This window comes from Narcine bancroftii, chromosome 12, assembly GCF_036971445.1.
Source record: "Narcine bancroftii isolate sNarBan1 chromosome 12, sNarBan1.hap1, whole genome shotgun sequence".
Lineage (NCBI taxonomy): Eukaryota > Metazoa > Chordata > Chondrichthyes > Torpediniformes > Narcinidae > Narcine > Narcine bancroftii.
In genome coordinates, this window is record NC_091480.1 from 81,983,242 (window position 1) to 82,055,330 (window position 72,089).

At 45.5% G+C, this 72,089-nt stretch overlaps 1 protein-coding gene and 1 non-coding gene across 3 annotated transcripts; one reads left to right on the forward strand and one right to left on the reverse strand.

Moving 5' to 3' along the window:
- Positions 1–335: 335 nt before the first annotated feature.
- On the reverse strand, positions 336–38,813 carry stard3 (StAR related lipid transfer domain containing 3). 2 transcript variants are annotated; one of them, XM_069907200.1, is made up of 15 exons: positions 38,731–38,813; positions 35,742–35,968; positions 32,115–32,192; positions 31,943–32,020; positions 29,275–29,331; positions 27,195–27,312; positions 25,288–25,386; positions 20,197–20,252; positions 17,165–17,257; positions 15,208–15,267; positions 11,692–11,787; positions 11,139–11,218; positions 8,109–8,213; positions 4,087–4,180; positions 336–769 (listed from the first exon to the last, which is right to left on the reverse strand). In XM_069907200.1, exons 2-15 carry the CDS (start codon positions 35,928–35,930, stop codon positions 659–661), a joined length of 1,314 nt encoding a protein of 437 aa, XP_069763301.1. In that variant the 5' UTR covers positions 35,931–35,968; positions 38,731–38,813; the 3' UTR covers positions 336–658. The 2 variants fall into 2 exon arrangements, with proteins under 2 accessions (XP_069763301.1, XP_069763302.1); XM_069907201.1 differs by having other exon boundaries at positions 35,742–35,938; positions 38,731–38,781.
- On the forward strand, positions 11,835–11,941 carry LOC138747804 (U6 spliceosomal RNA). Its single transcript, XR_011347666.1, has one exon. It is a non-coding gene; the product is annotated as a U6 spliceosomal RNA (small nuclear RNA).
- Positions 38,814–72,089: the final 33,276 nt, after the last annotated feature.

Here is a 72,089-nt window from a genome sequence, read left to right on the forward strand (position 1 = left end):
TACCAAACATTCAGAGCTGGAGTTTCACCCTTCACAAGTCTGATCCTGTTCCGATTCCCTTGCTCTGTCACCCACAGATGCTGCCTGACCTGCTCAGTGTTTCCTTCCGGTGTGCTTCTTTCATTTCCTGCACTCTCAGGACAAACTCTGCTGTGCTTTTGATGCAGGGGAGACATGACGGGGTCAGTGGGGTGGATGGGAATCTGGAGTCAAGGTTACTATCAGATCAGCCACATTTTCATTAACAGTCCAGGCAGGGTGATGGGATCAGTGTGTCCACCAGCTCCCAGTTCGCATGTGCATAACACGTAATGCCACTGATATCCAGGCTCTGAAATGCTTGGAACATCTGTAATATTGCAGTACAGAGTGGGCCATCAGGTTAGTCTTAAAGCAGGTGTCTGATTAAAACAAGCAACCCGAGTTTCTCAGGATAAATCCCAGAATCCAGTCCCACTCGCCTCCCTCTAGAGAAATTCCCAACACAATCTAAAGGTAACAATTGATCAGTTTTGCATCTCAATTCTGGTTTGTTCTCCACGTGAGATTTCTGTCAGAGTCATTCATGTTGTCGGTGATGAACGAAGAGATGCTGCCTCAGTCAGCTGGTGAACCCTGGGACAATAGGCGAGGCAGGACGTTGGGGCTTGGCACACAGTCACTGATGAACCACCTCACACAGCTCTCGCACCCGCTGTCTCAGATGTGTAATAAACTCAAGCATGGTGGCCGACAGGCTTTGTTGGATCAGGTATCGTGGGAGCCGCCCCTGTTGGGTAAAAGCCAGAAAGAATCAGGCAAGAGGTTACCAGTAGGGAGAAGCCCAGACAGAATCCAACTCTCGTTCCCCCATGACCCAATGCTTCCAACCGTACATTGTAACCAGGTCAAAGTCAGTGGATTCCCACCCGACATTACAGTTCTTCTTCCCACAGACCTTTTCTCTTTATTCCCAACACCCTTTTGTCCATCTTCCCTCACTGTTATTTCCTATTTCTTGAACCTCACACTAATTTCCACCGCTCTCCACCCCTCCACCCCTCGAGAACCTGTCATATTACATCTCAGCTCTCAGGGTGCCCGAATCTCATGCCAGCCACCAACCTGCAATGATGCTATAAAGACGGCTTTGAAATGCACTCGTCCAGATTCAGGAACAGTTTCTTCCCACTATCATCAGGCTATTGAATGGACCTTTCATTCATAACCTGATGCTGCCCCTACAATCTTTTAACTGTACTCACTCCACACTTTGGTTTTATTTTATACTACATTGATACTATTGTAAGCCGGTGTCTTAAGAAAGCAGCCTCTATCCTGAAGGACCCCCACCACCCAGGCCAGGCCCTCTTCACACTGCTGCCAAGAGGGAGGTGGTACAGGAGCCTGAAGACAAGGACCTAATGGCACAAAAACAGCTTCTCCCCCTCTGCCATAAGATTTCTGAATGAACAATGAGCCACAGACACTACCTCACTTCCTCGCATGCAAAATACAGTTTTTTGCTTCACCTTGGGACAGATGACAGTAAACAACTCAATCAGTACACTCCTCTGTCTGTGGCGGAGCAGAGCTTACCTGCCTGGGCTAAGTTACAATAGCTGCCTGGAGTGTCATCCAGGAGCAGGGGCATTTTAAACCCTCTGTGCCAAAACTCTCACCACACTCATTCAGACCTCCTCCTGGTCTGAATTCATCACAGTCCATAAGACCATAAGACATAGGAGCAGGAATAGGCTATTGAGCTCATCGAGTCTACCCCACCATTTCATCACGAGCTGATCCATTTATCCACAGCCCCACTCCCCAGCCTTCTTCCCATAACCTTTGATGCCCTGGCTAATCAAGTTCCTATCAATCTCTTCCTAAATATACCCAATGATGGCCTCCACAACAAATTCCACAGATTCACCCTCTGGCTAAAGGAATTCCTATGCATTTCTGTTCTAAGTGGACAGCCTTCATTGCCAAATTTGCCTAGTCTTGTCCTGGACTCTCCCACCACAGAAACAATCTTTCTACTTTGACCATGCCTTTCAGTATTCAAAACGTTCAATGAGATCCTCCCTCATTCCTCTAAATTCTGAATACAGGCCAAGAGCTGTCAAATGTTCCTCATACGATAACTGTTTAATTCCCAGAATCAACCTTGTGAACCTCCTCTGAACTCTCTCTAATATCAGCTCATCCTTTTTTAAATGAGCCCAAAACTGCTCCAAATGAGGTCTCAACAGTGCCTTCCTTCTAAAGCTTCAACATCACATCCCTGCTCTTGTATTCTATTCCTCAGCATTACTTTTGCCTTTTTCATCCCTGACTCAACCTGCAAGTTTACCTTCAGGCTTTTCCGTTTTGTGCTGTTTTTCTATAGTTTTATGAGGACTCCTAAGGTCCCTTTGCATCTGGGTATTTTCAATGATCTCCCCATTTAGAAAATAGTCTCCCCATTTATTTTACATACCATACACCTTCTGACACTATTTCATTTGCCACTTTTCTACCCATCCATGCAATCACCAGTGGCTATACTTTGTGTGGAGTTTGAGAAGATTTGGTACGTCGCCAGTGACTTTGGAAAAATTCTACAGGCGTTATCATGGAGTGCATTCTGACTTGCTGTTTAGAATGGAGGTGCCAGTGTACAGATCAGGAAAAGAACTCCAGACGTTAACTCGGCCAGTGACATCACAGGCAGTCTTACTTCACTGAGGATATCTATAAGAGCCGGTGTCTTAAGAAAACAGCCTCTATCCTGAAGGACCCCCACCACCCAGGCCCCCTCTTCACACTGCTGCCAGGAAGGAGGTGGTACAGGACCCTGAAGACGAGGAACTAATGGCACAAAAACTGCTTCTCCCCCTCTGCCAGAAGATTTCTGAATGAACAATGAGCCACAGACACTACCTCACTTTCTCCTCTTTTTTGTACTCTATTTTTTAAAAATGTAATTTATAGCAATATTTGCACCGTGATGCTGCCACAAAACAACAAATTTTGTGACGTGTTCGTGACAATAAATTATAATTCTCCTTGTCCAAGTCCTTCTGCAGTCTCCGTGTTTCCTCAACACTACCTGCTCCTCCAGCTACCTTTGTATCATCTGCAAACTTGGCCACAAAGCCATTCATTCCTTAATCTAAATCATCAATATACAACATAAGTGGCCCAACACCGACCCCCTGTGGAACAGCAACCAGCAGCCAACTAGAATATGATCCCAGTATTCTGACACTGTTTCCTGCCAATCAGCCAATGTTCATCCCACTTAGCTATGTTTCCTGTTATACCATGGGCTCTATCATGTGCGGCACCTTCTGAAAATCCAAATTCACCACATCCACTGCATCTCCTTAATCTAATTTATTTGTCACTTCATCAAAGAATCCCAATAGGTTTGTCAATGAAGCCATGTTGATTTTGGCCTAGCTGGTCATAATCTCATCCTTGACAATCGACTCCAACATCTTCCCAACCACTGACGCCAGGCTACAATTTCCTCACTCCCTTCTTGAATAGTGGAGTGACATTTGCGATTTTCCAGTCCTTCGGGATCATGCCAGAATCTACCGATTCTTGAAGGATCGTTACCAGTGCCTCCACAATCTCTACCGCTACTTCTTCCAGATCCCGAGGGTGCAATCCATCTGGTCCGGGAGAGTTATTCACCTTGAGATGATTCAGTTCACCTCCTCCCTTGAAATAGTCATTTCACTCTCCTGGTATGCTATGATATTTGGCACGCTGATAATGTCATTTTGTTTCTTTGCCATCTCCTTGCCTCCCGTAATTATTTCTCCAGTGCCATTTTCTAGTGGTCCTATAATTACTCTCACCGCTAGTTCAGTCTTCATGTACCTGAAGAAGCTTTTTGTATCCTCTTGGGTATTGTTTGCTAGCCTACTTTCATACTTCATCTTTTCCCTCCCTACGAGTTTGTTAGATACCTTCTGAAAGTTTAAAACGTTCCCAATCTTCCATCTTCTTACTAATTTTTGCTTCTTTGTATGCCCTCTCTTTAGCTTTTACGTCCTTCGTCAGCCACAGTTGTTTCATTTTTCCAGTTGATTAACACAAATCAACATTTACCTTTAAATCTGTGTTCAGTATCCAAATGAAGGTGCAGACAGTGGGGTTCCAGATGGACTTCATCACCACAAACCCTCCAGGCCCATTCTCACCTCTGTAAAAAATTTAAAGATGAAGCAATGATTAACCAACGCAGCTCAACATTGAGACACAGAACACTACCGCCATCTACTGGGTGACAAAGGGATTCCAATCCAATACCTTTCTCTCTCCTAATGATTTCAGATTTCAGACATCACATACAGCCCCGAGATTCCTTTTTCCCGTGGGCGCAGCAGAATCACCCCTAATTGGTAGTGCCAAAAACTAAACTGTACACAGCATAAACATGTAAACAAATAAAAGAACTGTAAATAGATAATGAACGTAAAACTGCAATACAGAGAGAACAAAAGAAAATCAATAAAGTGCACAAGAGTCCGTAAATGAGTTTCTAATTAAGTTTGTTGTTCAGGAGTCTGATGGTGGAGGGGAGGGGGGGAGCAGCTATTCCTGATGGAGTGAGTCTTGTGGCACCTAGACCTCTTTCCTGATGGCAGCAGCGAGAACAGAGCGAGTGCTGGGTGGCGTTTGTCTTTATGATTGCTGCTGCCCTCAGACAGCAGTGTTCCCTGTAAATGTAATGGGAAGGGATTTGTCTGTGAGGTCCTGGGCTGTGTCCACTACCTTTATGCTCAGAGGTATTGGTGCTCCCATACCAGACTGTGTGGCTGAAAGTCAGCACACTTTCTACCACACCTCTGTTGAAATTTGCCAGGATTTCTGGTGTCATACCAAACCTCCACAAACTCGTGCTTTCTTCATGATGTCATTGGTGTGTTGGGTCCAGGAAAGATTCTCAGACAGTGACTCCCAAGAACCTAAATTTGCTCACCTTCTCCATCTCTGATTCCCCCAATGATCACCAGATTGTAAACCTCTGCTTTTCCTTCCTGAAGTCAACAATTATCTCCTTAGTTTTGGTGGCATCGAGTGCAGGGTTGGTGTTGGTGCACCATTCAGCCAAGTTTTCAATCTCCATCCTGTACACTGACTCATCCCCTTCCTTTATACAAACCCACTACGAGGCATCGTCAGCAAATTTGTAGATGGTGTTATTGTCGTACTGAGCAAGACAGTCGTAGGAGTAAAGTGAGTAGAGCAGGGGGCTAAGAACACAGCCCTGTGGTGCTCTGGTACTGACGGAGATTGTGGAGAAGTTCTAACCAATTTTCACTGATTGAGGAGCATACATTATTTCCAGTTTTTCAACAGTGAAATTCTGTCAGTTGGTAAACATTTGGTGAAGAATCATTTGCAGGAATGCGGTCATTATATTGTAGAATTTCATATTCAATTTGAATGTGACAACCGTTAGCATAGCAGTTAGGCGGCATAATTAGTGCAGCGGTTAGCATAACACTGTTACAGCGCCAGCGATTGGGACAGGGGTTTGAATCCGGTGCTGTCTGGAAAGAGTTTGTACGTTCTCCCCATGTCTGCGCGGGTTTCCAAAGGGTGCTTCAGTTTCCTCCCACCAAAACGTACCAGGGGTTGTAATTGGGTGGCAAGGGCTCATGGGCATAAATGGACTGTTACTGTGCTGTATGTCTAAATTTAAATTTAAAAATGTAAATTTAAAAGTCTAATACTTGAATCTTAAGTATAGACTTGGAATACAAATTGACTTGGGGAGATTGCAAATAAGATGTAAAGGTGTAATGGTAAGCAAAGGGAGTTCTTTAAATATTTAATAATTCCCAATCCATATGCATGAGGTTGAAGAATATGAACCATGGGGAAGGGTTTTCGAATTGAGTCAATTAAAGATGTAAATTCTGTGAAGTTTGCAAAGAAAAACAGGTATGTGTACAAAGAGTACTAGAATGTCTGAGGTTGACAACAATTTGAGAAATCACCAATGGTGCCCAAGCACAGCAAATGCTGGAACTCTGAAGTGAAATATCCAGGCAGCATTCAGCAGCTGTGCATTTCCTGTATCTATTGCAGTAGAAAATCCCTTGATTATTGCAAATCTCTCATCACTAGGAGCCAACGTGAATGGCCCACATTTCATGTGCAATTCACAAGCTTGCTGGAGAAAATCAACAGGTCATGCAGCATTCATACAAAGTAAAGGGTCACCAACATTTTGGGCCAGGGCCCTGTGCCAGGTATATTCCTGTGAATGCTGTGTAACCTGCTGAGTTTTAAATTTAGACATACATACAGCACTGTAACAGGCCCTTTCGGCCACGAGCCTGTGCCTCCCAAAGACACTAAATCGACCTACAACCCACATTTTGTAAACAGTGAGGAAACCAGAGCACCCAGAGGAAATCCACACAGTCACTGGGAGAACGTACAAACTCTTTACACACAGTGTGGGATTCGACCCCGGTCCCAATCACTGGTGCTGGAACAGCATTGCACTAACTGCTACACTAACTAGGTCGCCCCAGTAAGTTCTCCAGCAAATTTGTGTTATCGACCCTAGTATCTACAGCCTTTCTTGTTCCAGTTAGCAGATTTCATCCTCAGAAGGACATTGGTGAGAGAGACAGGTCTCCACAACAATGCAGTGGTCTTGTGATTAAAGTCACTGAGATTAATATTCTTTTTTTAAAATCCCAATTAGTGAAAAACTGGATTTAAAGTAAGACCTGTGAGAAATACTTCAAATCTCTGGCTGTTATTCAAATAAATGATCCACTGCACTGGGTTGATTGGGTCGGATTCATCTCCCCGTGAAGCTCATGAAATGAAGCTATTCTTTGTGGGGGGTTTGAAGAAGATTCAGTAGGTCACCAAAGACTCTCAAAAATCCCTATAAATGTAGCATGGAGAACATTCTGTCTGGGTTACGAAACTCTCCAAAGGGTTGCCAACTCAGCCTGTAACATCATGGACACCAGTCTTCACTCCATCAAGAGGCAGTGTCTCTACAAGAGGTGAAGAAAGCAGCCTCTATCCTCAAGGAACCCCACCACTCAGGCCATTCCCTCTTCACTCTGCTACCATCAGGAAAAAGGTCCAGGAGCCTGAAGATGAGCATTCAGCGGCATGAGGACAGCTTCTTCCCCTCTGCTGTCAGATTCCTGAATGAACAATGAACCATAGACACTGCCTCACTTTGACTTTTTCCTGCACTATTTTTATTTATTTTGTAAGGTGGTTTATAGAAATACTTGTACAGTGATGCTGTCGCAAAATAACGGATTTTGTGACTTGTTCAAGACAATAAATTCTGATTCTGAAATGGCAGGGAACTGTTATGATTGAATCTGATTTGCCTGCATGTTGAAATCCAAGAAGCCCCAGTTTGACCATTGCCATGATTAATCTGGTTAATTTGTTTTCCTGTGAATTTTAAATCCAAAATGGCCCCCAGGAGAGCAGCAACTTTTTGCAATGGCTTGGATTGCATGTAACTCTAATCTTTTCACTGAATCTTCGTACACATGGAAACAAACCATAAACCATCCTTTCAGGGCCTGCATTGTACAGTTCTGAAAAAGGTGGCTGCAGGTCTGGTTGAAAGCATGAATTGTAAACTTTCAAGATTCCTCAGTGAGGTAACGCCTCTGTTGCAAAAGGAGCAGGTCACAGCTTGGAGATACTAACACTGGCTCCTACCAGTGGCGCTGGACATGTTGTAAACTTCTCCAGTGATTTTTCAAGGCAGGGTTACCATGATTTGCTGAGATGAAGATAGATTTTTTTTGAGTGGTAGAAGAGGTAAAATGGATTTGGTGCATTTGGATTTCCGAAAGGTCATAAAATTTGACTGCGAGCAACTTAGTTCATAATATGATGTTCATGCAGACAGAAAACAAGGTGTAGCAATGAGCAGATTATTGGCAGGGTTTCGAGCTATAACTGGAGGGGCAACTTTTGGATTAATGCTGGGACTCAGCAACTACAGTCTATATCAAGTATCCATTTGTCCCTCTCCCAAAGGAAAATTCCATTCAAATTTTCACTCCTTGCGACCTGACTTAGAACAAATGTTCCAGTCTTGGGTCTGAGAAATTGCAACGTACCTGATGTATTTTTTCAGAGGTGGTCTGGAGTTATGAGTAGTCGACATCCCCGATGAAATGTACATCTCCTTCTTTCTCTCAATACGGCGCACGTTTACAAAATCCCTGCAGATTGATGGGCCACAATTTTAGAGATGGAGGAACATTATGCCAGTGCCTGCACACTTCTGCCCAAGGATGTTATCCAGTCCCCAACACCAGGAGTAGATCCAATGCAAATGGGACATGAGGGAAGCTGTCCCACCGTGAAGCTGGAAGGGGCTCTGGTGAGATGTGAGCTATTGCTTACAGGTCTGGTCATCAATGGAGGGCCTAAGGAAGGGTAGACTCCATTGAAGGAGTACCAAGAATGGGCATCAAGAACCTGGAATGGGGTGCGTGGGGAGAGAGGAGGCTGATTACATCTGCACTCACTCCAGCTTAGCAGAATGGTGGGCACCGGTGAGATGCCAGATGACTGGTCAGCAATAGCAGAGAGGTTCTTCACACAGGCTGCAGGGATAACACAAGTAGTTGAAGACTGTGTACAGGGTTAAGAATTCTTGGAAAAATTTCTGAGCAACTCTTGGAAAGGCAGGGATTTATGGAAATCAGTGAGCATGACCTTGTTTGGGGGAAGGTTTTATCTGAATTTTTCAAATCGGTGCCAAGACCCGTTGATGAGGGCAGTGCAGCTGATGGAACGCTGGCCCAAAGGTTACAGCTACGGAGCCCAAGGTGTGGCCGACAGATCTAAAACTGGCTTGGTAATCGGTGAGGGTAGAGCATTAATCTTCTGATTGGTCCAGCACTAGAGTCCAGTACTGTGACTCTAGCTGTTTGTTAAATGTGTTAATGGTCTGGTGTGAACATTGGTGGTGCTGTTAATGCTGAAGGAGGAGAATCACTGTATTGATCAGTTGATAAATTGGGGAGAACAATGGCAGATGAATTTAACCCTGATATGTGTGCTGTCATACGTTTTCGGAGGAGTCATTCGGTAGGAAGCACAAAATGAACATTAGCGATCTCAAGGATCCAAGTATGTCAACGTAGAGGAAAATCTGAAGGGTTCACCCATAAGTTGCTTACAAGAACATACAAGAGTCAGTTGCATATTGCTTAAGTGGAGGCAGGGAACCTTTGCAGACATGATAAGCTCTGGAATTCTGTGAAACAAGGATTAAATTATTGCCAAATGTTGACAATGATAAACTATTGTCACGTTCACCGCAACAGGAAGCCCACATGCAGGAATGCACTGCCATTTATTGTATAGAAACTCTGTTAAAACTGGCTGTGAGCAGAGCAAGCTCAGGCTGGGTGTTGGGCATGCTCTCCAAGATATCTTGCTAATAAAACTCTTCCGAAGTGTTACCCTGGTGTCAGTCGTTGATTCTTTCTCCGCAACAGTCACAACACAGACAGACAACACGCGAGGAAGATACAGGAGCAGAATTAAGCAGTAGACTAATCGGCCCATCGAGTCTGCTCCGTCAATCTATCATGAGCGGATCCATCCTCCCACTCCCCGGCCTTCTCCCCACAATCCTTGATACCCTGACTAATCGAATACCTGTTAATCTCTTCCTTAAATACATCCAACTACTTTCTTCTACAGCCACCCGTAGCAATGTTCCCCAGACTCACGACCCTCCGGCTAAACAAATTTCTCAATCTCTTGGTTTTAAATTGATACCCTTTTATCCTGAAGTTGTTCCCTCTTGTCCCAGACTTCTTTACCATGGGAAGCATCCTACTCTGTCCAGCCCCTTCAGTCTCTATCAACGAAAGCAGCCCAAGAGTTGACAAATGTCCCTCATATCCAAACCCTTTCATTCCTGGAATCTTCTCTGAACCCTTTCCAATGCCAGCACATCCTTTCTCAAATAAGGTATCTAAAGCCGTCCACGTAACTCCAAGTGAGGTCTCACTAGTGCCTTTTTGAGTCTCAATATTACATCCCTGCTCTTCTATGCTACTCCTCTAGATATGAACGCCAACATTGAATTCGCCTTCTTCACCATCTGGAGGTCAACCTTTAGGGTATCCTGCCCGAGGACTCCCAAGTCCCTTTAAACCTCAGAATTTGGAATTTTCTCCTCATCCAAGTAACAAACTGCCCGTCTATTTCTTCTACCAAAGTGCATGATCATACACATTCCGACATTGTATTTCATCTGTCACCTCTTTGCCCGCTCTCCTAATTTATACAGGTCTCTCTGCAGCCTTTCTGTATCCTCAGCACCACCTTCCCTACCATCTACCATATTTTGGTATCAACCACAAATCCATCTATTCCATAAAGCAAATCATTTATATACTATGTAAAAAGATGTGGCCAAACACCGACCCCTGCAGTACACCACTGGTAACTGGTTGCCAACCAGAATAGGATCCCTTTATTCCCACTCTTTGTTTCCTGACAATACTCTAGCCATGCTAGTATCCTTCAGGTAATTCCATGGGCTCTCATCTTGCTTAGCAGCCTTATGTGTGGCACCTTACCAAAGGCCTTTTGAAAGTCCAAATACAAAACATCCAATGCATCTCCCCTGACTGTCCTACTTGTGATCTCTTCAAAAACATTGCATACTATCTTATGGGAACCTTACCACCATTAGTGAAGCCACAGCATGTAGGATCATGGAAGTTATAGAACAACGTCATAAAATTGATTTGGCCCACTACAGTGCTGGTGTTCAGTAGTACAATATGTGTGGAATGCTTGCTTTCACAAGTCAGAGAGTTGAGTACAAGAGCAGGGACATCATGTCACATTGGAAAAATATCATTAAACTGAAAGGGACTGAGCCTTGGGCTGGCGGGAACCCAGAATGGGAGCCTGGTAAAGTGGTGGGGGCAAGCACTCCACTAACATGGAAAAGGATCTGGACAACCACTTGAATCACCAAGGCAGAGAAGAGCTAGTAAATGGGTTTGATATTGATTATTAGCACGGAGGTGATGGACTGAAAGGCCCAGGTCTGTGTGGTATGACTGTAATACTCTAATGGAATTACAGATGGTGCAAAGGACTGGTAATCTGACCTGGGAGAAACAACCCCTCCAGCAGCTCCCGCAGATACATCATAGGTGATCAGGGTGTTGTCGTCAACTCTCTGGAGAACCTGAAACACAATTGGAGCATCAGATGGCCGATGTTGCCCCCAACCCATCAGACGGCCGGTGTTGCCCCCAACCCATCAGACGGCCCGCCCCCAACCCATCACCGCCCCAATGAAACAAAATCCCTGTAGAATTGCAGCAGCAGAAAGCTGCACATATCCAGTCAGATGTGAAGCTGCAGTGGGTGAAGGGGTGGTGAAAATGTTGGCTGACAGACATCTGTCTTCCCCTTGCTTTTAATGGAATGGGTAAGAAAACCATTAAGGTCCTATCCCCCAGTGAGGGTCAGTGCGTGTGGGACAGTCCCCCCAGTGAGGGTCAGTGTTGGACTATATCAGGTGACATCAGTGAATTAGCTGGTTCCTACTCCAGGACCACCTCTCCAAGATTCTGGCATTAGGAACTCTGCTTGGATTGGTTGTCCCCATAGAAGGAGAGCTCAAGGACTGAGTTAATTGTGACATTGAACAAGTACCTGACACACAGCAACTGTTCTGTTCCAAACAACCACCTTCTCAGGCTGAAGGATTACCTCCTGGTATACCACTTCTGCGGGACATTGTAGAAATGCCTAAAGGGAGACAGATATTAATGTGGTAAAATAAATATTGGGCACCAGTGCTCGCTTCAGCAGCACATATACTAAAATTGGAACGATACAGAGAAGATTAGCATGGCCCCTGTGCAAGGATGACACACAAATTCGTGAAGCGTTCCATATTTTAAAAAAAATATATATATAGGGTGCCATGGGCAGGCTCAGACTGGCCACCAGGGTTGTGGTGTTACTGTATCTCGCCTGTGTGGAGCAGAGCTGGGTCCTGATCGCAAATGTTCCCCTTGGCATCCATGACCAGGGGTGAGACTCAAACCTATTCATCAGGAATGAGTTACTTTTAAATTTTATGCTCGATTTACCTCTGCATATTTATCAAAATCTGGCATAGAACATTCCTGGGGGACAGGCACCTCACCTGTTTGATTAACTAAAACCCCTTTACATCATCCAGTCACGTACTCCCAGGATAGGGTACAGTTACTGAGTCCTCGGCCACCTGTCAAGTATGCAGCCAAGGGGAGGCGGTGCATCATGTCTATACTGAGTATGAATGGCTGCAGCCTCTACTCGAACATCTGAAGGGACTGCTCCCCAGGTTTTGGCTACATTCCAGTCCCACGCTCCCATCTTTGGTCACCTGGCGAGAAGGGGGGTGAGCCACTCGGAGATCTCCTTGGCCTGGCCAAGTTGGCCACTCAGGTCTAGGCAGTGGGCTTTCGAGGGTTCAGCAGGCTGACTGCTTCTCCATCTTCCGGGGTTACGTCGATGCCCTTATGTCCTTGGAGGAGTGCACAGTGTCCATGGGTACAATGGGGGTTTTCCAGGACCAGTGGATGCCACAGGGGCTTGAGTGTGCTCTACATAGTGATGACGGAGCTATAATTTGAACTTATAAGTAATGTGTAACTGAATCATTGTATTAACCGTTCATAGAGCCACCCCCCCCCGCCCGCTGTTTGCTGGTGCACCCTCCCTCCCTTAACCACCTATTACCTCCTGCCTTTGGGGGTGTGCCCCCCCCCCCCACCATTTTGTTCAGACTCTTGCCTACATTTTGCTCATGAAGGCATCATGCCTGGAACATTGGTTATGTATCTTTATCTATTTAAAGTACAATATTTGACCTGCTGAGTTTCTCCAGCATTTAGGCTGAAAGGTTAATTCTGTTCCCTTGGAGAAAATCACCTCCAACTTGAGTAAAAAATACGTTACTTTCAAAAATTTTGGCAACCATATTTAAATTTCATGGGAGCAGCATTATAGGACTATAGGTAGACTGTTGTGTCCCTCCGCCCTGCCCTTCAGCCATTTGGTGGTGGGGGGGGGGGTCCAACTCGTCTCGACCAGGTATAGTCAAGAAAATAAAACAGCCTGGGCTGTGGCCGCCGTGCCATGGCAAACCCATAAAATCCTGTCCCTTTGTTGTGAATGTCTTTAGTGTCCTTAAATACTTCTATCAAATCCCCTCTCAACCTTCTACGCTCCAAAGAATAAAGACCTAATCTGTCCAATCTCTCCCCGTACTCCAGATGCTTAAACCCAGGTAACATTCTGGTAAACCTTCTCTGCACTCTCTCCACTCTGTTTATATCCTTCCTGGTCGCCTAATTATAGGAAGGATATAAACAGAGTGGAAAGAGTGCAGAGAAGGTTTACCAGAATGTTACCTGGGTTTAAGCATCTAGAGTATAGGGAGAGATTAGACAGATTAGGTCTTTATTCTTTGGAACGTAGAAGGTTGAGAGGGGATTTGATAGAAGTATTTAAGATTATGAAAGGGATAGACAGAGTGGATGTGGATAGACTATTTCCGTTAAGAGGAGGAAAGATTAAAACAAGAGGACATGAGTTAAGAATTAAGGGGCAGAGGTTTAGAGGTAACATGAGGGGGAACTTCTTTACTCAGAGAGTGGTAGCCGTGTGGAATGAGCTTCCGGGAGAAATAGTGGCGGCGGAGTCAACTGTATTATTTAAGAAAAGGTTGGACAGGTATATGGATGAGAAGAAGATGGAGGGTTATGGGCATTGTGCAGGGAGGTGGGACTAGAGAGGGGTGTTTGGTTCGGTGCGGACTAGAAGGGCCTAATGGCCTGTTTCCGTGCTGTAATTGTTATGTTATGTTATGTTATGTTAAATGTCTAGTGTGGAATAGGTGGGTTCAGGAGATAAAAGGAGCTTGAACTCTACAGAAAGTGTATAAAATGGACAATTGTAAATTGTTGTCAATGCCGATTATGGTAACATTGATACTGATAATGTCGATAACTGCTTGAGTTCAAGACTGGAAAATAATAAATAAAATATTCAAAAAAAAACACAAAGCTGGAAAAACTCAGCAGGTCAAACATATCCTTTATATAGCAAAGGTAAAAATATATAACCAATGTTTCGGGCTTTAGCCCTTCATCGAGGTATTAACCATTTGGGCTCCGTGATCTGGTTTCCCGGGACTACCAACAAGTGCATATACTCTGTGTCCCAATTTCTGGGCCTCATTTTGTATCCAACTACCTACTGTACTTCCAGACTGTAAAAGTTTACTCATAGACCTAGTCCAGAGTACACGTGATGAAAGGTTAAAAATGGCTGCAGTTCGAAGGACTAATGTGATTTCTTGTAATCTTGTAAAAGGGAAAAATAAAGGATTAAATACAGAGTAAAGGTCTGTTCATGCTGACTCTCAAACATGGAACAAGCACAGGTTAAATTCAGAGTGAAGATCAATTTATATTGCCCAATCAAACACAAGCAAGATAAGCAAACACTTTCAGGGGTTAAAGTACAGCTCCCAAACTTTACTCCTGGAATATCTCATTAGCTACTTACTTCTTGAGAAGGTTTATCATTTCCTTATTAGTTAACCTGTAGTGACTCCAATAAATGAGTCAGATTCAAATCATTTTGTATCCTGCCTCCCTAAATGCAATCCACTGGAGACTTCTACATATCTGAGCTGAATCAAAGATGAATTGCGGGGGCAATGTGATTCTTCAACCACTGGAGGCTCTTTCCATAGAACTCCAGATCAGCACCGATTGCTTCTCGAGATGTATCCCCTCTGGAGTACATGACACTGTTCTCTTCCCCCTCATACAACCCCCTACCTCATATCCCCCACCCCCCCACCCCTAGATGGGGTTCGGTGGGCTGAGAAGGAAAAAGGCAAAGACTATAGCCAGAGGAACCAGGGTGAGGGTGGGAGCAAGAGAGATCAAGATTGGGGTGGAGGGAGAGAGCGAAAAAGAAATGAGCAGCGTGGTGTGGCATTGGCATCTAAGTCCAGAGGCAAAGCTAAACAGACCATCAGTGGCTTGGTACAATCACACAACAAGCCAGTGCAGCTGGTCAAAGGGCAAGCACAACGTTTTACATTTAATTAATTTCTCCTGAGAGTAGTGACTACCTATGCCCATCCAATTAAAAACCCCTTACCTTTAGAATGAAGCTCTTCCCATGATATGGGACTTCAAATGTGTAAACAGCGTCGTTGCCCTATAATAGAGATGGCAGATTATTGAGTCTCTGCACTTTAGTTCAACGTCCTCAGACAACAAGAGCGAGATGGACAACAATGAAACTTTTGGACTGGAGATAGAACAACCATCTCTGAGTGTTTCACTGGTTCAGACCTTTGGTGCTAGTGTGGGATTTGAGTAGCAGCTGTGGGTGTGGATGGACAGGACAGGTTCGTGGCTCAGAACTGCAGTCCAGATCACCCCCTCCATTATCGCAATATAGACAGTTTGCAATGAGACAACAGAGAGGATGAGAGGCAGTTGCAATCAAATGGAGAGTCTCAAAGCCACAAGCAAGTCATTAGCTCTTGGACATTGAGGCAAGTTAGGTAGGCAATTGCAGGAGTCCTGGCAGAGATATTTTATACCATCATTAGGCACAGATGAAGTGCTGGAAGACTTGGGGTACGAATGTGTGCCTTAATGTAAAAAAGGGTACAAGGAATATAATGGGAATTACAGGTCAATGACCCTGACGTCAATGTTAGGAACATTACTGGAGGGAATTCTGAGAGACAGAGTGTACGTGCATTTAGAAAAGAAAGAACTGATGAGGGATAGCCAGCGTGGTTTGTACGTCACAGATTTAATTGAGCTTTTTGAAGAGGAAACCAAGAGTACTTAGAGTGATAGATGTGGTCTATCAGGCCTTGAACAAGGTTCTGAATGGTAGGCTTGATCTGAAGGTTACAACATAGATATCCTTGGTGACCTGGCCAACTGGATACAGAATTGATTTGACAGTATGAAATGGGGTGGTGGTAGAGTGGTAATTTTTCCAGACTGGAGGTGTGACCAATGGTATGCTGCAGAAATGGGTACAGGACCACTGTTGTCCATCATTTATATTAATGATCCGAATGTCAGTGGAATGGTCAGTAGTTTTCAGATGAGACCAAGACTGAAGGCTTCGTGGATAATGAAAAAGGTCTTCTACAATTATTACTGAGTTAGAGGGCTGAGAAACAGAAGATGACATTTACTTTACAGAAAAATGGGGTGTGCATTTTGGCAAGTCAAATCAGGACAGGACTTGCGCAGTGAATGGCAGGGTCTATAGAATGTTGTAGAAATGAATCAGGCAGTTCCGTAGAAAGCAAAAAACAGAATTAACCTTTCAGCCTAAATGCTGGAGAAACTCAGCAGGTCAAACATTGTACTTTAAATAGATAAAGATGCATAACCAATGTTCCAGGCATGATCCCTTCATGAGCAAAATGTAGGCAAGAGTCTGAACAAAATGGTGGGGGGGATAGGAGTAGGTGTAGGAGCACACCCCCAAAGGCAGGAGGTAATAGGTGGCTAAGGGAGGGAGGGTGCACCAGCACACAGCAGGGTGGGGGGATGGCTCTATGAATGGAGGGAAGGGGGTGAAGGAAAAAAGGCAGAGGGATGGGGATGGGGAGTAGGCTAGCAGAAACCGGAGAAGTTAATGCATCTAGTCAGAAAGTGCCCAAGCAGAAAATGAGGTGTGGCTGCTCCAATTTATGGGTGGTGTTGATTTGTTGACCATGCACGAGGCCATGGAGAGTTGTCAGTGCAGGAGTAGGGCGCAAGATTGAAGTGGTTGGCCACTGGGAGATCACTGCCATTGAAGCGGACAGTGCGAGGATGCTCAGTGATGTGATCTTCCCGTCTGTGACCGATGTATAGATGTTTTACTCTAACCTTTCAGGCTGATGACCTTTCTTTCGACAACATCCACTTTATCTTTTTGTTTCAGACTGGCAGTATCTGTTGGGGTTTATTTTTATGATGGATAGGGTCCGAGATGTCTGCTTGCAAGTCTGAGTCAATTATGCAGGTGGTCACTGTATTTGAGTCACTGAAGTATGAAGCAGATCCACAAGGCAGAGGCTTCCCACTCTACTCACATCCTCTTTCTCCAGCTTCCAGTACTCCTCCTGCCCCAGTATTTGCTCCATCACCTTCATCGCCTCCCAGCCCTGGCGAACATATTCCTTGTCCTGCAGAAACAAAGTGGCAGTGAAGCACCTAGGCAAGAGATGACCATGAAGTGACAGAGAGTTAACAATTTCATAACAGCCATCTTCTTGACGTATTTGAGGACATCGAAAATTCTGCTGCCTGTGTCCTAACTCACATCATTCACCCATCAACTGTACCGTTGACGTTGGATTTTAAGCAATGTTTCACTTTTAAAGTTCTCATCTTCCTCTTTTGCAAATCACTCTGTGACCTCATCTGCCCTTCACCAGGCGCAGTCGTGCACCTGCCCTTCACCAGGCGCAGTCGTGCACCTGCCCTTCACCAGGCGCAGTCGTGCACCTGCCCTTCACCAGGCGCAGTCGTGCACCTGCCCTTCACCAGGCGCAGTCGTGCACCTGCCCTTCACCAGGCGCAGTCGTGCACCTGCCCTTCACCAGGCGCAGTCGTGCACCTGCCCTTCACCAGGCGCAGTCGTGCACCTGCCCTTCACCAGGCGCAGTCGTGCACCTGCCCTTCACCAGGCGCAGTCGTGCACCTGCCCTTCACCAGGCGCAGTCGTGCACCTGCCCTTCACCAGGCGCAGTCGTGCACCTGCCCTTCACCAGGCGCAGTCGTGCACCTGCCCTTCACCAGGCGCAGTCGTGCACCTGCCCTTCACCAGGCGCAGTCGTGCACCTGCCCTTCACCAGGCGCAGTCGTGCACCTGCCCTTCACCAGGCGCAGTCGTGCACCTGCCCTTCACCAGGCGCAGTCGTGGACCTGCCCTTCACCAGGCGCAGTCGTGGACCTGCCCTTCACCAGGCGCAGTCGTGCACCTGCCCTTCACCAGGCGCAGTCGTGGACCTGCCCTTCACCAGGCGCAGTCGTGCACCTGCCCTTCACCAGGCACAGTCGTGCACCTGCCTTCACCAGGCGCAGTCGTGCACCTGCCTTCACCAGGCACAGTCGTGCACTATCCACACTTGTTTCACCATGCTTTCAGCTACCAAAGCCCTGAACTTGGAACTCCCTCTCTAAACCTCTCCCACCCCTACCTTTCTCGTCACCTAAAGCCTCCCATTTGGCCAAGTTTCTGATGTTCTGCCCTGATACCTACAATGAGACCTCAGCCTCGGCATGTCAAGATCCTGGGGACTATATTCTTTGCTGAAGGTGCTTTAAAAAAAAAGTTGTTGTTGATTGAATCCTGGAGAGTGTCAGTGGTATCTGAGAATCATCAAAAGGGTGAAGGACCAGGAAGCCACTGAACATCACAAGTAATCTCTCACTGACAGGGTTGAAGGTTTCTTCTGACTCTACTGGGATTCTTTTGAATGCTTTTTTTAAAAAAAAGCAAACTTTCCAAGCAGAATGTGCAGATGTGAATCGGAAATGGAAAGCACAGCTAAAATATAGTGTTAACTCTGGGTACAAGGTGCCTGGGATCTGGGTCATATACTATCCTATTTGGAAATACATTGCTGCTCCGACTCAATGCTGGATGAGAATCCAGGAAGAGCCGACTCTAAAGCACTAAAGGAGTCTTTTAACCCCTGGTTTTGTTTCTTCTTTGGCTTGGCTTCGCGGACGAAGATTTATGGAGGGGTTAAAAAGTCCACGTCAGCTGCAGGCTCGTTTGTGGCTGACAAGTCCGATGCGGGACAGGCAGACACGATTGCAGCGGTTGCAAGGGAAAATTGGTTGGTTGGGGTTGGGTGTTGGGTTTTTCCTCCTTTGCCTTTTGTCAGTGAGGTGGGCTCTGCGGTCTTCTTCAAAGGAGGTTGCTGCCCGCCAAACTGTGAGGCGCCAAGATGCACGGTTTGAGGCGTTATCAGCCCACTGGCGGTGGTCAATGTGGCAGGCACCAAGAGATTTCTTTAGGCAGTCCTTGTACCTTTTCTTTGGTGCACCTCTGTCACGGTGGCCAGTGGAGAGCTCGCCATATAACACGATCTTGGGAAGGCGATGGTCCTCCATTCTGGAGACGTGACCCATCCAGCGCAGCTGGATCTTCAGCAGCGTGGACTCGATGCTGTCGACCTCTGCCATCTCGAGTACTTCGACGTTAGGGGTGTAAGCGCTCCAATGGATGTTGAGGATGGAGCGGAGACAACGCTGGTGGAAGCGTTCTAAGAGCTGTAGGTGGTGCCGGTAGAGGACCCATGATTCGGAGCCGAACAGGAGTGTGGGTATGACAACGGCTCTGTATATGCTTATCTTTGTGAGGTTTTTCAGTTGGTTGTTTTTCCAGACTCTTTTGTGTAGTCTTCCAAAGGCGCTATTTGCCTTGGCGAGTCTGTTGTCTATCTCATTGTCGATCCTTGCATCTGATGAAATGGTGCAGCCGAGATAGGTAAACTGGTTGACCGTTTTGAGTTTTGTGTGCCCGATGGAGATGTGGGGGGGCTGGTAGTCATGGTGGGGAGCTGGCTGATGGAGGACCTCAGTTTTCTTCAGGCTGACTTCCAGGCCAAACATTTTGGCAGTTTCCGCAAAGCAGGACGTCAAGCGCTGAAGAGCTGGCTCTGAATGGGCAACTAAAGCGGCATCGTCTGCAAAGAGTAGTTCACGGAGAAATTTCTCTTGTGTCTTGGTGTGAGCTTGCAGGCGCCTCAGATTGAAGAGACTGCCATCCGTGCGGTACCGGATGTAAACAGCGTCTTCATTGTTGGGGTCTTTCATGGCTTGGTTCAGCAAGTTATTGCCCAACTAAAAAGGGCAGATTGTATTAAATGGAAGGAAATTCCATTTTTGTGGTGGTGAGACTTGACCTCATTTCTCAGAATCATTCATACAGGCTGGGTTCTCAGAGGGACCACAGCAGTTCATGAAGCATCTCACCACCACCTGCTCCAGGCTGGTTCAGAATGGGCAATAAATGCTGGCCTTGCCAGTGACCCTTGCACCCAGAATCAACATTAAATCGAGACAAAACCCAAAAATAGTGTTTGCTATGAAAACGTCAACTCATCCATACCCGAGGCGTAATTGCTATCCTTCCAACACTTTCGTCTTCCAAACCATCATCAGAGCCTGGAACATGAAGCAAAATCAAGCAGGTTCAGAGTAAAATACAAAAGTCTGCAGACACTGTGAATGAAGTAAAAACACGTGGATAGAGAAACTCAGCAGTGTTCTTTATATGGCAAAGATAAAGATACGTAATGAACATTTCAGGCCTGAACGCTTCATCAAGATATGAGCAAAATGTAGTAAAGCACGAAAGTCTGCAGATACTGTGGTTGAAGTCAAAACACAAAGCTGGAGAAACTCAGCAGGTCAAACAGCGTCCTTCATAGAGCAAAGATAAAAATACATAACAATTGTTTCGGGCTTGAGCCTTCGTTAAGGTATGGAAAAATGTTGGCAGGCATCCGAATAAAAAGGTAGGGGGAGGAGCATGGTCCCAAAGGCAGGAGGTAATAGGTGGAGAAGGGAGGGAGGGCTCAGCAGCAAGCAAGGGGAGAAGGGAAGACCGGGGGAAGGGAAAGGAGGGGTAAAGGACAGCAGGTTAGCAGAAACCGGAGTAGAGGTTAATGCCATCTAGCTGGAGAGTGTCCAGATGTTAATTTATAGGTGGTCTTTTGGATAGTACATGAGGCCATGGACAGACATGCGAGTTGAGCGACTGGGCACAGTTTGGGAATCACTTCGCTGAGCACCTTCACTCTGTCCTCACCAGTGGCAGGGACCTCCCAGTGGCCAATCATTTCAGTTCCAGAGTCCCAGTCCCATACTCACATGTCTGACCATGGCCTCATGCACTATCCCACCAAAACTATCCATAAATTGGAGGAACAACACCTGATTTTCCATCTGGACACTTTCCAGCCGAATGGCATTAACATCGACCTCCAGATTCTGCTAACCTACTCTCCGTTAACCCCTCTCTCCCTTCCTTCCTTCCTTCCCCCCTGTTTTCTTTCCCTCAGCTCTCGATCCCCTTCCCTCTCTATTCACCCGGCCAACCTTCTTCCCCTTGCTTGCTGCTGTTCCCTCCCTCCTCTACCCATTCCTCCTTCCTTTGGGACCATGATCTTCCTCCCACGCCTCCTTTACCTTTTTATTCGGATGTTTGTCAACGTTTTTCCATACCTTAATGAAAGGCTCAAGCCCGAACTGTCGGATATGTATTTTTTATCTTTGCTTTATGAAGGACGCTGTTTGACCTGCTGAGTTTCTCCAGCTTTGAGCAAAATGTAGGCAGGTGCCTGAACAAAATGATGGGTGGGGAGAGGAGCACATGCCAAAGGCAGGTGGTAATAGGTGGATAAGTAAGGGTGGGGGGGGGGGGGGGGGAATGGCTCTGTGAATGGAGAGGGAAGGGGAGGGACCCAGAGAGTGCCCAGCGTCATTTAGAATATCCTGGACTTCTTCATGAACAATGTAGAGGCTTTAATATCCTTGCAACAGTTCATAATATTTATCCAAAATAGAGGTAAGAGGAGCCTGTTCCACCATTCAATAGGATGATGGCCAAGACTTTACCTCAGAATCAATTTCCTTTCATCTGACTGAAGAATTATCTTCCCACTTGTACCCTGAATGCCAATCCTTTATTTGAGACAGTGATCCCTAGTCTTGCCCCAACTCCTCATCCCCCCCACCTCTCCATCATCAACCCTCTAGACACAAGAGAGGTATCATCCCTGCATCCAAACTCCATAGAACTCTTGAAATAAAACCATAAAATTCAGGGGAAATGTTTCAGATCAAAAACATTCATAAAAACTGGGACAGATTTTCATTCTTATAAGAAATTTACCTCACCCATCATTCTTCAAAAGAAGAAGTTTGCTTAACTTCTCCTCGTGCAACAATCCCACAGCCTCCATTGCAAGCATTAGTCAGGTGAATTTTGCTCTACTTCCTTGATCACAAACATCCTCCAAATCAGGGAGGGAAACCAGATATACAGGGCTCAGCAAAGCAATGCATCTCTATTTTGTACTCAAGTGTTTGTTTGCCAGTTATTTTAAAGGGGAATTGAGACTGCATGTTACAAGAACACCCAAGGTCTCTCTTAACACCAACACCTTTCAATTTCTCACCATTAAGTGAAAGGTTAGATTACATAGGATGCAGGAAAAGCTAGCCAATTGACGACAGAATTGGCTTGGCAGTAGGAGACAGAGGCTACAGTGGAGAGTTGTTACTGAGACTAGAGGCTTGTGGTCAGTGGTGTGCCACAGGGATTGACACTGGATCCTCTGTTGTCACCTATATCAATGACTAGGATGATAATGTGGTTAAAATGGTTTGTGGGCAACGTCGAAATTGGTGGTATAGTGGACAGTGAGGAAGGATGTCTAAGTTTTCAAGAGGGGGAAAGAATTGTGGATGGAATTCAACTTCAGTAGTGTGAAATTATGCATTTTGGCAAATCAAACTAAAGTAGAACTTTCACATTGAAAGGTAAGGCCTTGGAGACTGTGGCAGAACAGAGGGACCTGCAGGTATACAATTCTCTGAAAATGGTGACACTAATTGACATGGAGGTGAAGAAGCTGCTCGTCTTCATCAATCAGGGCACTGAGTACAGGAGCAGGGACATTATATTACAACTGAACAACACATTGATGAGTCTTGAAGTATTGTGTGCAGTTTGGTCATCCCTCTAGAGGAAAGATATTATTAAGCTGGAAAGGGTGTAGAAAAGATTCACAGGTTAGCAGAACTGGAGGGCTTGAATTACAAGAAGCCGAATACACAGAGGAGGGCTCTACAGAGATATACAAATCATGAGGGGCATAGAGAAGGTAATTAGTCATTGATTTTTTTTCCCCCCAGAAAAGGGAATTAGATTTATGGTGATAGAGGAAAGATTTACAAGAGACGCAGGGTGCTATTTTTTCCCCATACAGAGGGCGGTGGGTGAATGGAATATGACATGTTGCCAGAGGAATGGGTAGAGGTGGTGTAATGGAAGATTCTAACCGGGTTTTTTACTTTTGCTGAGAACCTGCTTGTGTTTTAGAATCAGCAGACATAAGCTAAATTCCACCGAGGAGCCAGAGATGCAGTTATCTGACGAAAGGACATCTGTGTACCAAGAACATTTAATCTTCCTGCTTGTTTTGGTCACAGACTGTCAGAGGCCTAGCCTTGATGCAAAATAAACCATTGTAATCAAAGTGATAAGCTGAAAATTATGTTATTCGATAGAAGCCTATGCATGCTAGCTTGCTCGCTTATCTTTCTTGCTGTGCTGGAAATAGGTGCTTGGGTAAGCAGATTTTGGGTAATATAAGCCATGGTCCCGCTGCTGAAGTTTGAGACTCTCTGAGAGGTGGCAACATCTCTCAGCAAGAAGAAGAACTTCTAGAGTCCAGCCAACGTCCCAGTCGGGGGAGGGGGAGAAGCTGCTACCGGCACCCTGACAACCTAGTACAAGTGTGCAGTCGTTGCCTCGCTTCGGCAGTTGGGACCAGTCCAGGCGTTGATGTATAGTTGGGAAGGGCTTGCATATTGTAGTTTGAAATCAGCTTTTGAATTTGTAATAAACATTTGTATGAACTGAACTGCTCTCAGTGTGTGTGTGTCTATTTTCTTTCAGTAGCTCAAACACTGTGACCAATCTAAAACGAACAAAATGAGAGGTACAAGTTTACCCAGGACAGGTGGGGACAATTATAATGTTTAAAAGACATCTGGACAGATGTGCCTAGGAAAGGGATGGTGGGATATTTCCAAACATAGGCAAATAGGACAAGCTTAGGTAGACAACTTGGTTGGCAGGACCAGTGGGCAAAGGGTGTGCTCCCATGGATTTAAAAATGTTTCCATACCCCAATTTGATCTGCCACATCCTTGCCCATTCACCTGTCCATCCCCATTAAAAGCCCATTGCCACCATCAGCAAATTTAATATTGTGTTTGGCCCCAAATCTGAATCGTTAATACAGATGAACAACCCCTGGGGCACCCACTGGTTGCAGTCTCCCAACACAAGAATGACTTGTTTATTCCAACTGTTTTCTGTTAGTAAACCAGTCCTTAGTCTGTGCCATTATACGACTCCCTCCATAGGGGTGCCAATTTTGTTTAAGGCCTTCAGAAAGTGCTAGAACACATCAAATGATTCACCTTTTACCATTCACAAAATGAATGGATTCTTCAAACATAATTCCTTTCTGTGAATAGCTCTGCCCACTCCCATCTTATTTTTAAGTGCCAAAAAGCACTTCCTTAACAATAAATTCCAGCATTTTGCCCACTCATATTAGGCAAATTGTCTTGAGGACCCCATTTTCTTTCTAAATTCAGTCACCAGTTTAAAGCCATAGGTCAGTTCAGACTTGCTGTGTGAGAGGATGTTGCACAAAACAACTAAACAGTTCCTTCCTGTATCTCTCAGCCCCAGAACCATGCCCTTATCCTTCCCCAACCTCTCTCCCTCCCAATCTTGTCCTTTCACATTATCTCACTGTCCACTTGCCTACTCATCTATACAAACAGCCTCCCACTTCCCACAGAGCTGTTTAAAGGAAAATCAAAATGTAGATGTCGAAACTCTGAAGTAAAAACTCAACAGGTCAAGCTGGATATGTCCCTCAGCTCTGAATACCACAACCTGCACCAACCTGATAGTGTTTTCACTCTCTCAATGCCCTCATTTCTCTTTCTCTCACCAATAATTCAGCAACCAGATGATCACAATAACTTATCCCCCATGACAATCCTGACCTCACCCTAAATGAGACTCTCATATTCATGAAGCAATATTTATTTATTTATTTGTATATATGAATACTTGTTCTGCATGTGTGTTATGTCTGGTTGCATGCCTGCAAGTTTTACATTGAGGACCAGAGAATACATTTTGTCGGGTTGTACTCATGCAATTAGATGTCAATAAACTTGACTTGACAACAATCTTCCCAGAGTCCTATCCGGCTTTCCCCCAAACCATTAACATTTCCCCCATGCTGACCAAAGATCTTCCACCTGAAACCTTGACGGGTTCTCTTTCCACAGGTGCTGCCTAATCTGCTGTGTTCTTCAAGCATATTCTGTTTTTATCCGTGGTTTCTGAGGACCTATATGAAAGAGAGAAGCTGCACTGTACCTGCGAAGGACTCTGGTGGAGAATAGAACTGCCCCTCCGACACGGTACTCGGGTAGAGAAAGCCAGGGCCATTGAATATCCTCTGTGGTGCTTGCGACACTGGGGCAGAGGAAGAATATATCACAACCAGAAGAATACCAGAAAATAAAACAGAGAAATAAAAATCCTCAAAATTTGAGGGCAAGATGAAATAAAAGGTATTAGGTCACATGGACTATATCTATATGAACATAAATTCAAGAAAATCAGAGATAGAATGAGGGGAGAGTTCTTGCACGTAGAGTTTAAGGGTCTAGGAAAGAGAACTAAGGGGTCTCAAGGGCAGTCATCTCCATTCCAGCCAGTGCTACTTGTTAATAAGCAGAGAGCAGATGAATGTATATTGCAGAATTGTTGTAGGGCAGAGGGCTTCAGATTGTGGAGAAGGTGGGATGTCTGTAAGCCAGATTGGACTTTAACAGGAATTTTGCTCATATTGTTGGGGATTGACAGGATGCTGGGAATCCAAAAGGGGAATCATAATGCAGAGAACTAAGCTGGAAATAAGAGGTTCAGATGAAGGGTTACTTAGAAAGGCAGAGAGAAAGAAGAAGGCAATACAGGAGGGCAACAATAATAAGAGTATATCAAGGGCAGAGTAGACAAACATAAATGATCGTCAGCTCACAGAGTAAAGAATAATGGTAAAATAAAATGAGAGGTTCTTGATCAGAATTTTTTTTTAAATGGACTCCCTAGGACAAGCTATCATTTGGATAGAGAAATAATGTGGGCTTTCAAGAAAGGTATCAAACTATCATATCGATTGGACAAATAAAGTGCCACATGAAAGATAAAGAGGGCACGGAGAGAGATGCTCAACTAAAAACAAAGTGGTAGGCACAGTTAGTGTCACTGATACAGCGCCAGCGAACCACGTTCAAATCCACTGCTGTCTGTAAGGAGTTTCTACATTCGCCCAGTGTCTGCGTGGGTTTCCTCCCACCCTTCAAAAACTTACCGGGGGCTGGAAGTGCCCGTTACCATGTTGTATGGCTAAATTATGTACAAAAATGTAATTTTTGGATTGGTAATCAACAACTTGTAATAGGATCAGTGTTGGGGCCCAGGGCCTCAACTACTTACCGGTGACGTTTCAGGGACAAAGTGCACTGCTACTGAATTTGTTGCTGACAGAAGGGCGGATGGACAAAAAGGTTGTGCCATTCAGAATGAGACAAGGAGAAACCTCTCACATGGAATTCTCCTCCCAGCTGGCAGTCAGGCTCCAGCACTGAGAAGGTTCAAGACTGAAATCAAAAAGTCTTTTGAACATCAAGGGAATACATGGAGAAGGTTGGTACTGCACTAAATGATCAACCAAGGTCTTGGGAGGTAAACAGCTCAGCCCTACTTTTCTAATTCTGTTCTCATGACATCCAGCAGCTGGACAAAGGAACTGAGGGCTCAACCCACACAGCTGGCACCCATTCCATGACTGGCCTTCTCCTGTGGATCTTATTCCAAGGCAGTGCAGGAGTAATTTTTAGTGGAATTTTGGGCAAACAACCGAGGACACGGGATTACAGACTGGAACCTGTAATGCTGTTACATAATTCGACCAGAATTCAAATCCGGTGCTATCTGTAAGAAGTTTGTATGTTCTCCCAGTGTCTGCATGGGTTTATTTCCACCATTCAAAATGTACCAGGGTTGTAGGTTAATTGGGTGTGAGTGGGCAGCATGGGCTCATAAGGGCCATTACTATGCTGTATATCTAAATGACCATGACCAAAAAAAAATTAAATGAGATACATATCCCTACTTGCCCTCTCTGTGCTATCACTGTGTGATTATCAGAAGACAGGGTCTGTGTACCACATTCAGAGAGAGCAAAAGGGCATCATTTTTTCCAGATATTTACTCACATCTCTCATCCTCTGCCTCCTGAGTTAGGACTTTGAAGTCAAGAAACCAGGTCTCCAGCCAGGCAAGTATGAAGGAAACAATCGGAAGAACATAACTAAAGGCACCTCTGGTCTGAAACTGAATGAAGGGTTTCACATAAGTGCTGTCCTCCTTCCACTGAGAACAGCAGGCTCACTGGTGATTATAGCACACAAACTCAGAAATATTCTTCAAACTTGTAAAAAAAGTTAGAGAAACAACCAACCAGCCATGCAACCATCATCAGATCACAAACTGCCCCCTCCCCCCATCAAGGCAGTTGCCACCAGTTCGAGAGCTTTACCTCCCTTCTGGCTGCACACATATTCTGCTCTGAACATCAACTAGGGTGGAGTTCAGATGATTGAGCCCAGAGCAGAGTAACAAATCTTGATCTGCTCCCAATTGCTGCCTAAAATGCATTCTTTGCTGATGACACAAAACCAAGTGGGAATGTGGCCAGATTGAGGTTCAAATAGGCTTCAAGGGAATGTAGACAAGCTGAGGGAGTACAGATTAACATTACAGATGGAGTAGAGTATGGGAAAAGGTGAGGTTATCCACTTGATAGGAAAAAGGTGAAGGGGAATTTTTTTTTAATGTCAAGAAATTGGGAATGTTGATGTGCAAAGGGACCAGAGCATCCTAATACACAACTTACTGAAAGCATTGAGGACAGCAAATGGTATGGAGAACTTTATTGCAAGAGGATTTGACTACAGAGTAATTCTGTCATATGTACAATTCTATAGACTCTTGGTGAGACCACACCAGGTATATTGCATACAGTCCAGTTTCCTTCCCCAAAAATGGCACTACTTGATTTGGAGAGACTTCAGTGCAGTGAAGAATCACCTGGTTAGTTCCTGACACAGCTGGTAGGGGGAGAGACTGGGCTCTTCTCTGGATCTTAGAAGATAAGACAGGCCAAAATTGAAGAGAGCAAGTCTGGCAGCCACCTGTGTGGAACGTTACTGACAGAGAAGCCCAAACTCATTCATAATCCATCTCCATGTCAGAGCATGGTAACAGTGACTCCAACACAATCAAAGTCCAAAGACATGGGTTGGCTTGTTCACTGGCAATCACTGAAATTTATCCCTCCCGTGTAGGCAGAATATGGAGAAGTCAAAGGGAGTGTGGGATCGGTGTAAATGGGTGCGTGATGGCCAGCACGACTGGGGTTCGAAGGCTTGTTTCTGTGCTCTATCTGTCCAGGACACCAGAATGCGAACCTCCAGCACCTTCACTGATTTTGTAAGAAAGTAGCTGAAATTTCCTGGTCTGTGTCCTAGATGCCTCTGGAATTATTAGACAGGCTTCCTGCTGAAGTCCTTCTAAATGGTTTCCCCTTAACTTACATCCCTCTTTCAACTTCCTCCTGGTTCTAAGACAAAGATGCAGCATGCCGGGACTTCATCAGATTGCAATCTGATAAGTTCAGTAGACAGACACTCTACTGCGTAAAAGTGGCAGCAGGTCCCCTCCACCCAAACATTTCCAGGGATTAATTTACTCAGTCTCCAACAGGCGGGCATGGTGTAAACAGGAACTCTGTGGCTGCCCAAGGTCAATCAATAGACTAGGGCAGTGAAGCGTTTTATCGCAAATTCACAAACGGCAGAATAATTGTGTATCTGTATTACCTTCTATAATCAGGAGACATTTCAAACCACTTTCTAGCTGAAGAGATACCCTTTAAACTGCCACCCATTCAAGATTGGAAACTCAGCCAATCCTACACAGCGTACGACATGACAATATTCCTTCCTGATTTAGCTGAAGGTAGGGTATGAACGAGGATAGGAATCACTCCATTGCTCTTGATCAGAATTATGTCACGGTATCTTTCTCAGCTGAGGGAACATCAGTTTAGCATCTCAAATCTCTTCAGAACAGCCCTCCCTCAGAACTGCACAAATCAATTATTTTAAACTTCTGAGCTCAAGCCTCTGAATGGGTCTGGAGTCCAGCTCTTTGGCCCTCCGTGAACCACAATCATGAGAAATGATTGTGAGGGAGTGTCGAGTATGAAGAAATGATTAGAAACCGTCTCCTTACCTGAATGGAGAGGATGACTTTTATTATTAGAAAGGCACTGGTAATTAAAGTGGTGACCTAAAACAGAAGGCAAGAATCAGTGTGGGGAGAGGAGCAGGGCTTTCAAAGCAGAATGAGCCCAACAAAGCACCAGACTTCCCATCAGAGTGCAGCATCCACATCCTGTGTCAGGGCCCGCTCCCTCAACAGTTCATACAATGTGCAAGAAGTAAATCTTGAGAGTCTGCAGACACCGTGGTTGAAGTAAAAGCACAATGCTGGAGAAACTCAGCAGGGCAGACAGTGTATTTTATTATAGTAAAGGTAAAGATGTATAACCAACATTTCAGACTTGAGCCCTTCATTAAGATATGAGCAAAATGAAAGCAGGCACCTGCCTACATTTTGCTCATAACTTGATTAAGGGCTCAAGCCCAAAACGATGGTTATGTATCTTTATCTTTGCTCTATAAAGTACACTGTCTGCTCTGCTGGGATCCTCTCATTGTGTTTTTACTGTACATTTTGCAAGACAAGGCTTTCCCTGCACAGAAGCAACTTACAATTCTGCACACATGGAGGCTATTTGACCCTCTGCCCTGGTACACTGCTCCAATATGCGTTACTCCTAGATGGTTCAATGCAAGAGCAAGGGATGATTCATAACTTGTAGGCTGTAAAATACCTTATATGCCAGCGTACAAGATGACTAGTATACAAGATGACCCACCCCGAATTTCCACCTAATATGGAGGTGTTGAGCTATACTTGTTGTATGAGACTGCCCCAAGTCTGGCACTTACTGCTGACCACTAGAGTGATACACATTTAATATACTAATTCACAATATTTTAAAAGAAAATTACCCAATAAAGGTTTAAATTTTATTAGCCTATTTTAAAATAAATCACCTGTACAGAGACAACGGCAGCCAAACTAGGCGAATGGATCCCGCAGAGTAGGGCTGAGACTTCGCTGTTAAGATTCATATTTTATACGTGGCGTACAAAACATTCCCTGGTTTTGGGGTGAGATTTTTTAATGCTCAAGAACCATCTTATACACTGGCATATATGATGAAATTAATAATCGGCTTCAGCCTGCTGTGACAGAGTATATAGAAATGTTTTTGGGAGATAAATTGGGAAATGTTTGTTAGAGTAGGTCACATACAAACACTTTAAAACAGATCTTATTTGAAATACTGCAGTTCTGCCCAATGCTAGACATATTGGGGCCTCACAGCTTTTGCAAGAGCTTTGAAGAGTGCTCAAGAGACTTCACTAATGGATTGTTGTTTACAAAAGGCAACTGACGAAAGAGCTTGGAGCCACATATTGTCTGGAGGAGAGCCTGCTGTTGTAAGAGGGTCATGTGGTTTTGTCAAACAGGCTTTCTCTCAGAAAGAGAGAAAAAGAGATCACTTGTACAGTGTTACAACCAGCAGAGGTAGCTGGGACTGGACCAGGACAAGCTTGCAAGCCCATTTGGAAGATGGCCTGGTCAAAGCCCTTGTGGTTCATGCAAGAGGAGAGGACTGGCTGTCTAAAGTTTCACTTGGAATAAGAGAAACAAAAAGGAACTCTGTGGTGAACTGAAAAAGAGGATATCATCTGAAGAACCCTGAAGGGGGCAAGTTTTGTCAGCAAGACACTGGAGTGGCTGATTAAAAAGGAATCAGTTGTGGATGTCCTGGAACAACAAATCTCTCTGAAAACCAAAAAGAACCTTCCTGAGCAGTAATTAACTATTTACTTTTCAAGCACCACTTTATAAATGTTAAATTCTGTGCACAATATAAAGATTGCCTGCAACCAGTGAACTTGGAGGAATGAGAAGTGAGATTGGACTGTGAACCAAAGAACTTTTCTGAACTTACACACACTACATACACGTGCGCTGAGAATTAGAAGGGGGTTAAGTTAGGGTTAGTTAAATTAAAGATAATTAAAAGCAACTTTTGTTTAAGTAATCATTTGCTGTGGTGAATATTGCTGCTGGGTATTGGGGTCCTCTGGGCTCATAACACTGCCCAGTCAGTGAGCTGAGTGCTATTGGCCAACTTTAGCAGATCATCCCTCTGTTATCTCCCCATACAGTCCATGGGCAGGGAGAGAGGGCATAACACGAGAATAAAATGTACACCTGGAAGGGAGCATCTCTTCAGACCCTGCAGGCATTGCCCAGAGACAAGGAATTGGAATTGCTTCCTCGCAGACTTCTCACCCATGTAGAGCTAGCAATATCCGGCAAAAGCAGAGACCATGAGACCTATGATCAGTTGAACTTCATCCTGCCTTTGCTAGTTCCTCTCTCAGAACGACTAAACCCAATTACAACAGACCAGCCCATGATCAACCACAACTGCGAATCCTTCTGGCCCAATTTTCATTCAGACCTCTTAAAATTAGAGTTATATTGTCAAAATATTCATGTTATATGAAAGGGAATGTTGGAACCTAAAATTAAGCATACAAGTTGACGGAGCTCTCAGTGGATGCAAGACTGCCTCGGAGAGGTTTGAATTGGTGCCCACTACCATTCCTGTGCTCAGTGCAAATGCACCAACTAGTTCCTCTCCCAGTTGACGCACTGTGCAAAGAATTAATCATCAAGTCATTCACTCTTAACTTTCACCCCACTTCCAGCTTAAGTATACAGGACAGTGAGCACTCTGTGTGATGCTTACCGCAATCACCCACCAGTGACGAAGTCTCAGGAGGGCGTAAGCCAGCAGTAACAGCAGGAAACGAAATAATGCCAGCAACTAGAAGGAGCAAGCATCAAACATGAATAATTGTTTGGAGTCATTCGAATATGGAGAATTGAATTTTGGTTAGATGCACGGACACAATACTTACAAAAATGTCAAAAAATGAAGTTTTGAAATTATAATTTATTATTTCATCCTTCAGATTTGTTTCAATACCATCTTTTGTCTGGGAAACAAAGAACACGTTAAGGTTTCAGAGTCAGCCATTTTGAAAGGGAGATGCAGCAGATCGGAGATGGCATTGCCCAAGCCAACAGCCCCATGCTCACTGAAACTCCACGGTACACTGTGTCAAGAGGCAGAGGAAGTCGCTCAGAGAGCGGTTTTCAGTTCGGAGCAGATCTGTAACACTAGACATTTTTCCCCCCCCCAAAATATTTGCTTCCTGAAAAAAAAAGGATTATGGTGGGCAACTTCAAGCTGAACACAAAGATAATTTCAGATTTGCTGTATTACATAGGAAGTTGGAGAAACATTATGAAATTAGCATATTTAATAATGCTGACACGCTGCATTAGTTCAACTGAACTAAAAAATGTTTTATTGCTGATTTTTGTTTGTACTCAGCATCTGATGCCTGTCATATCAGTGTCCAACAATAGTTAGCCAATATTGATGGATTCCAGTTGCCCTGATACCACTTTTCCATGGTCGCAATGCCCTGGTGAAACCTTTCACCGTGTTCATCACTGAATGCACCAGGATCAGCAAAGTGTGAATGCAGTACAAGAATTTTCAATGGCATATTGCACTTCCATGATTTACTATGCTTGAAGTAGATTTAAAATATGACAGCAAATCACAAAAGTGGGATAAATCTTAAAAAAAAAGATATGTGATGGGAAAATCTTAATGTGATTTTCGTGATCAGCTGCCCAAATTCCATTCCAAAAGTGTTCTGGAAGCAGAATCTTCGATGTCCAGTGTAATCAACCTGCAGCAATGGCTGAATTTTGCGGGCAGACTCCAAACTCAGTCAGGACTCATTTTCCTGCACCAGTTCTCCAAATTCAGACATCCAAACACTCAGAATCAAATGAAAACTTTTGAGGACTCATCATTTTGTCATGCAAGAACTGCAGCAGCCATACTGTGAACAGCACGATCCCACACAGGCCATAAGGTAACATCCAGACATGCCTCCAGGAGGCAGTGTTGTGCTCTTCTTCAAACAGCCAGATGTCAGAACCTGCTTTCAATCTTCCCTCACCTAGCTGTGCACAGTTCTGCAGCACTGACCTGCCAACAGTTCAGTGTGCCCTTAATACTGCTACTCTGGCGGCGTTGCTTCTTCCCGACACCACAAACCTCCTTGGTACTATACCTTCAACAATACATCGCTGCTGACCAATCTAAAACTGTTCTCCCTCCTCCTCCCGCTCTCTCCCCCTGGGTACCACCAGGAAATGGACCCTTCTAATCAGACAATAAACAATGAGAAATGGTTCATTGATGACCCAATAGTTGAATGGACTTTAATCCGCACTGATCATAACATGAGAGGGAGGTGCAGACAGAAGCAGAATTCAGTCTGATGTAAAATGTGAATAGAGCAAACTTCAAAGATACAGGTGGAATCTGGCCAAAATACAGCTGGACGAACAGCAGGTCAAGCAGTCTGAAGATGCTGGGAAGGCTTTGGGCCAGTCACCTGCTGCAGAGACACTGCCTCTGACCTCTTCTTGTTGCCACAGCATTCATGTGTCTGTTCATTTCAATGACAATCTCCAGGATGACAATCGGGAACTTAGCGATGGCATGCTGTTGAATGTCAAGGGCTGATGGGTTAGCTGTCATTTATTAGAGGTGGTCATTGCCCAGCCTTGGTAGCGATAACATTTGCCACTTTTTAAATTTAGATGTACATCACAGTAACAAGACCTTCTGGCCCGTGCCACCCAAATACCTCAATTAACTTACAACCCTCGTACATTTTCAAGGGTGGGAAGAAACTGAGCATCTGGAGGAAAATAATCACCTGACAGACAGCACCAGATTCAAACCCGGGTCACTGGCACAGTCGTAGTATTGCACAGTTAGTGTAGCAGTTAGCGAAATGGTGTTACAGTTCCAGCAACTGGCATAGACGACACTTTCCTTATTCTAATATATCCTAATTTCAAAGTATCATCTTCCAAAGCATGAGCTGCGATATCCCAAATTTAGATCTCTTTATTCCAATAACTCAAAATCTTAGGCCATTACTTTATGTAGCATTAATTTGTTGGTAGAACAGGAAAACATTTTGCTTAGCTTCGCAACAAGAATTTCATAACTGTGAAAAACAAAGCATTTACTGTATAAAGATACAAAGATATATAGAGATAAAAAACTTGAATAAAAATTTCTCGTGCTCACGCTTCCTTCACATCTTGTAGAATGAGAGCAAGCAGTTAGCCTGGACGGATATTATGATATATTACATCATAGTCACTATGGTAACACTACAAACAATAGTTCTCTTAAAGAAACAGGCATAAAATTAACTAAGAACCAAAAACACAAGGTATTAACCTTTACAACTGAGACATGGGTTCGAATCTCGTGCAGTCTGTAAGGAGTTTGTATGTTCTCCCTGGGTCTGAGAGGGTATCCTCTGGGTGCTCTGATTTCCTCCCACCCTTCAAAACATACCAGGGGGTTGAAGGTCAATTGGGTGAAAACTGGCAGCATGGACACGTGGGCCGAAAGGGCCTGTAACCATGCTCTATGTCTAAATAACTACTACTCTAACTGTCCCGCCTTGAAAGCAGTCAGGAGCTACTTCATTTGGTGCAGATTTCCAAATGGAATTGAACATTTAATGGTGATTGAACATCAATAATTTTGCCCATGACAGAGGGAAGATGACTGATGAGACAGCTGGAGATGGTTGGGGCCGGTGAAACGAACACCTGCAGGGACTGGGACAACTGACCTCCATCAACCACACCCATCTTCTTTGTTTGAGGAATTCCCTTTCAATCTCCACCAGCTTCAGGTTTGCCACACTCAGGTGTAGCCTTGGACAGAGGCTGTGATAGGGTCTAAAACCAAATCCTCACCCCCCCCCCCACCGCCCCCTCCTCACCCCCCTCCCCCACCGCTCCCTCCTCACCCCCCTCCCACACCGCTCCCTCCTCACCCCTCTCCCACACCGCTCCCTCCTCACCCCCCTCCCATACTGCTCCCTCCTCATCTCATCTCCCACTGGCACTCCGGGTGACCTCAGGCTGAATCCCACTGGCACTCCGGGTGACCTCAGGGTGAATCCCACGCCTCTCTAGGTGGCCCCACCACCCATTGTGGCTCCAAACCCAAAATGACTCCATCATGCCTGCTTACTCATCGGCAGTTCACTCACGTTCAGAAAACATTTCTACAATTACCCATTGCTGTATCAACAGTAACTCTGTTGTGCTGGGAATAACATCCTTTGTGATCAGAAAGTGACTCTATGTCACTAGATTGAGCCTCATCTTGGCCGTAGACAGGGCAAGTGAATGTACAATTACATGAACTTTGACTGAATCATTAATGTACATATAATCTGGTAAATGCCATCTCCATTCAAAGTTTAATTATGACAAAGGGGAGAGTTGGGCTCGCTGAGGAATCATGCATTAACTGTTTCTATTTTGTGATCTCGATATAGAATAGGACAAGCAAAAAGGCAGCGCAACAAGGTTTCAGATCCTGTTTGGCACGCGGATTTTTCCAGAAAGGAAATACTTACGTTCAATTCGATGATCCACAGGAGAGAAACAAAGAGCAGGTCAAAAGTGACGAAAAGACAGAAGGTTCTGCGCACATCGGAGATGGCCTTCCTCTCCTCTGGATCAGGAGCTGCCATTAACGTCTGACACTGGGCATACGAGGTGTTGATTGAAGCAATGGTTGGCAAACTCCGTTCCACCCTATTCATCTTCCTCCCTGCACACCACCAAGCATGAGATGGGACGGCTTCCGGTGAAAAAAGCAGCAGTCAGCAGAGAAAGTTCTGGGGATAACACGTACCCCGAAACACCTATAATTATGGGCATCTGTACCACCAAACACTATCTGCTCTTCACATGGACATTATTCAGAGTATCCTTACCCACAAACACCATCTTCTCCTAAGATTGTGGGCAGAATGACATAGCAAACTCCCAACATCACAACCCTGCACCAAGACAATTGGGATGAGAGGTCGAAGGAATAATCTCTGATCTGTGTCAGACACACGAGAGCATGGTGTCCCACTCAACAGACCCACAGGCAGCTTCCCTGCTGCTGCTGTGGCGACTCTTGAGTGGCAATAAGGGAAATATTTATATTACAAAAAAATGCCTCAGGAATATCAAATATAACCATATAACCACTTACAGCACAGAACAGGCCAGTTCGGCCCTACTAGTCCATGCCGTAACAAATCCCCACCCTCCTAGTCCCACTGACCAGCACCCGGTCCATACCCCTCCAGTCCTCTCCTATCCATGTAACTATCCAATCTTTCCTTAAATGTAACCAATGATCCCGCCTCGACCACGTCTGTCAGAAGCTCATTCCACATCCCTACCACCCTTTGTGTAAAGAAATTTCCCCTCATGTTCCCCTTATAATTTTCCCCCTTCAATCTTAAACCATGCCCTCTAGTTGAATCTCCCCCACTCTTAATTGAAAAAACCTATCCACATTTACTGTCTGTCCTTTTTAAAATCTTAAGTACCTCTATCAAGTCCCCCCTCAATCTTCTATGCTCTAGAGAAAAAAGCCCCAGTCTGCACAACCTTTCCCTGTAACTCAAACCTTGAAATCCTGTCAACATTCTCGTGAACCTTCTCTGCACTCTCTCTATTTTGTTTATATCTTTCCTATAATTTGGTGACCAAAACTGTACACAGTACTCCAAATTTGGCCTCACCAATGCCTTGTACAATTTCATCATAACCTCCCTACTCTTGAATTCAATACTCTGATTTATGAAGGCCAACATTCCAAATGCCTTCTTCACCACACCATCTACCTGAGTATCAGCCTTGAGGGTACTATTTACCACAACTCTTAAATCCCTTTGTTGCTCTGCACATCTCAATAGCCTACCATTTAATGCATATGACCTATTTAGATTTGCCTTTCCAAAATGCAACACCTCACACTTATCTGTATTAAATTCCAAAGAAATCAATGCCCAATAACTGACAATATCTCAACCAAGAGGGAAATATAAACACGAGTTTCACCCCAAGGTATCAATTTTCTCCTACAGTCGGCCATTGGGTCAGGACATCATATCAAGCCCCTCAGGATACTATTGCTGTTGAATTAATTAAGAGCAGATCAGAGTATCCCTGGATTTTGTTAGCACCTGAATGGACAAACCCATTCTCAGCTCTGACAACCACAGGGCAGGGGAGAGGGTTTCCACTGAGCAGGGCCAAGAGTTGGGAAGCAGGTGTCCACTGTCCAGCAAAAGAGGCTGGGGAGAGGGTGCCCATTGACCACATGCCAGCGAGATCAACTACTGACCAGAGAACCACTACTGGGGAGAGTGATCATTGCCAGTGATGAAAAGAGATCACTGCCCAGAGAGAAGGGGGGGGGGGGGGAAAGAGATCACTGCCCAGAGAGAAGGGGGGGTGCGGAAAGAGATCACTGCCCAGAGAGAAGGGGGGGGGGAAGAGATCACTGCCCAGAGAGGGAGGGTGCGGAAAGAGATCACTGCCCAGAGAGAAGGGGGGGGGAAGAGATCACTGCCCAGAGAGAGAGGGGGGAAGAGATCACTGCCCAGAAAGAGGGGAGGGAAAGAGATCACTGCCCAGAGAGAAGGGGGGGGGAAGAGATCACTGCCCAGAGAGAAAGGGGGGGGAGAGATCACTGCCCAGAGAGGGGGGGGGGAAGAGATCACTGCCCAGAGAGAAGGGGGGGGGGAAGAGATCACTGTCCAGAGAGAAGGGGGGGGGGAAGAGATCACTGCCCAGAGAGAAGGGGGGGTGCGGAAAGAGATCACTGCCCAGAGAGGGGGGGGAAGAGATCACTGCCCAGAGAGAGGGGGGGGGAAAGAGATCACTGCCCAGAGAGAAGGGGGGGGGGAAGAGATCACTGCCCAGAGAGAAGGGGGGGGGAAGAGATCACTGCCCAGAGAGAGGGGGGGGGAAAGAGATCACTGCCCAGAGAGAGGGGGGGGGGGAAGAGATCACTGCCCAGAGAGAGGGGGGGGGGAAAGAGATCACTGTCCAGAGAGAAGGGGGGGGGAAGAGATCACTGCCCAGAGAGAGGGGGGGGGGGAAGAGATCACTGCCCAGAGAGAAGGGGGGGGGAAGAGATCACTGCCCAGAGAGAAGGGGGGGGGGAAGAGATCACTGCCCAGAGAGAGGGGGGGGGAAGAGATCACTGCCCAGAGAGAGGGGGGGGGAAAGAGATCACTGCCCAGAGAGAAGGGGGGGGGGGAAGAGATCACTGCCCAGAGAGAAGGGGGGGGGGGGAAGAGATCACTGCCCAGAGAGAGGGGGGGGGAAAGAGATCACTGCCCAGAGAGAGGGGGGGGGGGAAGAGATCACTGCCCAGAGAGAGGGGGGGGGGGGGGAAGAGATCACTGTCCAGAGAGAAGGGGGGGATAGAAAGAAATCACTGGCCGAGAAAACAGCCGGCGGCAGTGCAGGGGTGTCATGGGGACGAGTCCGACCACAGACCGGGCTGGGGCAGAATCACGCAGGGGACACAAGTCACCGGGCTCCATTTACCTTAGAGATGGTCCGTCGCCGCCGCCGCCTCGGCTCCTGATCCGGAACCTGAGGTCCGCGCTTACCCGGAAGTGGATCCGCTCGACCTGCTCCCTGCGTGTGATAGGGTGGTTTCCAAGGCGTGTCACCGTCACAGTTATCCCCCGGCTTCCGGGCGGAGTTGCTGGCTTCCGGGCGAGGACATGCTGATGTCCTTCCTCACCACCATGCTCTCTCTCTGCTCGTCATCTTCACCTCCCTCAGATTATTCATCTGGAGCCTATCGATGAACCTAACCTCAGCTCTCCGAGTAGAGAGTTTCGAATATTCTCCGCCACCTGCTCCATATCTCGGTCCAATAGACAATAGACAATAGGAGCTGGAGTAGGCCATTTGGCCCGTTGGGCCAGCACCGCCATTTTAGATCATGGCTGATCATTACCATCAGTACCCCTTTCCAGCCTTATCCCCATAACCCTTAACTCCGTTACCCACAAGAGTCTTATCTAACTCTCTTTTGAACATAGTCAGCGAATCCACCTCTACCACCCTCTGTGGCAGAGCATTCCACAGATTCACACTTCTCTGGGTAAAAAAATGCTTTCTCATCTCCGTCCTAAAGGGCCTACCCTGTATTCTTAAACTATGCCCTCTAGTCCTCATCTCTCCCATCATTGGGAACAAGTAATCAGACTTCACCTTGTCTATCCCCCTGATGATTTTGTATACCTCAATCATGTCCCCCCTCATCCTTCTAAACTCCAATGGATACAAGTCCAGTTTTTCTAGCCTTGCTGCATATGACAACCCTGCCATCCCTGGAACTAACCTTGTAAATCTGCGCTGCACACCCTCTATAGCTAGTATGTTCTTCCTCAAGTTTGGAGACCAGAACTGGACGCAATACTCCAGGTGGGGTCTCACTAGGGCCCTGTATAACTGCAGAAGGGCGTCTCTGTTCCTATACTCCAATCCCCTCTTTATGAAAGCCAACATTCCATTTGCCTTCTTCACAGCTTTCTGAACCTGCATGCTAGCCTTCAGTGACCGGTGAACAAGTACACCCAGATCCATTTGCACTTCCCCACCCTGACCCTCACCCTGAGCCTGTATCCCCGATTCTAGGCTCTTCAGCCAGGCGACCCGTTTAGCTTGGAGACAAACAGCAGAGCGGAACCTGAAGCCAACCACAAACTGCTGGAAGAACTCGGCGGGTCAAGCAGCATCAGGACCAGATGAATGGCTTCGGCCCTTAATGGTGACCATTCTTTGTGATGTTAGATTGCGGAGCTGTTACTCCTGTTTAATATATATTGATTTGGAGTTGAGCCTATTCCATCATTTAAGATATTCATGGCTCACCTGATTGTCCAGGTACAGCAGGTAATTACCATCACATGTTGACGCGATGGTCAAAAAAAATCACCAATACCTCTATTTTCTCAGAGCACTAAGGACGTTCGGCATGACCCCCTCATTCCTCAACAACTTCCACAGGGGCATCATTGATAATATACTTGCTGGATGCAGTGCAGTCCAGGAGCTGCCCAGCTGAAGATCAGAAGCCGGTGAATGAAACTCAGACGTCACATAAACTTCCTTCCCCTCCGTCTACACCTCCTGCTGCCGAGAAAAGGCAGCCAGCTCACTGAAAGCCCCATCACACCCCAGATACACTCTCTTCCTCCTTTCATCGGAGAGGGAAAGCGCGCACCAACAGGCTTAAAGACAGTTTCTTCCCTGCAGCTTCAGACTCGTGAATGAACCTCACAACAGTGCTTTCATGCTGCCCTTGCCTGGTGCTCATTGATCTTCCTTTTCACTGTTATCTTACACTCTGTAAATTGTGCTCTTTACATGATTTTTAGAGATTCTCACATTTCTAGGTATTTTGCGACAAGTAAACGTAATCAATATGGCTCAATGAATCCTGGCTTTTATTTAGCCCAAGAGCCCATGCCATCCAATTACAGTCATTTAACCTACAACCACCAGTACATTTTGAAGGGTGGGAGGAAACCAGAGCACCCAAAGGAAACCCATGCAGACACAGGGAGAATGTACAAACTCCTTACGGACAGCACCAGATTAGAAGCTGCGTCACTGGCATTGCAACAGCATTGCACTATCAGCTACTCTAACCATGCCACCCCATTTTCAATGGGGCTGGAGTGTAGAAGTGAGGAATTTTTACTACAGCTGTGCAAGGTACTAGTGAGGCCATTCAGAGCTTGAGAAGTTTTGGTTCCCTTATTTAAAGAAATAGATATTAGCATTGGAGTCTGATCAGCAGTGGATTACTGGTAGGATCCTGAGTTGGGGGTGGGGGGGGGGGTGCAGTGGGGTTGCCTTGTGAGGAAAGATTGAACAGTTGGCTTTGTACTTTGCTTTCCTGCAGTCTGCAACCCCTTGTGACTGTTGCCAATCATAGGCGCCGTCATCTTGGGTCCAGACCCCAGGGTCATGGTGTTTTAAAGAAACCACCATCAGTTCCTTTAACAGGCCATTCAAAGCCTGTATGGAGCCAATGTCTGTGGGGACTGGGCGGTTGGACCCTGTTGGGGAGCATGGGAACTTCCGCACCACCAGCAGTGCTGCCATTTTTGTTTTTGTGGATGTTTCTTTCACCCAAACTTCTTGCAGAATTAGAACTGACTGGCTGACCAGGAGGTTGAGGCACAAAGCCTGAGAACCATGTGAAGACCAGTAATGACAAAGGTGGAAAGCCAATGACCAGCATTGACTAGATGGGCCAAATGGTCCCCTTCTGTCTGTAGATTTATACCATGCCGCTGCAGAAGAGAGACAAGTGTGCAGGATTCAGCATCAGGCTGCAAGCTCCTATACTGCAGGAGGGTGTGATCAGGTACTAGCTCATTCATAGGTCCAGACTGATGGCATGGAGACAACACAGTGGGTTGAATGGTCTATACTGTGCTGGTGTTCTATGTAGCAGATGCAGATGGTAAAAGGGAGGAATGGATCCTTGTGACAAATATGCAGCCATTGTAGAAATTGAGTGGGTCCGTGGTTATTTCAGAAAGCCTTATCACAACTAAAGATCAAACATCATTAGTTAGATGCAAGATGAGTGCTGTTTGTTTGTTCGATGGTCACAGGTCTCAAAATTAGTAAACTCATTCCTGGTTATCAATGTTAGCCTTACAGTGAGCAAATTAAAGCACAATTTATTCTCCAAGCAATGAGTGACCAAAGTACAGAGTTAATGTTCAACAACTGCATCAAGGATTTGCTGTGGGGTAACTCGCAAACAAAGCTCACAGGCTGGTCTGTGTCAGTTAGAATGGATTGTGGCAAGTCTGAGGTGCAGACTCAGGTTTGAGGAAGGGAAGTTACACCCAGTTATCATGTCTGGGTGAGAATAAAGTTCAAGTCCAGCAATTGTTGTGGTGGCATAGAGGATAAAGGCTGCTTTTTTAAGACACTGCCTCATGTAGATGTCCTCAATGGAGTGAAGTCTGGTGCCTGTGATGTCGCAGGCCAAGTTAACAACACTCTGGAGTTTTTCTTGTTCTGAATGTTGGCACCTCCATAAGTAACAACACTGATTTACCCAGTTTACAAGCAATTAAAGAATACACTGATTTATTTCTTTCAGCACACAATGGAGTCGACTTTCTTTATTTTCTTCGGACACAACATTGCTTCCTTCAACTCCCCAAACACCACCCATCCAAACCCCTCTAACCTTCTCATTAGATCATCGCCACACAGTTGATCCTGACGCTCTCACTCTCCTCTTCCTGCGTCTGAGATCCATCACCCGTACGCTGATGCTTAAAACATGTCGGGAGGTGTTGGAGTCAGGTACAGACACCGTTCTCAGAAGGTAATTGGACAGCTACTTGTATAGGAAAGGGCCTAAGGGGTCAAATGGGATTTGTCTAGTTTGGCATCATTGGGGCTGTAGGACCCCTTTCTGTGCTGTCCAACTCCATGCCTGGACACTTAAGCAAGCTACTGAAACAGTTCAACAGTCCTCTGGTGAAGTAGAAAGAGTTGCTGATTCTGGGAACTGGCCACAATCCCGACCTTGGATGCCGTGCGGAGTTTGCCCATTCTCCCCGTGACCAGGTGAGTTTCACCTGGGTCCCACAATTTCCTCCCATCACCAAGACATCAGGTTGGTGGATTAATCAGCCATTGTAAATCCCCCCTCCCACATCTATGGGTGAGGGGAAGAATCTGATGAAAAGGAAAAAATTGTGAATAATATAGGATTATTGTAAATGGTGGGAGATGGTATGACAAAGAGTAACACGTCCTGGACACGTGTTAATAGAAAACAGTGATCTTTATTTACAGGCAGGGGAATTTGCAACAGCAAACAGACTCACCCACACATACATAACCATAGTACTCAAATCATGCACATTGGACACTGGTCAGATAAAAATACTCACAACTCCTGATAGTATGCTAGGGGTATGCAACATTACCCGCCACCACTCTATCACCACACAATGGTGTCTGGAGGGGCAGGTCCAGGTGCACCCACATGACCTAGGAGAGTTATTTTTGTGGGTAGACCTAATGCTTGATTGGCAGATGAGGTCACTTTTGACCAGATTCCTTCCAAGGAATGGGTGGGCTGAAGGGCCTGATTCCATGAGTATTTCTCCATGACTCTGATATTCTACATTTATAGATTCCTATGGAAGCATGAACCAGTCCTCATTAAGGGGTCAGCAGTGGAGAGGGTCAAGAACTTCAATTTCCTGGGTGTCAACACCTCTGAGGATCTTCCCTGGAGTCTCTGCGTTGATGCCATCATGAAGAAGGCTCACCAGTGGCTATACTTTGTAAAGAGTTTTAGGAGATTCAGTAAGCCACTGAAAATGCTCAAAACGTCTATAGATGTAATGTGGAGAGCATTCTGTCTGGTGCCAATCATCAGGACAAGAAAAGTCTCCAGAGGGTGAACAACCCTCCAGAGGCCTGCAATCATAGGCACTGGACTTCACTCCATTGAGAACATCTACAAGAGGTGGTGTCTTTTAAAGTAGCCTCTGTCCTCAATGACCCCCCCACCACCCAGGCCATGCCCTCTTCGCTCTGCTACCATCGGGAAAAAGGTACAGGAGCCTGAAGACAAGCACTCAGTACCACAAGGACGGCTTCTTCCCCTCCGCCATCAGATTCCTGAACGAACAATGAACCACAGGCCCTGCTTCACTTTGTCTTTTTCTTTTCCTTGCACAATTTTTATTTATTTTTTGAAATGTGGTTCATATAAATGTTTGCACAGCAATGCTGCCATAAAACAACGAATTTCGTGACATGTTCATGGTAATAAATTCTGATTCTGATCCTGAATGCCAAGTCAATCCAAGTCCCGCCAGCACTATCCACAGAAACTGGACGGAAATAGCAGCAAGGTGTATTAGTGAGAGTGGCCGAGTGGCTGGACTGTAACCACTGGGCTGATATCTGCAGCTGGTAAATCCATCCAGCTCTGGGAGGGGTGGGGGGGGGGGGGGGTTAGCATCAGCAAGGTCTTCACTAAAGTCCGAGACTCTTTCAATGGCAAAGGGAACCAATCTTCCTTGGTAGCTAACACCCACAAGGGGTTGCGTTCATTTACTGAGCAACCATATGGGGTAGCATCATCACCTAGCAACAATAGATCAGACGCTGTGAGTAACCCTGCATCGACTCTGCAGTCAGGATGACATTCTAATTCCAACAACACAGAGGAACAAATCCTGCCAGTGCTGGAGGAGGTGTTTAGAAGACTTCATCAACATAATGTGAAACTAAAAGGAAGCAGATGTGCCCTGATGCAGCAGGAAAGTGATTTGTTTCGGCTGCAGACAGACTGAGACCAGTCAAGGGGAACACTGATGTCACCATTATAAACTGTGTGCGGGAGGGGTTGCTCCAGATGTGATCCAATCCTACGCCACCCTTCTTCCCAGCCCCATTCACAGCCATGAAAGAAAGATGAGCTGCCCAGAGGGGTAAAGGGGAACAGAACGCACGTGTTCTGAGTAGGGAGTCATTTCTGGTGGATTGTGAGGTAAGTGGGCAGCTGTTAGCACAATGCTATTACAGAGCCAGCGGCCTGAGTTCGAGTCTGGCGCTGTCTGAAAGGAGTTTGCTTGTTTTCCCCATGGGTTTACTCCAAGGGCTCCGGTTTCCTCTCACCCTTCAAAACATACAGGGGCTTGTAGGTTTATTAGGGTAGATGGGTGGCATGGGGTCATGAGCCAAAAGGGCCTGTTACTGCACTGTACATCCAAGGAGAGTGAAATTTACAAAAATAATATCTGCTTTGAGGTACTCTGCCACCACCCCCCATCCACTTCTAGACCAAACTTTGGATCCAGGGATATACTGTTTGTTGCTAGTATAGACACAATGGGTCAAATGGCCTCCTCATGCACCATAAGTTTTTTGCTTCCTCTACATATTACATTGATATCAATAGTGAAATATATGGGAATTTGAGAGACAAGAAAACAAAGAGGTATAAAAAGAGTTTGCAGGATCCTCTTCCCCGCCTCAGATCCATCTGGTATCCCCTTGTATCACCTTATCAGATTCAAGCACTGACAGCCTTTCTCTCCTAATCACCAATTCCACCCTGTCTCAAGATTCAAGATTCCTTTCATTGTCAGGCAATAATATAGAGAATGTAATATTACAAGAAATTTCCTCTGCCCGCCCCCTGTAAAGCAGACAGAGTCGCTATTAATGTCGCTTGGTGCTTCTTACACTTTGAAAGAGAAGCCAAGGAGAGTCCCTTCAGAGTCACTGAGTGTCTGTGGATTTGTCTCCAGTCCTCCCACAACCTCTGCAGCCGCACAGACCCCTGTTCAATCCATCGACAGCCCGAGTTCCAGATTCAAACCTCCGACACGATCAGGAAAGCTTCAGCGCCCAAGGCCCTTCGGAAACCCTTCTGGCCCTCAGCGCCCTCTTGACTCCTGGATCCGATACCTGCTTCCCATGAGCCAGGACCAATAACAACATCAGAAATAGGAGCAGGAGTCGGCTATCCGGCCCATTGAGCCTGCTCCGCTATTCAATGAGATCATGGCTGATCTAATGATTGACTCATCTCCACCTACCTGTCTTTTCCTCATATCCCTTAATTCCCCTACTATGTAGAAATCTATCCAACCTTGTCTTAAATATATTTACTGAGGTCGCCTCCACTGCTTCAATGGGCAGAGAATTCCATAGATTCACCACCCTCTGGGAAAAGCAGTTCCTCCTTATTTCTGTCCTAATTCTACTCCCCTGAATCTTGAGGTTATGTCCCCTAGTTCTTGTCTCATTGAAAAAAAGCTTATCTACTACTATCTTACCTATTCCTTTCATAATTTTATATGTTTCTATAAGATCCCCTCAAGTTTTTCTGAATTCCAGTGAGTAAAGACCCAGATGATTCAATCTTTCTTATAGATCAACCCCCTATTTATGGAATCAATCTAATGAACCTCCTCTACTCCGCCTCCAAAGCCAGTCTGTCCTTCCTCAAGTAAGGAGACTATCCTAGATTTTGTACTTTAAATGGATGGGAGGGGGGAGGTAGGGAGGGTGGGATGGGAGGAGGGAGGGGGGGAGAAAATGGCACTGTATATATTTGAAAAGGAAGAAGTATGTATCATGGTTAATGTGGTTTATGGTGTGAAAAATAAAAAATTTTAAAAAAAAGTAAGGAGACTAGAACTGCACGCAGTACTCCAGATGTGGCCTTACCAGTACCCTGTATTGTTGCAGCATAACCTCCCTGCTCCTAAATTCAGTCCTTCTCACAATGAAGGCCAACATTCCATTTGCCCTCCTGATAGCCTGCTGCACCTGCAAACCAACCTTTTACAATTCAAGCACCAGCACTCCCAAGTCCTTCTGCAGGGCAGCCTGCTGCAATCACTTGCCATTTAAGCAATAATCTGATCTTCCATTTTTCCTTCCAAAGTGAGTAACCTTGTTAGCGACATTGTACTCCATTTGTCAGACCCTTGCCCACTCACTTAACCTACCTACTATATATCTCTCTACAGGCTCTCCATATCCTCTGCACATTTTGCTTTTCTACTCAATTTAGTGTCATCAGCCAACTTAGATACACTACCCTCTGTCTCCTCTTCCAGATTGTTTATGTATATCGTGAATATTTGTGGGCCCAGCACCAACTGCTGTGGCACACTGCTCTCCGCTGATTGCCGCCTGGGAAAACACCCATGTATCCCAACTACTGGTTAACCAATCCTCTATCCATGCTAATACATCACCCCCAAATCTTTGCATCCTTCTCTTATGGATAAGCCATTTACATGGCATTTTATCAAATTCAATCTGGAAACCCAAGTAAATAACCTCCACCTGCTCCCTTCTATCTATCGCGCTCTCGATATCCTCAAAGAACTCCAGTTAAGTTTGACAAACAGGACCTGCCTTTGTTGAATCCATGCAGCACCTGCTTGATGGATCCATTTTGCTCCAGATGCCTCACTATTTCTTTTTTAATGATAGCTTCAAGCATTTTGGCAACTACAGACATTAAACTGGTCTTTAGTTCCCTCCCTTTTTCCTACATCCTTTTTTGAATAACTTCCACCATCTTTCAACCTAGAGCCTAGAGAATTTTGGTAAATTATCACCAAAGCATTAACTATAACTTCTGCTATTTCTTTCAGTACCCTGGGGTGCACTCTATCAAGACCAGGGGATTTATTTATCTTTAGGCCCACTAATTTGCTCAGCACTCCTTCTTTAGAGACCACCAAAGCCTCACTTCCCATTCCATGCATCCTCTAAGTAACCTATGTTCACTTTAGCCACCCATTTCCACTTTATATAATTATAAAATCTTTTACTGCCTGTTTTTTATATGTTAAGCCAATTTTTTTCCCCTAATTTATTTTTCACTTCATGGTTCTTTGTTGCTTTTTAAAGTTTTCCCAATCTTCTAGTTTCCCATTGCCCTTGGCGACTTTGTACACACAAGCTTTTAGTTCAAAGCCTTCCTTTATTTCCTTAGTTATCCATTGCAGTCTGCCCCCACCCACTGCTGTTAACTGGAATATACTTTTGTTGACCACAAAATCTCTTTGAAAGTCTTCCACTATTTCTTAACTGTCCGTCCATGTAGTCTGCGTTCCCAGTCTACACTGGCCAACTCCTCCCTCATCTCCTTGTTATTTCCCTTGTTTAGGCATAATACACTGGTTTTAGTTTGAATTATTGCACCCTTCATTTGTACGCTGAACTCAACTATCCATCAGTTCGCAGCCTGTGCGGGTCCACCAACCGTAAATCACCTTCAGCCTGTGTGGGTCCCTCAGCCTGTCTGCTGCTGAGTCACTAACCTGTAGGGTCCTTCAGCCGCTGAGCCCCTCGCTGGTCCATCGGTGAGGTCACTGTCCTGTAGGGTCATCTCCTCTGCTTCCCCATTGGGTTATTCTCCAATTTTGGTGCCTTGTACCTGTCCACTGCTCCCCCAGAGTCTGCAATCCCTAGTGACTGCTGCCAAGCACAAGAGCCGCCATCTTGGGCACAGACCCCAAGGATGCAGGATTTTAATTAAAAACACGGTTGGCTCCTTTAACAGGGCATTTAATGCCTGCACAGAGTGCCAGCATGAGGACCAGGTGATAGGACCCTGTGGAGCAGTGCTGTGTTCCCCGCTCTCCTGGGTCCACACCAGCAGCACCACCATGTCTTTACTGACACATCTTCCTCTGCCTCACCCCTTTGTTTTTCTTGTCCCTCTGCCATTGTCCATCAAGTTTCATCTCTCCCTTGTTCACCAACCCATATGACATTCCAGTTCCACCACGCACCATTCCCCCACCACCACCACCCACCCTGTCCTTATTACACTGGCTTCTCTGTTACATTTAACCAGTCTCATTAAAGGGTTGTGGCTTGAGACGCCAATCATTCTTTTTCTTCCACTTATGCTACTCAACCCATTGAATTCATCCAGAAATTATATTAATGTATTTATTTTTATAAAGAAGTTACTGAGCAAATTATTTAAATAAATCAATTCTTTATTATCCTTTTTCCCAGTAATTGATATTTCTAATCTCTAAAATGTTTTCATTGGAATAAAAGTAACAAAGATGAAAGATTCACAAAAACACTTTTATTCAGAGTACTTGGATGCTCCGAATTGGCTTTTCCACATGAATTCCTTCAGACTGTCCACAGAAACGCATGGCTGCAAATTTGGTTAACTTCAATCATACTAAAATGGCATTCCTCACACCCTCATGAAGGGCTCAGGCCCAAAATGTCGGTCATGTATTTTTACCTCCTATGGACGCTGCATGACCTGCTGAGTTCTTCCAGCATTTCTGTGTTTTCACTCTTCCCAAACAGCTGACACAAGTTTAACCATTTCCAAGTTCATCAGGTTTGCTATTTTAAATTTACAAATCATAAATGGTCAACTTGCAAAAACTACTTGCACAATGGCACAGAACTGTTTATTTAGAATCATGGCCTCTGGTGACAGAGGTGGTCATTTGTATCATTGTGTGTGGGTGCCAGCTCTATGAAAGGAATCTCCCACTGCCACATCCTTTCTCCATAGTCAGCCTGTTCCAGTGTGAAGCTCCCTGTGAAACGTCTCCACTACCTCATACAGTTCCACATGGGTGAGCAAAGAGCCATGTGGGGACCTTCTTAAATTTCACATCTTTAATATTTTGAAAGAAAAGCTACTCTAATAATATGGAGAAAAATCATTTCACTTTTTCTGTGTCATTCTGAAATTCTTAAAGATAAAATTATTCAGGAAGTCAAAGTGCTGAAGAATCACATTTTTACACAGAAGCAATTTAACATTTCATTTTCAACCCTCAGCTTGGCAAATGCCTCAAAGTAAACATGCAACTGTATGATCAGATAATTATTAACACAAAGAAACTGCAGGGTGTTTCCTTCAATGGTTTGTTCTCCCCTTGGCTGACAAGCTCCAATGCCCCCTTCCCAATATTTCCCTCCTCTGACCCTCCAGCTAAATATTGTGAACCCTATCTCTTCCTCCCTCCTTCTCTCCATTCTGTTCTATCCCCCATCTCCCTCCTTCTCTATTCTGCTCCCTCCCCCTCTCCATCCTTTTCTTTATCCTACATCTCTCACTTTCCGTCACCTTACTTCACTATATCCAATCTCCTCTGTCTCCCTCCCTTCCTCCTTCTCTATCCTGCTCTCTCCCTCCATCTTGCTCCAACTCTCCTTCTTGTCCATGCCCTGCTCTTTCCTGTTCTTGTTTATTCTCTGGTCCCTCCAGCATTGTGCTGACAGGCAATCCCTCATTCAGATGTTGCATCTGTCAGCTGCACAGTTTGTAAAGAATTGTTTCGATGAGGTTTGTATGCAGTGTAAGGAAATGTCCGCGGGGGAGTCTGCGATCTTCTGTCTCCAAAGGGAGTTGCTGGAGAGGAGCTTGGGTGCTTCACTGCTTATCCAGGAGAGGGCAGCTCCTCACGGGATGTGGCATCACTGGCAGCTCCAACACCTCTCTCCAAGTAAGACTGAAGCATGCTTGATGTTGCATTTATGTTCAAAGGAGATGGTTAAACTCCCTTTGCTCCTCAAGACTTAACACAGGAGATCAGATTGGTGTATGGACAGTATGACATCAATTATAAATGCAAGATATGGACCAGTTCAGTATAATTTTCTGCACCAATTATGTCTTACCCCACAGAGGTTACATAGATCAAAGCAGAAATTTCTGAGATGTGTTTCAGAACTTTTCTACATACTACGTTGTCGTGCATAAAGGTGAGGCCATTTTGGCAAGACATCGCAGAAAAACTAACCAGGATAACAGGAGTGGCCTTCACGGGCGACCTGGAGCTATATTTACTAGGAAATTTTATTGAAATAAGCAACAAATTGACTAAATATTAAATCTCATTTATAAAATATAGCACTGGCGGTAGCAAAAAAATGTATCGCGATCACTTGGAAGTCCGTCTCCCCTCTCCCCATTTTAGCAGGATGTGCTGTGGAAATGAACAGCTGGATACCTATGGGAAAAAAAACACATATAACTTAAAGAATAAGTATGACACTTTTGTAAAGATTTGGCAGCCTTACTTGGACCACATAGGGGCCCAAATACAGTAGCAGAAAGGAATATTAACCTTGACATAATATATACCCAAAAGTGATTTCCCCAGTGGTATTCTATATAAGGATATATAAGGTATTCTATATAAAGATATGTGAGCTCTGACGGTGTGCAGATCTATGTGTATGGAAAGGGGGAGGGAGGGAGGGACGGTTTTGTTTTAGTTTTGGTTTCTGTTTGTAAGAAAAGTTTAATATATTGTGTTATTGAAGATTTTATTATGTATATTTTTGAAAAAATTAAATATTAAAAAAAAGACAACACAGGTGAGACTATGAGAATTTACCACAGGGCAAAAGACAGAGATACTGGAAGGTCTTGCAGCGTCCATAGTGGCATATTACCAACATTTCAGGCCTGAACCCTTCCTCGAGGTATGATTGAAAAAAGACAGGCGTCTGTAATGAAGTCTGGGTTAAAAAAAAGAGGAAAAATGGGAGTACAGACCAACAGAGAAAAGGTGTTAGTTGGACATTTACCATGCAGGAGAAAGGAAAGGTGACAATTGATTTTAGTTTTGTGAAATGAGGCAGAGGGAAAATGGGAGAGAGAGAGAGAGACAAATAGAGCTGGAGGAAAGGTGGCGGGGAAGAAGATGTGGGGGGGGTCCTAACGGAAACAGGAGTAGTTGATGTTAATGCCATCCGGATGGAGAGTGCCCAGATAGAAGATGAGATGTTGTTCCTCCAGTTTGCAGGTGGTCTCAGTCTGGCAGATCAGGAGACCATGGACAGACATGTCAGCAAGGGAATGGGGGTGGGGAATTGAACTGAGTAGCCACTGGGAGATCTACGCTATTGCAGCAGACAGAGGCAAGGTGCTCAACGAAGCGATCTCCCAGTCTGTGTCCAGTCTCTCTGATGTAGAGGAGATCACAATGGGAGCACCAGATGCAGAAGATGACCCCTTGCAGATTCACAAGCCTTGCTTCATGGAAGGACTGTTTGGGGGTACTGAATGGTGGAGAGGGAGGTGGTGTGGACGAAGTGGAACTTCTCCTGTGGACACAGGGGAAAGTGCCAAGGGGGTGATTGGTGGGGATGGAGGAGTGCAAAAGGAAGTCACAGAGGAAGCAGTCCCTGTGGAAGATGGAGAGGGTAGGAGAGAGAACTATATTTCTGGTGATGGAATCACACAGTAGGTGATGAAAATAGTTGAAGATTATATGTTGGACACAGAGGCTGGTGTAGTGATAGAGAATCCTGTCCTTGTTGTGCATGGGGGCAGAGGGGGCCAAGGCAAATGTGTGGATAATGAAGTATGGGGGCTGTTGATGTTAGTAGAGGGGAAGCCTCGTTGTTTGAAGAAGGAGGACATCTCTCACCATCTGGCATGGAGGTCCTCACCCTGGGAACAAATGCAACGGAGACGGAGGAATTGAGAGAAAGAAATGGAATTCTTACAGGGGACAAGGTGTGAAGAGCTGTAGCCAAGGGACCTATGACATGGAACATGCAGTAGGAGAAGCTGACAGGATTGTTTCACAGTGGAACGAGAGGAAATAACGGGATGTGAGAGATGCTTCAGTGGGTCTTAGCCTCATTCTGCCGACCAAGCTTGGTGCCAAGTTCTTGAAGCACAACTGCTAGACACCACAGTTAAAAAGAACATCAGTGCCTTGTTTAGCACCTAGAAGAAGCATGTGGTGCAGAAGAAGGCCTTTCGGCCCATCATGCTTATTCTGGCCGGGTCTAGGAGTGAAGGGAGGGGCAGAGCACCTCAAAGGACAGACATTATTTTTATATATCTCAGTTCCAATTTATAATCCCATTGGGAGGCGGAATCGTGAAATGTTGAGGATTGCCATTAAAGTGCCCACAAAGAGCAAAAGATTGTAAATGCTGAACAATTGAAATATAAACAGAAAATGACAGAAATTCTATTTGTTCTCTCCATCATTTCAAATTTAATCAGGCCAATTTTCTAAGTGTTTGCAATTCTAATGAATGGTCTTAATCCTGAAACATCCTCTGTTTCTCTCTTCACAGCTGCTGTCTAACATGCGAGGGTTTTGAATATTCTATCTGTGTAACAGCCCAGTGTATTTCTTCACAGCAGGAGGGTCTTCAGCCCCGCATTTCAACACATTTATACTGCACAGAAGGTGTCTGTGGCTTAGCCCATTCCCACCTCCCCAAAACCAACACCCAGAGTTCAGATTTATTGTCAGAGTACATACAGGATGACTGACATACATACACTTGCAGCTCAAAGATGGAGCCTTCACTGAAGGAGAACAGGAGAGGCAATTCGGAGGATCACATATCACGTCGGATGGAGAGACATGATGGCCCACGCCAAACAGCAAGGCACCTGAATGAATGACATACATGACATCACATGCAATCCTGGGATTCTTTTACCTACAGGCAAGGCAGAATTATTGCTTATTGGTAGCGCAACAAAAAATCTAACAACGTATGCATGTAAACAAACTGTGTGCAATGCATAGAGAGAGAAAAAAAGCAATAAAGTGCAAAAGTTAGAACCTTTAAATTTCATTCAGATTTCAGATTTATTGTCAGACTACATACATGATATCACATACAACCCTAAGGTTCTTTTACCTGCCAGCCTGGCAGAATTACCACTTATTGGTAGTTCAAAAAAAAACTGTACACAACTTACGCATTAAAACAAATGAAGAAACATAAACAACTGACTGTGAAATACAGAGGAATCAAAAACCAAACAATAAAGGACTCTTACTTAAATGAGTCCCTGATTGAGTTTGTGGTTGAGGAGTCTGATGGTGGAGGGGTAGCAGCTGATCCTGAACCTGGTGGTGCGAGTCTTGTAGCACCTATACCTCTTACCTGAGAGTAGCAGTGAGAACAGATCATGTGCTGGGTGGTGTGGATCCTTGATGATTGCTGCTGCTCTCCGACAGTAGTGTTCCCTGTAGATACTCTCAGTGGTGGGGAGGGTTTTGCCTGTGATGTCCTGGGCTTTACACTCAGGGATATTGGTGACCCCATACCAGCCCACAATGCAGCCAGTCAGCACACTTTCCACCACACATTTGTAGAAGTTTGTCATACCAAACCTCCATAAACTCCTGAGAAAGTAGAGGCATTGATGTGCTTTCTTCATGATGCCATTATTGTGTTGGTTCTAGGAAAGATCGTGACTCCCAAGAACGTAGATTTCCTCACCCTCTCCACCTTTGCTCCCCCAATGATCATTGGATTGTCCACTTCTAGCTTCTCCTTCCTGAAGTCAACAATCAGCTCCTTGGTTTTGGTTACCCAGTGCTGAGTAACTGGTGGTTCCCCTCACACCAATGAGTTCCAGACACTGCTGCATCCCGCTTCAATCTCCTACCAATTACTCTTACCGTCCACGAAAAGAAAGCAGTTCTTTTATATTTATTGTTACTGCTGCATTTTATGATTGTAGACATTTCATTCGTTTCCCCTCAGCTTCCCCTATTTCAAAAATAAAACAGCCTGACAGATCCAAAGCAACAATGTTCCACTACATCCTAGCTAGTGAATCGCCTCTCTCCTGTCATGTAACCAGACTGGGAGGCAATGCTCAAGCTGTGATCTAACTGGTCTATGTGCTTTCCATATTACCTCTCCTCTCTTACCTTCTGAGTCTATAGGTCATAGTGTCATGTAGCACAGAACAGGCCCTTCAGTCTATCTTGTCCATTACAACCAAGTTGCCATGCTGGGCTAGTCTCATTTGGCTGCATTGGGTCCATCTGGGCTAGTCTCATTTGCCTGCATTGGGTCTATCTGGGCTAGTCTCATTTGCCTGCATTGGGTCCATCTGGGCTAGTCTCATTTGCCTGCATTGGGTCCATCTGGGCTAGTCTCATTTGCCTGCATTGGGTCCATCTGGGCTAGTCTCATTTGCCTGCATTGGGTCCATCTGGACTAGTCTCATTGGCCTGCATTGGGTCCATTCTGGGCTAGTCTCATTGGCCTGCATTGGGTCCATCTGGGCTAGTCTCATTTGCCTGCATTGGGTCCATCTGGGCTAGTCTCATTGGCCTGCATTGGGTCCATCTGGGCTAGTCTCATTGGCCTGCATTGGGTCCATCTGGGCTAGTCTCATTGGCCTGCATTGGGTCCATCTGGGCTAGTCTCATTGGCCTGCATTGGGTCCATCTGGGCTAGTCTCATTGGCCTGGATTGGGTCCATCTGGGCTAGTCTCATTGGCCTGCATTGGGTCCATCTGGGCTAGTCTCATTGGCCTGCATTGGGTCCATCTGGGCTAGTCTCATTGGCCTGCATTGGGTCCATCTGGGCTAGTCTCATTTGCCTGCATTGGGTCCATCTGGGCTAGTCTCATTTGCCTGCATTGGGTCCATCTGGGCTAGTCTCATTTGCCTGCATTGGGTCCATCTGGGCTAGTCTCATTTGCCTGCATTGGGTCCATCTGGGCTAGTCTCATTTGCCTGCATTGGGTCCATCTGGGCTAGTCTCATTTGCCTGCATTGGGTCCATTCTGGGCTAGTCTCATTTGCCTGCATTGGGTCCATCTGGGCTAGTCTCATTTGCCTGCATTGGGTCCATCTGGGCTAGTCTCATTTGCCTGCATTGGGTCCATCTGGGCTAGTCTCATTTGCCTGCATTGGGTCCATCTGGGCTAGTCTCATTTGCCTGCATTGGGTCCATTCTGGGCTAGTCTCATTTGCCTGCATTGGGTCCATCTGGGCTAGTCTCATTGGCCTGCATTGGGTCCATCTGGGCTAGTCTCATTGGCCTGCATTGGGTCCATCTGGGCTAGTCTCATTGGCCTGCATTGGGTCCATCTGGGCTAGTCTCATTTGCCTGCATTGGGTCCATCTGGGCTAGTCTCATTGGCCTGCATTGGGTCCATCTGGGCTAGTCTCATTTGCCTGCATTGGGTCCATCTGGGCTAGTCTCATTTGCCTGCATTGGGTCCATCTGGGCTAGTATCATTTGCCTGCATTGGGTCCATCTGGGCTAGTCTCATTTGCCTGCATTGGGTCCATCTGGGCTAGTCTCATTTGCCTGCATTGGGTCCATCTGGGCTAGTCTCATTTGCCTGCATTGGGTCCATTCTGGGCTAGTCTCATTTGCCTGCCTTGGGTCCATCTGGGCTAGTCTCATTGGCCTGCATTGGGTCCATCTGGGCTAGTCTCATTGGCCTGCATTGGGTCCATCTGGGCTAGTCTCATTTGCCTGCATTGGGTCCATCTGGGCTAGTCTCATTTGCCTGCATTGGGTCCATCTGGGCTAGTCTCATTTGCCTGCATTGGGTCCATCTGGGCTAGTCTCATTTGCCTGCATTGGGTCCATCTGGGCTAGTCTCATTTGCCTGCATTGGGTCCATCTGGGCTAGTCTCATTTGCCTGCATTGGGTCCATCTGGGCTAGTCTCATTTGCCTGCATTGGGTCCATCTGGGCTAGTCTCATTTGCCTGCATTGGGTCCATCTGGGCTAGTCTCATTTGCCTGCATTGGGTCCATCTGGGCTAGTCTCATTGGCCTGCATTGGGTCCATTCTGGGCTAGTCTCATTTGCCTGCATTGGGTCCATCTGGGCTAGTCTCATTGGCCTGCATTGGGTCCATCTGGGCTAGTCTCATTGGCCTGCATTGGGTCCATCTGGGCTAGTCTCATTGGCCTGCATTGGGTCCATCTGGGCTAGTCTCATTTGCCTGCATTGGGTCCATCTGGGCTAGTCTCATTGGCCTGCATTGGGTCCATCTGGGCTAGTCTCATTTGCCTGCATTGGGTCCATCTGGGCTAGTCTCATTTGCCTGCATTGGGTCCATCTGGGCTAGTATCATTTGCCTGCATTGGGTCCATCTGGGCTAGTCTCATTTGCCTGCATTGGGTCCATCTGGGCTAGTCTCATTTGCCTGCATTGGGTCCATCTGGGCTAGTCTCATTTGCCTGCATTGGGTCCATTCTGGGCTAGTCTCATTTGCCTGCATTGGGTCCATCTGGGCTAGTCTCATTGGCCTGCATTGGGTCCATTCTGGGCTAGTCTCATTGGCCTGCATTGGGTCCATCTGGGCTAGTCTCATTTGCCTGCATTGGGTCCATCTGGGCTAGTCTCATTGGCCTGCATTGGGTCCATCTGGGCTAGTCTCATTGGCCTGCATTGGGTCCATCTGGGCTAGTCTCATTGGCCTGCATTGGGTCCATCTGGGCTAGTCTCATTTGCCTGCATTGGGTCCATCTGGGCTAGTATCATTTGCCTGCATTGGGTCCATCTGGGCTAGTCTCATTTGCCTGCATTGGGTCCATCTGGGCTAGTCTCATTTGCCTGCATTGGGTCCATCTGGGCTAGTCTCATTTGCCTGCATTGGGTCCATCTGGGCTAGTCTCATTTGCCTGCATTGGGTCCATTCTGGGCTAGTCTCATTTGCCTGCATTGGATCCATCTGGGCTAGTCTCATTTGTCTTTATTTGGTCCATCTCCTCTGCATCCTTCTGATACCTTTAAATTGTATGATCTCACACTTTGCTCACTCAATTAACCTATTAATATTTCTTGACAGAAACAGTGAGGTAGTGTCAGTGTATATTTCTGGGAGTCCAAAATCTTCCTCTAAAGTCAATGCATTTGTTCCTGCCAACCATTAAAGTATTTCTGGATATTTGTTTCCTCCCCACAGCTTAACTTTCCCATCTTCTTTTCTAATAATACAAAGTAGATGCATTGCACTTTGTCCTTTCACCTAATAGCCAGAATATGCCAGAGATTGTCTGATCTCGGAAACTAAGCAGGCTCAGGACGGGTCAATACTTGGAGGGGAGACCGTCGGGGAACACCAGGAGCTCTGAGGAGCACTGGCCAAAGTGGCAACACTTTGTCTGCCTTACGGTAGACAAAAGTTAAAGAATTTCATCAATTCTAACTGTAATATTACGTGACAAATAATGGAACATTGACCTTTATTTATATAAAACATCATAAATGGACTTTCTTTCGCTGTAGTACACAAATGTGCGGGAGAAACTCGGCTTCCTCCTCCAATACACTCCTGGGCTAGTCACAAGATCAGAAGGAGCCCATCCGGCGAGCCTGCTCCACCATTCAATGTGAGATCATGCGTGACTCAGCTCCACCTACCTTCATTCCCCAGAACCTTCAATTTCCCTACTATCCAAAAATCTATCTAACTGTGACTTATATTTAATGGCACAGCCTCAGCTGCCTCCTTCGACAGAGAATCCCACAGATTCACCACTCTCTGGGAAAAGCAGTTCCTCCTCATCTCCATCCTAAGTCTGGAATCTTGAGGCTCTGCCCATGATGTCATCTCACCTACCAGCTTTCATCCCTCTATCTTATCTATCCCTTTTATTATTTTATGTTTCGGTAAGATCCCCATTTTGTTCTGAATTCCAGTGAGTAGAGTCCCAGTTGCCTCAATCTCACTAAACAGGCTAATGCCCTCAACTCTGGAATCAACCCAGTGAACCTCCTCTGCACTGCCTCCAAAGCCAGTATATCCTTTCTCAAGCAAGAAGACCAGAACTGTGCACAGTACGCCAGGTGTGGCCTCACCAGTTCCCTGTTACGTTGCAGAAGAACCTCTCTGCTCCTCAATTCTGGTCTTTCCTTGCACCTTCCTTCCACTCAGATAGTCCCTTCTCTTCTTGCCAGCCCCTAAGACAATCCCAACACCTACAACCCTGCTGCAGGGTGGAAGGGAGGGGTACAAGTGCCTTCCAGCTGAGCTGAATTTGATGGCACTGTAAGTCCGGAACACTGAGCCATCCAACCCCTGGATCTGGACACTGAACTCTACCACAGTGCCCATGGTATGAACAGTTGGTGGCAGTAGAAGATGACAGAGGTGACTCTCCCAAAAGACTGAGTGGGATTGGAGTGATTCCTGGCCTCACCTCCCCCAGGTGGGGGAGGAGGAGCTCATCAGGAAGGAAGGGCAGGAGGGTGGAAAGGCATTCTGCACCTGACCCTGGAAGTGCATGATGGAATGATGCTGACGATCTTCTCTCTATGTCTAACCCTGGGATTGTGTGATGGGATGGTGTAGACCAGTGGTTTTCAAATGTTTTCTTTCCACTCATATACCACTTAAATATTCCCTATGCCACTCTGTAATTAGTAAGGGATTGCTTAAGGTGGTATGTGAGTGGAAATAAAACATTTAGAAACCACTGTTTAAATGATACCTAATTGACTCGTAATTGGGCACATTTTCATAATTCCAAAGAAAATGGGCCAATGACAATTTTTCTCAATCAAAATATTTCAGTAACAATTGGGTCTAGAGCAGTGATTCTCATCCTTCCCTTCCCACTCACACACCACCTTAAGTAATCTCTTACTAATCACAGAGCATTGATGGCATAGGGATTACTGAGCAGTGTCGGTGCCAAGGGAGGTGCTGTGCCCTCCCATACAGTCACGACAATCGCTCGCTGACAGACCTGCCCCAATCCCCTCCCATGTCACTAGCATGCATCAAGCCTCACTAATGTCTAATGGTGCTTGAGACGATAAAAGCAGCATCCTTGTCACCTACGTTGGAGGGGCAGATAATGTTAATGCTCAACGGCAGGTAGGTCCCAGCATCAAACAGCACCCCCCCAACTGAGCAAGTTTATGAGTGCTGCAGAGTGCCCCCCTCTAACATTTGTTCTGGTGCTGACCCTGTACATGAGTGGGAAGAAAACATTTGAAAACCACTGGTGGAGACAAAGCTTCACTCTGCATCTAATCCTGGGAGTGTGTGACAAGTCGGTGAAGAGGGAGATTCCCTTTGTATGTATCCCTGGGCATGTGTAATGGGATGTTCAAGCACCAATATCTCAAATTTTGAGGAATTAAAATTCATACCCACTGAATGCTTGTTAACTCAAGTATTCAGCACAGTTGAAGCTTGTTGCCTGTGACAAAAACACAGAAGCTATTCCAGAAATGCCCTTACTCCCAGAAGAAAAGCATAAAGTTGAAACATCTGTTAATTTATAAGCCAATTTAACCATGACTAGTTAATAAATCGAAAACAGCTGCCAAACTCGTTTCATTCTGGCTTGGGTGAGTGAGAGACAGGGGAGAGATTGCAAGGGAACCAGAGGTAATAAGTGATGGAGAGGAAAGAAGGCGAGAGAGAGCAAAACAAAACAGATTGGGTCAATGTAGTGTGGATTGTGGAGGTTCATATGACCCCCTCCATCTGGAACCTAGTGAGAATGTGGTTTGTGGAGGGTCATGTGACCGCTCCTTCTGGAACCGAGTTGGAAATCACTTCACATGCCGATCAAGGTCAAGCTTTGCCCACGGGTCAGCACAGACCTGGTCATTGACCCCCTTTAATAGCTTCATCGATACCTGGGCTGGACTCTCCAGCTGATGGTACTATAAAGTTAACATCACGTGAGCCATCAGCCTCTTCTGCGATGAATCCCATTTGCTCTCCAGATTGGGGACTGTGGCTGACGCTGGAGAGTCATTGGTAATGACCGTGCAGACAAAAGGTTAGGAGGTGTAGTATTGAGTGTCAGGAAGTTAATTAGTATAGATAAGACCCATGCAAGGGGTGGTGGGTATTATAATTTGATTGTATAACTTTTTATCCATGAATGGTTGCGAGTGTGTTGTTAAATCCAAAGAGTGTGTGTACATGTGTCTTTTACCCCTGTTGTGGCTCCTGTACTCATGTAAATAAAAACTACTGATCAAGCAGCCCATGTTCAGATTATTTGTCATTAAACTGGTTTCACACACACAACAACCAGAGAAAAGGGAAGGAGAGTGGATGGAGAAATAGTGATGGGCAGGAAGAGAAAGGGAGGAGGGGAAACAAGCAACATGTCAAGAGAGTGATGTAGAACCAGAGCAACATCAGACAGCTGGGTGAAGGGGTTTGGAAGGTCCATCAGAGGGAGAATGAGGGACAGCAGGAGAGAAGGGTATGACTTTATGACAGTGAGCGACACTGCCTCTGCTCTCATCCTGGGAAAGGATCTGCAACCTGAGAGTTAAATCTGTTTTTCTCTCTCCAGATATATATCCCTTGAAAACTAGTCCAGCACAGATATGTTCTACATGCATAATGTTGCCAATAAAAACACAAGCTTGAAGATTAGGAACATTACAGAAATCCTCAAAAGAGAAGTGAGACATTGATAGGTGAAGGAAAATCAAACAAATATTCTGTCTATCGTCATGGAAGATGACACAAAAAATCACCCCAAAAAGTGGAGAAGAATGGAAGAGGAATGAATGAGGAAATGAAAGAAAGTGGTGCAGTCATTGGAAAGAGTAATGGAACTAAATAAAATCAAGACATGATGACCTGCTTCATAAGGTTTTGATGGAGTAGTTGTCCTTTTCCAAAATGTAATACATTTTGAGGACAAATCCCAGATATTAGTTGCATGGTCTTAGACTGATGCAGCACAGAAGCAAACCTTTCAGCTCAGCTTGTCCATGCCAACCTGAGGTCATCCCATTTCCATGCACTTGCCCTTTAGTAATGACACCTTTCCCATTGCAGTAATCCCATGATTCAAGAAATGAGGGAGAGATGTTAGCATGATTTCAACATTGGGGACAAGGAAGTGGCAGCATAAAGCATCACTGAGCAGAGCCATCATGGATGGTAAAGGTCTGTTATAACCTGTAGAATAGACAAAAAGGCCTCATTAAGGTACCCACAAGATAGGACACAAAGTTAGTCCACATGGGATTATGGATAGTTTACTGTCATGAATTTCTCCCACAGTTGGTTAACCTGGTCATATTTGAGTCAAGAGACTGTGGGGAATGAGGTGCTGGGACCCTGGGACCAGCTGTTCACAATCTATATTTGTTTATGATACAAAATTGGGTGGCAGTGTGGGAGAGACTTCTGGGGTGAGGAACAGGCTAAGGGAATGGGCAACGACACAGTATAAGATCATCCACTTTAGATGGAAAAATGTAAGAGTGGAGTGTTATTTTAAGTGGTGAGTGATTTTAAACAAATGCTGGTGTTTTGATGATTGTGAAGTGATGCATTTTGAAATGTCAAACCTGAAGGCAGAGAACAGGATACTTAATGGTGTGGAAGAACAGAGGGACCTTGAGGTCCAAAACTATAGATCTCTCAAGGTTGCCACAGAGATTGATAAGGTAGTTAGAAGGCTGGCCTTCATTAGGTTGAGGATTGGGTTCAAGAGTCAAGAGCTCTATAAAACTCTGCAGGAAGGATGGGGAAGTTGTGGAGAGGGCACAGAGGAGATTTACCAGAATGTTGTCTGGAATGGACAACATGTCTTGTGAGGCAAAGTTAATAGAGCTAGGGCTTCTCTGTTTGGAATGAAGAAGGATGAGAGGTGACTTAATAAAGGTCATAAATAGGGTGGACAGCCAGCATCTTTTTCTCCCAGGGTGAGAGGAGCAAACTCCAGAGGACATCTGTACAAATTAAGGGGATGAAAGTTTAGGAGAGACATCAGTGGTATTTTTTTTTTATTCTGATTAGTTGGTACCTGGAATGCATTGCCAGTGCTTGTGGTGGAGGTTGGTATAATGGGGACAATTAAAAGACTTAGACAAGCATATGGATGCAAGAAAAATAGAGGGGTATGGGTGTGAGGTATGGAAAGTTTAATTTTTTTTGAGTAGGTTTATATAGGTCAGCAAAACATCAAGGCTGAAGGCAGAATATTAATTGCTTAATACAACAAAGGATTACAAATGATAGGTCAGTATTTTGGCAAGAGGATTTGAATAGATGACCAGCCTTATTCCAAGTAAGCAGGTTCCAGGTGTTCACTTCCTATTGAAGGAAAGCTTTACTTGTTAGTGGGGGAGTGCAGTAAAGGTCCAATACATTGATTCCTGGAATGGAGAGCTCATGTGAGAAGAAAATTTAAGCAATGGCTCTCAGGCTTGAACCTCCACAAACTACCTGTCTAGAAACATCACTTTTGAACTAAATGAAACTTTGAATAAATATTTATTGATAGGATCGTTATTCCCTGGAGCATAGAAGAATGAGGGGAGATTTGATTGAGGTATTTAAAATTATGACGGGTCCAGACAGAGTAAATGTAGGTAGGTATTTTCCACTGAGGGTAGGTGAAATACAAACCAAAAGACATGGGTTAAGGGTGAAAGGGGAAAGGTTTAGGGGGATCTTCTTCACACACAGTGGTGGGAGAGTGAAAGTGGTGGATGCAGGCTCAGTTTTAACCTTTAAGAAGAATTTTAACAGGTCTGTCGATGGGAGGGGTATGGAGGGCGATGGACTGGGTGCAGGTCAGTGGGACTAGGCAGAATTATAGTTCAGCATCGATTAGAAGCAGAGATATAGCCAGGTTTTAATGTTAGAGGGAGTGAGCACATAAAAAAAGGTGCCACGATCACTGTTCCCTCAAAGGTGTGTGCGCACACATAGTTTTGCAACCAGCGCACAATGGAAATTAATGTGTGCACATCCATGATGCAGACCAAATAATTTTAAATTCATTTTTATATTATACAGTATTTAACATCAAAACACAAGGAACTTAAAGAAGATACAGTTTTAAAGGAAGTACATAATTGTTATTTGTTATTAAAATCAGCCTACCAGACACCAGAGATCCCTACACCCAACTCAGTACCCTCCCTCAGCCTACCGTGCACTGGAGCTCCCGACACCTGACTCTGAACCCTCCCCTCAGCCTTCCGCACACCAGAGCTCCCAATGCCCAAATCTGAACCCTCCCCTCAGCCTACCACACACGGAAACTCTCAACACCTGACTCCGGACCCTCCCCTCAGCCTACCTGAACTGGGATACAATTTGCATCTAATTAATTCCGCTTTTAAATAAAACATTTTATTCACAGCTCTCCATATTACTTTAAACATGAATCAAATATCATTTTGTGCCTTGGCTTCATGGCAATTCATGCATGTACGGCATGCAATCTCCGATCCATGCCAGCTAATAGCTGAAGGCCTGAATGTGCCCAATCAGCAAGGAGTTTACATCGTTGACACCCAATCAACTGGAGGCACACAAGGAGATGGCAAACGCCATGGTCTCAAGCTGAACACAATCCGCAAGAGGAACTCAGCAGGAGAAAAAGAGTTGACGTTTTGAGCCAGGGCTCCAATCAAGAACAGACAAAAATCCATTTATCACCCATCAGCGATTGCTATAACTAATTTGCTATTGAGAGCCCCCCTCCCCACTTTCTGGGCCCCTAGCCTTGAGCCTACTCAGCCTAATGGTTAATCCGCCACTTTTGAACAAATGTGTTCAGGGGGACCGGTCGCTTCCCCTGCACCTCCCCGAGCTGCGCCACTGACTAAAAGGGCCAAAGGGACCTGTTTCTATCCTATACTGTTCTTTGGTTTTATATTTATTATCCCTATTCTGTCTCAAATTGTGATAATTTAATTTATACTGTTGTATCACATGCACCAGTTTGGCTGCAACAAGTAAAAAATATTTTCTGTGCATCTTTACATTGGGCTTGTGTGTTTGACCATAAACTCTCCTCCTCCCCTCTTGAGTTTAGAGGAATGAGAGGTGGAGACAAAATTCTTACTGGAGGAAAATTGAACAGTTGGAGAATCTGTTGAGCCAGACAACTTCTCGACCCACCAAATTCCACCAGCATTCTTTTTAAGAGCATCTAGAACACTGCACCACAGTGTAGATCCTTCAACCCACAATGTGGTGCTGACCTATGGATACCTACTCCACCACAATCTAATTTTTCCCTCTCTCACACCCATAACCCTCCATTTTCTTACATCCGTGCCTAGCAAAGAATCTTTTAAATGCCCCTATTATACCAGCTCATGACATGTTCTCCTGGTAAACCTCCTCTTCACCCTCTCCAAAACATCTACACCCTTCCTCGCATGAAGTGACCAGAACTGAAAGCAATACTCCAGGTCAAGTCAAATCAAGTCAAGTCTATTGTCATCTGATTATACAAGTACAACCCTATGAAACAGCATTCTCCGGACCTCGGTGCAAGGCATGCAGACACACAACCAGATGTAACATACATACAGACAATGATACATAAGCAGGAGAAGTTTTGTATCTCAAAGAATAAGTAAATAAATAAATAGAGCTTTGTGCGAATGACAGCCTCAGATGGTTCTTTTGATCATTCACCTTTCTCACTGACCATGCGAAGAAGCTGTTCCTCAGCCTGATGGTGCTGGCTCTGATACTCCTGTATCTTTTTTCCGACAGGAGCAGCTGAAAGATGCTGTGTGCAGGGTGGAAGGGGTCCTTAATGATTTTGCGCGCCTTCTTCAGACAGCAATCCTGGTAGACCACGTCAATGGCAGGGGAGAGGAGGGGGGAGGGAGACTCCAGTGATCCTCTCCGCCACTCTTATGGTCCTATGGATTGACCCCTGATCCATTTCTCTGCAGCAGCTGTACCACACTGTGATGCAGCCAGCCAGGGCGCTCTTTACAGAGCTCCTATAGAAAGTTGACATAAAACAGAGTTTGATAGAGGTGTGGTCCAACCAGAATTTTAAAGATCAGTGACATTACCTTTTGACTCTTGAACTCAATCCCCCAACTAATGAAGGCAAATACACTAGACACTTTCTTAACCACCCTAACAACTTCTGAGGCAACATTGAGGGAACTTTGGACCTGAACTCAGATCTCTCTGTTCCTCTACACATTAAAAATCCCACCATTAACCACATTCTCCAACTTCAATTTCTAAGTGTATCACCTCACACTTATCTGGATTGAACTCCATCTGCCACTTCTCTACTCAACTCTGCATCCTGTATATATCCTCTTGTAACCTTTTACACTATGCACAATACCTCTACTCTTTGCATCATCTACAAACCTACTGGCCCACCCTTCCACTCTCTCATCCAAGTCATTGATATAAATCACAGGTGCAGGAATCCCAGAACAGATCCCTGCAGAAGGCCACTGTTCACTGAAATCCAGCCTGAATACGTTCCATCTACTACTACTCTCTGCTTTCTGCAGGCAAGCCAATTCCGATTCAAGCAACCAAGTTTCCTTGGATACCATGCCTCACGGCTTTCTGAATGAGCCTATCATGGGGGTCTTTGTAAAATGCCTCACTTAAATCCATATACATCCAATCCACCACCTAACCTTTAATTTCCTTTGTTTCCCTCTCGAAAAACTCAATTAGGCTTGTGAGCTACAATCTGCCATGTAGATTATCCCCAAGAAGACTATGCTTCTCTAAATGCTTGCAAATCCTCATTAATAGTTTGCCCACCACTGATGCAAGACTCACTGGTCTATAATTCCCAGGAATTTCCCTCTTACCTTTCTGAAACATGGAGACCATATTTTCCATTCTCCAGTCCTCTGACACCCTTCCCGTGACCAGGGAAGATACAAACACCATCTGCGATACTTCAGAAATCTCTTCCCTTGCATCCTGTAATAACCTGGGGTACATCCAGTTGTGTCTGGGGGACTTAGGATCTGAATATTTTTAAAAAGATCCACCATTTCCTCTTCCTTAACCTTGAAAGTATTTTTGTTTCTGATTCAGTTTTGTCTCCAAAATGTTTATGTGGCATGACAGGGTGGATCCAGGGACGTTGCATCTCCTGGCTGCTTGTCAACAACCAGGAGTCAGTCAGTCTTGGAACAAGGCATTTGCCATTCTGGACAGAAACGAGATAAAGGTCATGAGTCGCTGTTCTTGTTTTCCTCCTTCCCTTAGTATCCAAGAAAAATCCACCATTGAGTAAACACAACAGTAGGCTGCTTGGGAGGAGAATCCCAGAGGTCATAGAATGATACAGCACTGTAACAGGCCCCTTGGCCACTGTGTCTGCTGAATCAAATTAATACTCTGCTGTTTGCACCTGATAGATATCCCTCCAACCCCACCATCTTCATGTATCTATTTGGAAACTTTTAAATGTTTCCACCACTACCCTTGGCAGACCATTTCTGGCACCCATTGCTCTCTATGTAAAATACCCTTAAAATATGTTAAATATGTAAAATACTCAAATACTCTTAATACTCTATGTAAAATACTCTTAAATGTTTCCACCACTACCCTTGGCAGTCTGTTTCTGGCACCCATCACTCTCTATGTAAAATACCCTGCACATATCCCTTCACCTCAAACACATATCCTCTAACGTGTGACATTTTTGTCCTGGGGAAGAAATCTTGTCTCTCCACCGTATTACTGCCTCTCATAATTTTAGAAACCTCCACTAGCTCCCCTCAGCCTCCTCTGCTTCAGAGGGAAAAAAAATCCCAAATTTGTACAATCTCTCCCTGTAACTCATACTCTCTAAACCAGGCAACATGCCAATAAACCTCTTCTGTACCTGTTCAAAGCCTCCGCATCCTTCCTGTAACATTGACACACCCCATATGGCTCAGTGTTTCACTGACACACTCCTCAATGAAACACTGACACACCCCAGACCCCTCACTGTAACATTGATATACCTCGCACTGCAATTCTGGATATATCCCACATTGTAACTGATGCATCCCACACCCCTCACTGAAACACCGATATGCACCACACTGTAACACTGACACACCCCTCTCTGTAACACTGACATATCCCACACCCCTCTCTGTAACACTGACACACCCATCTCTGCAACACTGACATCCCACACCCCTCTCTGTAAGTCTGACACACCCCTCTCTGTAAGACTGACATACCCCACTCCCCTCACTGTAACACTGACACACCCCTCACTGTAACACTGATACACCCATCTCTGTAACACTGACATCCCACACCCCTCTCTGTAAGTCTGACACACCCCTCTCTGTAACACTGACATATCCCACACCCCTCACTGTAAGACTGGCACACCCCACTCCCCTCACTGTAACACTGACATATCCCACACCCCTCACTGTAAGACTGACACACCCCACTCCCCTCACTGTAACACTGGCACACCCCTTACTGTAACACTGATACACCCATCTCTGTAACACTGACATCCCACACCCCTCTCTGTAAGTCTGACACACCCCTCTCTGTAACACTGACATATCCCTCTCTGTAAGACTGACACACCCCATTCCCCTCACTGTAACACTGACACACCCCTCACTGTAACACTGATACACCCATCTCTGTAACACTGACATCCCACACCCCTCTCTGTAAGTCTGACACACCCCTCTCTGTAACACTGACACATCCCACTCCCCTCACTCTAACACTGATACACCCCACACTGTAACACTCTGATGCACACAGATTAAACCTTCCTCAGTCTCTCAGTGAGACACAGTGGCTATATTTTGTAAGGTGTCTGAGGAGATTCGGAATGTCACCAAAAACTTCTAGTGGTATACAGTGGAGAGCATTCTGGCCGGTTGCATCATTGCTTGGTACAGAGGTGCCAACTCTCAGGACAAGAAAAACTCCAGAGGGTTGTTAACTTTGTCTGTGACATCACAGGTACCACATTTCATTCCCATCAAGGACATCTACATGAGGAGGTGTCTTTAAAATGTAGCCCCCATTACTCAGGCTATGCCCTCTTCACTCTGCTACCATCGGGAAAAAGTTACAGGAGCCTAACTGCACAAGGACAGCTTCTTCTTGGCTACCATCAGATTCCTGAATAGTCAATGAACCAAAGACACTGCCTTACTTTTCGCGCACTGTTATTTTTAATTTTTATAGTAATGTTGTAAGATGGTTATAATATGAATGTTTGCCCTATGATGCTGTCGCAAAACCCCAAATTTCATGGGAATAGATTCGGATTCGGACTCTGCATCCTCCCTGTAATAATATCAGATGCAGTCCAAATTTGGGGATTGTTTTTTTAGCCAACACTCTGTAACTGCCTCGTGATAATCAGACACATGCTGCACAAAAGAAGCTTCTTGTGGAGCATGGGGTGAATGATATTTGGGTTCCTGTCAGAGACCCACAGAATTATAAACACTGATATAATATACTGCAGGTCCTGACAATCTGAAGTAACTGAAAATGCTGGACATACTCAGTAGGTCGGGCAGAAATTCTCTGAGTGAATTGGTGAACAGTTCAGCTCACTGAATTCTCCTATAACCCCGAAAAGTATACAGCAGCCTTGAACCCCAGTCCTGCCTTTGCTCCCATCTGTCCACTCTTTCCAGTGTTCAGTACTGAACCGCCAGTCATGCCATTGCTCAGCACCACAACACATACCGTCAGAATCAGGAGCTGAGGCTGACATGGGCTGTCGGCAGAGTGCAGTGACAGATGGTGAGGGATGTATAGTAGGGCTGTCTGTCGTTCTGATTGGATGAGGTGCAGAGAGACATCATCACTCAGGCACATTGGCCCCGGACCAGCTCCAGACTGCACAGGGTTTCGGAAATGTGTCCCTTTGCTCTCCGGAGAATCCTGGTAAGACCCTGTTGGTGGGAACAGTCGGTGTTGTCAATATGTTGGTGAGGAGAGGCAGCAATAAGCAGTGAGGTAACAACGGAAGAGCTGTCTGAACTAACAAGACTCTATTGTCACATCTTTAAACACATTGTCACCACTGCACATCTATGTATGTATGCATGCATATTATCACACATTTACACACAGTGACCAGCACACCACAAAGTATTAGACACTAAGCTTGTGCTTGCCATCAATCATACAATTACACTGATCCTACATTAATCTAATGATCTCATTCTTGCCCCATTCTCACTCACTGTAACACTGACACACCCTCACTATAACTTTGACACACACCATACCACTCAATGTAACAGTGATACACCCAACACCCCTCACTCTAAAACTGACACACCCCTGACTGTAACACTGACACACCCCTCACTGAAACACTCCTATACCCCTCACTCTAATACTGACACACCCACACTCTAACATTGACACACCCCTCACTGAAACACTGACACACCCCTCACTGAAACACTGACACACCCCTCACTGAAACACTGACACACCCACACTCTAACATTGACACACCCCTCACTGAAACACTGACACACCCCTCACTGAAACACTGACACACCCCTCACTGAAACACTGACACACCCACACTCTAACATTGACACACCCCTCACTGAAACACTGACACACCCCTCACTGAAACACTGACACACCCCTCACTCTAATACTGACACACCCACACTCTAACATTGACACACCCCTCACTGAAACACTGACACACCCCTCATTGAAACACTGACACACCCCTCACTGAAACACTGACACACCCACACTCTAACATTGACACACCCCTCACTGAAACACTGACACACCCCTCACTGAAACACTGACACACCCCTCACTCTAATACTGACACACCCACACTCTAACATTGACACACCCCTCACTGAAACACTGACACACCCCTCACTGAAACACTGACACACCCCACCCTCACTCTAAAACTGACACACTTCTTACTGTAACACTCCTACACCCCTCATTCTAATACTGACACACCCACACTCTAACATTGACACACCCCTCACTGAAACACTGACACACTCCTCACTGTGACACTGACACACTCCTCACTGAAACACTGACACACCCCTCACTGAAACACTCCTATACCCCTCACTCTAATACTGACACACCCACACTCTAACATTGACACACCCCTTACTGAAACACTGACACACCCCTCACTGAAACACTGACACACCCCTCACTGAAACACTGACACACCCCTCACTCTAAAACTGACACACCCACACTCTAACATTGACACACCCCTCACTGAAACACTGACACACTCCTCACTGTGACACTGACACACTCCTCACTGAAACACTGACACACCCCTCACTGAAACACTCCTATACCCCTCACTCTAATACTGACACACCCACACTCTAACATTGACACACCCCTCACTGAAACACTGACACACCCCTCACTGAAACACTGACACACCCCTCACTGAAACACTGACACACCCCTCACTCTAAAACTGACACACCCACACTCTAACATTGACACACCCCTCACTGAAACACTGACACACCCCTCACTCTAATACTGACACACCCACACTCTAACATTGACACACCCCTCATTGAAACACTGACACACCCCTCACTGAAACACTGACACACCCCTCCCTCACTCTAAAACTGACACACCTCTTACTGTAACACTCCTACACCCCTCATTCTAATACTGACACACCCACACTCTAACATTGACACACCCCTCACTGAAACACTGACACACCCCTCACTGAAACACTGACACACCCCTCACTGAAACACTGACACACCCCTCACTGAAACACTGACACACCCACACTCTAACATTGACACACCCCTCACTGAAACACTGACACACCCCTCACTCTAAAACTGACACACCCACACTCTAACATTGACACACCCCTCACTGAAACACTGACACACCCCTCAGTCTAATACTGACACACCCACACTCTAACATTGACACACCCCTCATTGAAACACTGACACACCCCTCACTGAAACACTGACACACCCCTCCCTCACTCTAATACTGACACACCCCTCACTGAAACACTGACACACTCCTCACTGTGACACTGACACACTCCTCACTGAAACACTGACACACCCCTCACTGTGCATCTCTGATATGCTGATGTAGGAGAAGCCACACTAGACGCACTGAATGCAGCCGATCAGATTGGACGAAGTTTGAGTGAAGCTCTGCCTCACATGAAAGTTTGAGTTTGGCCCTGGACAGAGGGGAGGGGGGAGATTTTGGAGATTTCCTACATCCCATTCCTTCCTCATTGTCCAGTACACCACCAATGTTAGTGTTGTCCACAAACCTACTAATCATGCCACTGACCTTCTCTTCCAGATCACTCATATAAATGATGAACAGCACTAGTCCCAGCACCAATCCCTATGGCACAAATGGCTCCAATCTCCATGACCATCCTCTGTATCCTACCATCAAGTCAATAGGTAATGAATTGGCCAGCTCATATTGGATCCTATACAATCTCACCTTCTTCACCAACTTGTCAAAGACATTGCTAAAGTCCATGTAGACAAAATCTACCACCCTAACCCAAATTATCTCATGGTCACGACTAATAAATTCTCAGTTAAGTTCATGAGTCTTGATTTCCCACGCACAAATGCATGTGAAGGGCCCCTTTGTCAGTCCTTCGAGTTAAGCAAGAAAATCTGCAGTTGCTGGGTCGAGTGTTTTGAGAAACTCAGCAGATCACCAATGCTTCAGATCCGAGACACCCAAATTTAAAAAAGGGGGGGAGCAGCATGAGCTTACAGGTGGGAAAGTAGAAGAGAAGGAAGCTGAGAAGCGATGGGGAGAGGGTGAGGGCTAAGAA

What these genes read in the sequence shown, in the direction of transcription:
- stard3 (XM_069907200.1), bottom strand. Translation starts at nt 35,930, where the DNA reads ATGAATAGGGTGGAACGGAGTTTGCCAACCATTGCTTCAATCAACACC. An exon ending in TGTGGATCATCGAATTGAAC is followed by an intron (nt 32,193 to 35,741) that starts GTAAGTATTTCC and finishes TTTGTTTCCCAG; the next exon opens with ACAAAAGATGGTATTGAAAC. An exon ending in GGAGGCAGAGGATGAGAGAT is followed by an intron (nt 25,387 to 27,194) that starts GTGAGTAAATAT and finishes CCTCTGCCCCAG; the next exon opens with TGTCGCAAGCACCACAGAGG.